The 71,901-nt window shown below is 48.0% G+C and overlaps 2 protein-coding genes across 7 annotated transcripts; both read left to right on the forward strand.

Moving 5' to 3' along the window:
• Positions 1–602: 602 nt before the first annotated feature.
• LOC122370509 (phenoloxidase-activating factor 2-like) lies at positions 603–23,030 on the forward strand. 6 transcript variants are annotated; one of them, XM_043346167.1, is made up of 6 exons: positions 607–632; positions 12,014–12,070; positions 12,140–12,290; positions 15,519–15,652; positions 20,879–21,232; positions 21,773–23,030. In XM_043346167.1, the coding sequence occupies exons 1-6, from the start codon at positions 627–629 to the stop codon at positions 22,364–22,366; spliced, it is 1,296 nt and encodes a 431-aa protein (XP_043202102.1). In that variant the 5' UTR covers positions 607–626; the 3' UTR covers positions 22,367–23,030. The 6 variants fall into 6 exon arrangements, 5 of the variants coding, with proteins under 5 accessions (XP_043202099.1, XP_043202102.1, XP_043202098.1 ...); XM_043346165.1 differs by having other exon boundaries at positions 626–659; positions 12,014–12,290; positions 20,879–20,947; positions 20,984–21,232; XM_043346166.1 differs by having other exon boundaries at positions 626–659.
• Positions 23,031–48,878: 25,848 nt separating this feature from the next.
• On the forward strand, positions 48,879–69,364 carry LOC122370505. The gene is made up of 3 exons (XM_043346156.1): positions 48,879–49,068; positions 66,524–67,474; positions 69,117–69,364. Exons 1-3 carry the CDS (start codon positions 49,038–49,040, stop codon positions 69,362–69,364), a joined length of 1,230 nt encoding a protein of 409 aa, XP_043202091.1. The 5' UTR covers positions 48,879–49,037.
• The last annotated feature ends 2,537 nt before the right edge of the window (positions 69,365–71,901 follow it).

The raw sequence follows: 71,901 nt of genomic DNA on the forward strand, positions 1-71,901 counted from the left end.
CTTATGCCCTAAAATCAGAATGAGTGAAAAAAACTTATAACTTCCTAAGAAGTTAGCATACCTATCTTTTTAACAGAGGCCCGGCAGAATTAGAGTAGAAACGATCTCAATTATTTTTACGAGTATTTCTACAACAACGATAGGTAGCTTCGCTGTCACCAATTACCGTTAGGCCGGGCATATACTCGCAAGGTTCGCTGTCACGCAAGAGTTGAATAAGGCGTCTTAAAAAATTGGGTGCAAAATAAACGGGCTCAAACATAGACCACTAGTTATATAAATATATAGTGGCTTATGGCTCAAAGAATCAAAGGGTGCGTCGAGAGAGCAAATTTTTGGTAAAACAGCGCCAATATAGGTAACCCTGCTCTCTACAGAGAGGTGCGATACTGATACACGTCTCAGCCGTCTCGGCCCGTCTCTCGGCGCAGGTCGCGGACTGTCGGCGCGGTGTCTCATCCCGTCAGCGCGCGGCTCGGCACGGCGCGAGAGCTGCCTGTCACCCTCACCGGCGGCACCGGGAATTCCGGTCACGTGACCGCCCCCGGGCGCCGGGTCACGTGACGCGACAAAAAGGGCCGCGCGGGGCCGCGGCCGCCCAGAGTGGCTCGCGGCCCGACGACACGATGAAGGTGAATCCGCCGGTCGGAGGTGATCGGGTGTGTGTTATCTGTGACAGTGACTGTGTGACTGTGTGAGGTGACGCCGAGGTTTCTTCCGATGTTCTGCGCCACTTTCATGCTGCGACGCATGAGAAAACGATCTTATTGAGGTTTGACCCTGGCTTGCTAATGTCCACGGTTTTGGCAGCCTGTGTTATATTCTATAGTTTCCCGTTGAAATACTAATTACGGAGCGAGCGAAGCGAGCGGAGTCTTACGTAGAATAACGGAAATTTCTGAGTATGAGCGGCCGGCCGGCCGGCCGGCCGTGCGGACGCTTTTGCGAGGCTTATATCTCAGCAACCACTTGACCGATTTACACGCGGTAATTTTTGTAGGGTATCTTCATTCCTTCTACCAAGTATTGGACTATTCCCGATGCATGTGGGCGACCCCTTATGCACGTGCCACGTGCAAAACGAAGAGGTGTCAGTTTTGTAATTGTTGCAATATCTCGGTAACTACTTGGCCGATTGCGCTGAAAGTTGGCATGTAGGTAGGCACCTACTAGGCACTGCATATCCATGTGCCAGAGTTGGGGTGCTGCTGCACGTGCGCACGTGCAGGGGTCGTTTCCAGATATCGAGAACGGCTGGACCGATGTCGCTCAAATTTGGTACACAGTTAGGGACCAGTTAGTAGGGTGCCGTGCACAAGTCAGTTGAGACCCATTTTGCACGTGCGCACGTGCAGGGTGCCGCTTCCAGATCTCGAGAACGGCTGGGCCGATTGTGCTCAAATTTGGCACATCGCTAGAGACCGGTTGGTAAGGTGCCGTGCACAAGTCAGTTGGAGGTACCCCCTCGAAATTTCGCACGTGCAAGGCCCACCCTCTCGCTCGCTCCGTTAGTCGCCCCAAAAGGCGTTATACTGGTAATATCCTGATTTGATTTTAATTCCGAAGTCTTTACCTTACAATAAGAAAGGTGGAAAATTCCAAAGACCTGCTAAAAGCTGTGGTGCACGTTCGAAAAAATGCCGGAGCTTAGCATGGGCATAAGCGGGAATGCCGCAGACACAAGCTAAACAAATACAAAATTATTCAGGGATTCCTACGGCCCTCCAGGTATTAAATGGTTGGTTGCCAACATCACAATAAGCGATCTGCATTGATGAATACGTCTAATTGCTGTTGATAACCATTGCTGAAGTATGTGTACGAACCCTCTTCTCATTTCTATTGAGTCATTTTACAGGGGTGTCTCTGTCATTCAAAGTTATTACCTCAAAAGCACATAGGCTAACCAACCACTCTTTTGCTGGAGGGCCGTACATAGAGGCTAGGTATAAGCCACCGTACAAAGTGGCATAACACATCAAGTTACTTATGTGTGACATGTAAAATTATCCTGAAATGTTCCTCAGTGACTGCAGTGATTGCAGATTGAAGTGTGGATATATATCCGATCAATCTTTTCCTTTTTTAAAAGAAAAAAATTATGATGCTATGGCCTTACCTGAGCTCTGCAGCACCGAGAGCTGCAGCACCATTCTGCTGCCTTACCTGAGCTGGCTGCAGCGCCGAGAGCTCTGGTCACTGTTCCGTCCCGGATGTAGATATTATGCCGGATGGTGTCGCAATCCACACTGCACAGTACTTGCCTTTAATTCTGGAGTCGTTGGCCCCTTCTCCGTACATATTCGGTGATGTGGAATATGTGGATGCCTCCAGCCTTCTGAAAATACTTCGAACCACATTGCTATTCACAATATATAATATTAATTAACAGATATAATTATAGCTACAGACTGCTGTTGAAATGTGAGATGCGTGGCTGCGTCAAATCTGTAAATAATATAAAGTTCAGGGGCCTAGAGACAAGCGCCTGCATTAGCATGGTTTAATTATTTCTTACAGCAGCAGTTAAGTAACTGTTGCAGCCGCTGCTCCCAAATACTGTTAAGGACCCTGCTTCAAGACGCGCTTCAGCCAGCGGCCGGGACAGGCGCCCTGGTAGCGACTATCAATGCTTTTAGTCTCCAGGGAAACATCAGCACACCGCATTGTGAGCGTCCCTGTGAGTCGAGTTGTCGATACTTCTATAGAAACCGAAAGGCTAGTAACTACTTCCAGCGCGCTGTGAAACAGGGCCCGGGTCACAGCGCGGGGTGCGGTGTGGCCGGTGTGGCCGATTGTCATGGGGACCGTGATCCACCGAAGTTGGTCCCGAGACTGCATCGAGGGAACAAGAACCAACCGGACGGCGACTGCATTGCCGCACAAGAAACGAACGCGGTACGCGCGATATATTTTGCATGCATAAGCTACACAGTACGCGCCCCGTTCGTGCCGCGCGCTAACATTGTGTTTTTTTAAGTGATTTAACAGTCCTTATTAAGCCCGATAGCAAAATAGATTTTTTTTCAGTCCTCACCTGACTCGAAGACAGATTATGAATGGGTGGATCTAGTCTTTCTTCATTATTGGGCTACGGGGCCGACAGCAAATTATGGGTGTCATTTTTGCATCTCTGGATCTTTCACAATGCACACCTAACGGCCAACGGCCGACAAGCATATACCTCCCTTCGTGGTATTTCCCATAGTATTTCACAGTTTTTGTCTGGGGATTACCCAGCGGGTATCAGGTGCGGTAGAAGAGCACATTCGGTCGTAAGCCGCTTATTTCACGTGTGTGGCAAGACAAGAAAAGCTCGGGCACCAAAGGCCTACGCGAGTTTCAGTCTCAATTCCCCCGGAAAGTATCGATTGGCTAAATATATCGCATCGCACGGGCATGTGCACACCAAGTCCACCATCTGAGTTGCAGCTTGCAGCGCGATAGCTTGCAGTAGTGGCAATAACGTCAAAATGCAAATAACTTTAGCATTGAACGTGCACGAGAAGACACCTGCGGTGTCTCGAGAGGTGCCTTGTCAAGGCCAAAACAGTCATTGGTCTCCCGCCGGATCTTCTTGGCTGCGCTGCAGGGGAATCAAAGTATAGTCGACTACAGAATTATGTTCCACTCCTCAGAAGCTAGCAGTTGTCAGGAGCGCGAAGTTATGCCGTTTATCACGCAATGTGACCATCCCACCTTTACATTAGTTTTGAGTTGAGATAGCCAAATTGGTGGCCATGGCCTGAAAATACCGGTTTGGGCACTCACAACATCGAAAAATGCTTTAATTCGAAGATATGGAATTTCAAACTTGCAGTTTTCGGATTCTAAGGGGCTAATGCATTGGAATGCCCCCTTAGAATTTGTGACGTCAGCGGAGATCTAACGATTTTTAAATCTTTTAGTAAAACGTTTGGTAGCACGCGGTGGTATATGCTGCTTTGCGCGCAACAAATGCCGCACTTTCAAATAAAGTCGCTGGGAACAGCGGAGATCCCAAAAAGTAAACAAAAGTAAAAGTATAATATCTTGAAAACCGGTGAATATGTTTCGGTGAAATTTGGTAGATATTCGTTTCCGCTCTTACTGAACCGAGCGACATCACTTTCATGCCAATTCATTAACTTTTTTAAGGTGGGAGGGTCCCTTTAAGCGTGTCGATTGTGAGCATTGGGACAAAGCAATTTGGAAACTCAGCCCGTGTGATGCGGCGCAGCCTACCACTCCAGGCAAATAATTGCCTGTGAAAAGTGGAACATCATTCTGTAGTGGACTTTACAGAGGAGTGGCACTCGTCTCGCCATTTCACACTAATTTTAGCCTTCGTGCCACCGGTAAAGTGAACGTACAGAATTAGGGAAGTGACCGCCACAGGATCCGACAAGGCCTCAAAGAATGACGCCTTTATGGCCAAGAGTTTGCTGCAAAAAAAATTTTAACACAAAACTTGTGCGACATCGATTTTACCAGCATCATACTTCTTTTGCTGAGAAGCATCCAATGAATTTTAAATCTATACCTAAGCAGGCGAATTTCAGTTGAGGCTGGTTAAAGGTCACTTCATGACCGGGAAAGGCCATGCTGTAAAACAGCCGAACTGTATTGTTGCACTGAACACAGTAAGATGTTCTCTGGTTTGAACTTATCTCCGTCAAAAGAAGTGGACTTTCGAGTATCATATCTACTTCCCAGAGAATAATCCGAAAAGTAGCTATTCATATGTAATTTCCTGGGAAAAATGACTTGAAAACAACATATTTGGTTAAAAATTGTTGGTGACCTTTTGCATGACTTAGCATGACCTTTCGAGTTACCATCTGTCATATCAGCTACACGCTTCCTATTACCTACATATGAGTGGAATGGCCACGATACCGAAAATATCTTGTGGTTTTGGCACCTTTTTCAAAGCAGAATACACGTTTTAGGTGCCTATGTGGGCAAAGTTGGCCCAATGGCTTCCAGTGAAGTGGTCACTAATTGCCTGCTTAAAGGGACCCTCCCACTTTAACATTAGATTTGAGTTGAGATAGCCAAAATGGGGTCCCTGGCTCACAATTACCGGTTTCGGCACTCACAACATCGAGAAATGCCTTAACCCTCGCATGTGTACGGCGTTTGCCAGCTTCTAATGTGTAGGGGGGGGGGGTCGGTTGGACCCCCCCCCCTTGCCGTTTGGCCCCTGATCGAGCTAGAGCTTCGCGGAAAAAAACGAGCGTGTTGCTCGTGACGAGAGGAAGCCGATGATACCCAATTTTAAGGTCCTAGGTCATTGGTTGACCTTCCAGGTCAGGTCAATGACCCAAAGTCGGGAAAATCGGGACCTGTTAGAAAGTCGTAAAGTGTGGCTGCTAAGGGGTTTTTCGGGGTGCTGATCACGAATATCGTGTTAGTTTTGATCACAGATGATGTCTTGAAGCATTTAGACCAGGTCGGGTCAGGTCAGGTCAGGTCAACCAGTAGGCGTCGTGACGGGTATTCGTAGTACGTGTCAACCGCCTCTGACAGCTTCGTAACATGTTACGAAGTCACCAAAACTACTTCGTAAATGTTCAAATGGTTGCTAAATTCGAATTCAGCTCCAAAAACTAGCCTAGAAACATGTAAAACTCGAATAAGTGACCCGAGGTCACCCGAGGTCACCAAAGGTCAATGACCTGACCTGACCTTCAGGTGACCTTGACACACACGGGAGTAACATCAAATCTCATGTTTGAACGTTTGAAACCACGAGAAGCTTGCAAACACGCGGCTAGTGCGAGCCGACATACGCGAAATCGCGATTCCGGCCAAACATGGTCTCGGAAAAGAGGTCACAGGTCAAAGGTCATTTGGGTCAGGGTCATGAAATTTTCAGGGTAGGTGTAAAATTGATCAATGCGAGGGTACTGAAAGTTTCGTCGCGATCGGCCGCTTTTTACGCGAGTTATTCGCGAAAAACCATGGGGGGGGGGGGTCCATCCGACCCCCCCTACACATGCGAGGGTTAAATCGGAAATATTGAATTTCAAAATTGCAGCATTTTGATTCAGAGGGGCTAGTGCATAGGAATACCCCTCTGAATGTGTGACGTCATCGCAGATATCTAACGATTTTTAAATGTTTGACTAAAACGTTTTGTAGCACGCGGTGGTATATGCTGATTAGCACGCGGTGGTAGGTGCTGATTTGCGCGCAACAAATGCCGCACTTTCAAATAAAGTCGCTAGGAACAGCGGAGATCCCAAAAAGTAAACAAAAGTAAAAGTCTAATATCTTGAAAACCGGTGAATATTTTTCGATGAACTTTGGTAGATATTCGTTTTTGCTATTTCTGAACCGAGCGACATCACTTTCATGCCAATTCATTAACTTTTTTGAAGGTGGGAGGGTCCCTTTAAGTCACGGTGAGGTCACGAACTGTCTCCATGGCTATGCTATATAAGATCCGAGATGAATGAATTGTTCGGTGTTGGAACAGATGCCCTCATGTAATGCACAGGGCTTCAACTTGTAAACAATTATGTGAGGAATCACAGAAGTGCATTGTAAACATGGTTTCCTCCCTACTTTACTTTACCTAGTGAACTTCAACTGACCGTGGGGCGTGAGGTACGGGACCAAATTTATCACACGGTACGGAATTGATGAGGTATGAGCTCTACCAAAGTGCTATTTGCCGCGACTTCTCCTACAAAATTCAAAGAAAAGCATTGAGTGTGGCCAGGAGCGCTACCCCACCAGAGCTGAACGAAAGCAAAAAAAAAAAACAACAACAAAAAAACAAAAAAACAACAACAATGCAAAACAAGTCATCATCTATTAGCCCATTGCCTCGTAATTCATGTTCATCAGGGCCTCCTCTAACATGTAAACGGGGGGGGGGGGGCAGTGACGCCACTGCCTTATATGGCCTTGCCACTGCCCCTTCACCCAGTGGAGCTGAAATCGCGTCACTCGCGTCGCAAATAACTCCCGTAAAAGTGGCCCATGCCGGCAAAACTTTTAGTTCTAGTATGTTCGAGATAATAAAAATAATGTACCATTTCAATACTATTTTCAAGTAAATCTAATATTTTCGAGATAATCTATAACAAACGTTTCTTCAAAACGTAATTGCGCTGACTCTCATTACCATTGATCTGTGGTCTGCTTCGAGACCTTGTCAGGCCGGAATCGCGATTCGCCGAATGTTAGCGCACATTATCTACGCGATTCCAGTCTTTTTTTGTGTCTTCTGAAGGTGCCAAAATGCGAAATGAGTGTAGTCCCATGTATTATAGCGAGTGCCAACGACACGGAAAGGTCAGGTCAAGGTCATTAACCTTAAATGACACATTAGTTCACTTTTTGGAGTTGATGTCGAATCTATCACCTATTTGAACATTTGAGAAGTGTTCTGGTGCCAGTGCATCCACGTTATGAAGTTGTCACGGGTGGTCAACACCTCTCTCGCTAACCGGCGGGAAACCCTGGCACTAAGTGGCAACCTACTATTTGAAATGACCGGGCTTGAGTCAGGCTGCCCTTAATGCTAAAAAGGGATTCAGTTTCAACGTAGAATTTTGTGCTGGAGCCTAGATAACATTTAAAGGAAAAGGGCCACCTTTAACATGGGGATTGAAACTGAGATAGCCATCTTGTAGCCCGTGTCCGAAAATCTATTTGTTTACCTCCTTACGGCCGATTTCGGCCTCCATTCGTAGTTATCGGCAATTTTAAAAGAAAATACGCCAGGAATGCGTCCTTATCCCAGGAATGCGTTCTTATCCGACAATACAGCCACCCGCGGCGAGGCTTTGGTTTTTTACCAATCAGCTCCAACCAGCTCAGCTTTAACCCGCGCGGGGCTGGGGGGGTAAATTTTACCCCCCCTCGCGAATTTTTGCGATATCTCAAAAACGGCGGCGCGCAGCGCCGCCAAACTTTCAGTACCTTTTCTTTGATCAATTTGACACGTTCCCTGAAAATTTGAGCGAAATCCGTCGGAAAATTTTTGAGAAATTGACGTTTTAGTGACGTCATGTTCGCCATTTTCGCCTCAAAAACGGCAAGAGTTCAAACGCCGCTAACATCTTCATTTTTAAAGGAATCAAGACGTAACAAAAAGGTTATACGTAATTTTACTTTGTCTATCAAATGGCTATCTCGGTTTTTTGAAAATTTTGGATTTTGGCCTAAATTTTTTCAAAAAACTGACTTTTTTGGGAAAATCATTATAAAATCCAAAATTTTGAGTCTATCGAAAAAAACCGGAATATATGTCAGAGAAGTAGTCTATGTGCACCTACATACCAAATTTTAGAAGAATCGGTTCAAAAATGTGGGAGTTATTCAAAATTTTATGACGTCATGACAAACAAAATTTTTAAAAAATGATTTTTTTGGAAGTTCTAGACCTCGTACGGAAACAAAAATAGCACCATTCGATTTGCCGTGAAAAACTGCATCAGATAGACATCTTTTTAGGCCTTAACAACCAACTTCAAAATTTGACCTCACTTGACCTGACCTTGACCTGACCTCGACCTGAAATTCATCCAGAGGTGGTCCATATCACTTATTGAGTGTGCCTATTGAATTCTATGAGTAAAATGACCCATAAAACATGTGTCGCACATGCCCTTTTCTATATTTTGTTTTTTGGTGACCTGACCTGACCTGACCTGACCTTGACCTTGACCTCTGAATGATATTGTATGCAACGAATATTGTCTTGGTAGCCTAAGAACACGTTTTGGGCGATCAGTCTCAGTCCATGACTCCATTCTTCGGCAACTACGGTGCAAGGCCGATACTGTAGAAACTTGCCATTTGTACCCTTGACCTGACCTTGACCTTGACCTCAAACTTTAAATTAAATACATGTTTTTAGTAGTTCGTGATGAGAGCTTTCGATTGGCGTTTGAATTTTCCAAATCGGACCATTAGTTCGGGAGATAACAGGGGGGGGGGGTAAAATTTACCCCCCCCCCCCAGCCCCGCGCGTTCGGCTGGAGACCCCAGCCCCGCGCGGGTTAACCAATCAGCTTATATGACACAATCCGACGAGTCTGTCTTCTGAACGCTGATTGGCTTGAGTGTGACGTCATCGCTATGCCATCATACAGTAGGTGCCGTAGAGAGTATCAACATAGTACCAATATGTTAAATAGTTTTAAATACTTTTTAGCGAATTGTGCACTTCTGGCATCAGTTTTAAAAAGAAAATGAAAAATAATAATGTCAAAATGAAAAACAACGATATCTTCATATTTCACGAAGGTGGCTCTTTTCCTTTAATTCGAATGTTTTTTTAAAGTTTTTTTTTAACCGTTTGGTAGGTAGGCAGAAAGGACAATGTGAAGGGGCTACGCTACAAACTTCAAGCATGGGCCATTCACTGGCAGATTTATTCCAGAAAGGCGACGCTGCGGGGGTGCAAACTGCTTACCCCGAAACAGTTTCTCCATGTTCTAAAAGTTATCGGATTTAAATTCCCTGCTGTCCGGTATAAAACAATTTTTCCTAATAAATGCTTATTTACCATTAATTCTAGAAACCAACTGCATAGTTTTCGTCGATTTCGGGCGCTGCGGGACCCATAATGTTTTTTTGGGGGGCTATGAATGTAAAAATTTCGTTAAAATAGGTCAAAAGTTTTTCGCTTATAACTTTTGATCCAATTAAGATAGAGCAAAAAAGCACCAGTGAACTCAGCACGTCAAGGCGCGTCGAATGAAATACTTTTTTGCTTGCTTAAGTGTGCTTAAAAAGTTGAGCACATCTCAAGTAGGTACAACTTAAAGGTAGTGTGCCAGCTTTCCTGGACCGTATGGAGTTAATGGCCCAGATAAGGAGAACCGGATTTTTATAACTTATCCATACCTTCAAAACTCATGGAAACGTCTTAAATTCTTCAAATTTTGAGTACCCCAGTGCGAAATTCGCCCCGACGGGTTGTCGGTCGTACCCCAACCACATTTCACACCACTATGAACAATAAATGCACACACTGAAATCGCTATTACCGATATGCTCATCCAATCAAGTTTCGATAAACCCGTTCATCATCAGCTCCTGCGGTTTCGAACACGCCTGTTAGGTGGTGCGGTAGACCGCGCCCAAAGCCAAGGCCCCGGTAACGTGAGGTAGCCGAGTCAGGGCAGCGTGTGCTGATCCAAGCCGGAGCCGCGCGTCCTCCCGGTGTCATGTGATAGCCCGGGGCTGCCCGCGGGGATGCGGTAGACCGCGCCCAAAGCTGCGGCCCCGGCTTGGGTCAGCGCACGCTGCCCCGACTCGGCTACCTCACGTTACCGGGGCCCTGGCTTTGGGCGCGGCGGGCGCGGCTTCTGCTCATACTTTGTGGTGCGTCGGGCTGCGCGCTCTGACTTTTCGGCCAAGAAAAATGCGTCAGCTGCAGGGTTGTGCTTGACTCATGAGTCGAGTCAGAGATTTGACTCAACTCTGACTCAGATGAGTCAGGTTTGAGTCGAGTCGGATAAAATGTTGAGCTGTTGAGTTGAGTCAGAGTTGAGTCAGACAAAAAAAATAAGGTGTTGAGTTGAGTCAGAGTTGAGTCAGTAAAATAACTTTTGACATTGAGTTGAGTCAAAAACATTTAGGAACATGAGTCAGCTGACTCATCTTTCTAGAAACAATATTTTAGCTTTTCATTCTCCCCCCGCGTAACAACTTAGGCCTGGCCCTGTTGCCGGATCTTTTTTATTCACCCCCCCCCCGCTCAACAACTTTTTTATCTGAGTCAATTTTGAGTCAACACACTTGACTCAACAAGAAATTTGAGTCAAGTTTGAGTCAACTCATATTTTCATTGAGCCGCTTGAGTCATGAGTCGAGTCAAGGGAAAAAATCAGCTCCTTGTTTGAGTCAGAGTTGAGTCAGGGCTTTCTGAAGTTGAATGATGAGTCGAGTCGGCAAATTTTTTTGAGTCGAGCACAACCCTGGTCAGCTGATCATTGTCATTTCTGCCACTTGCGTGTGGTGAAATGGGGTCATAACTTATGAGACGGCTTTTTCATATCAATTATTTTACATAAAATCATATTTCAAACCATAAATAATGTTCGACAGCCAAATAAAAGAAACAATACCAATACAGGCTTACAGTTTAAGGCTCGACATTGTGTTGTCTACGATTAGACAGCTGATAACTCATTCCCGTACGTCGTACGGTCGTAACACTATAATGACCTTTGCTTATTGTCACATGTGCGCCGCATTCGCGATTGTTGCCGACGCTTGGCCGACGCCTGTTTGCAGGTGAGCCCACTACAGTTGTTATACATATCGAAAAACCGATAAACTTTTAGGCGAAAAAGGCACTATTCCAGGCCCATTTTTGATTTTTTTTTTTTGCGATATTAGGTAAAAACAGAAGCTTCTTATCCTAGGAAAAATAAAATGGGAAATCTTTCAAAGGTGGCACACTACCTTTAAAGGGACACTCCCACCTTAACATTAGTTTTGAGTTGAGATAGCCAAATTGGTGGCCATGGCCTGCAAATACCGGTTTGGGCACTCACAACATCGACAAATGCTTTAATTCGGAGATATGGAATTTCAAACTTGCAGTTTTCGGATTCTAAGGGGCTAGTGCATTGGTATGCCCCCTTAGAATTTGTGACGTCAGCGGAGATCTAACGATTTTTAAATCTTTTACTAAAACGTTTGGTAGCACGCGGTGGTATATGCTGCTTTGCGCGCAACAAATGCCGCACTTTCAAATAAAGTCGCTAGGAACAGCGGAGATCCCAAAAAGTAAACAAAAGTAAAAGTCTAATATCTTGAAAACCGGTGAATATTTTTCGGTGAAATTTGGTAGATATTCGTTTTCGCTCTTTCTGAACCGAGCGACATCACTTTCGTGCCAATTCATTAACTTTTTTGAAGGTGGGAGGGTCCCTTTAAGCCTCTGTCCCCCTCCCCCGTGAAAATTCATTAGAGGAGGCCCTGATGTGCACGCAGCTCGTGTCACCTTTGGCGTGCGCCGTGTCCACCGTTTGTCACCCGCGCCCCCTCTGCCCGGCAGTCGCTCAGTCTCCTGGCGCTGGTGGCTCTGGTCGCCGCCTGCTGCGCGTCTCCGCAGGGCATCACGTTTGGTGGCGCCGCCCAGCGGACGGCCACCAGACAGAGGTTCCGGCAGCGACCGCGGGGCGGCGCCACCACCGACACCCGGATCGGGCTGGTGGGCGGCCAGCTGGGGAACCTGGACCCGGTGCCGGGCTCCGACTACCCGTCGCGGATCGCCAACGGGAACCAGCAGCCGGCGCAGACCAGCCAGCAGCTGCTGCAGCAGCCCGACAACGGTCAGTGGTGCCGGCAACGGCTGCACGCGCGGGGGGTGCATTTACGGGCCCGGTTATTAGCTGACACCTGCCGATCTCTAGCTAGTGATGATGAGTGACTTAAATAGGGCGTTACATGCTCTAGAGCTCCGAAGTGTGATAGCCAGTGGAAAGGACAGCATCGTAGAAAAGACATAAGCGGGAGGGGGAAAATGGACAGGTAGAGGTAGAGAACACGAAGGGTACACGGAAGGGGACATGGATGGGCACGTAGCGAACACGGAGGGCACACGGAGGGCACACGAGGGAACACGGAGGGAACACGGAGGGAACATTATAGTGGGAGGTAGGAATTTAGAATTGAAACAGTTGAGGAAGCAGCTGAGATGTATCCGGCGACCGAAAATGAGACTCCCAACGGGAATGGTCAGCGGCAGGTGGCGGCAGCCGCAGTCGCTAGTTGGTCCACGATTCCGTCTATGCTGAACTTGGGCACTAACTAATAGCCATCCTCCCAGAATCTCGGAATTTCCCGATTGGACGGTGGAGGTCGGTCCGTGCATCAAGCTCTGCTTACCGTGGCCTATGATCAATCCGTTTATTCAACCTAATCGAGATGTAATAGTGCCTAAGTAACTAGCCCTCTCCTGTCTCATTGTGTAAGCCACAGCGTGGCTGAAGCATGTCGGCCGAAACATGATTCAAATACCGAGTGGCCACGTAGCGCGGAACTCCTTATGTCGACGGCGATCCAGTCGTAGCTGCTCAGTCTCAGAGCGGTTTGTGGTCATTACTCGCACCATCAGACATCCATTGCGATCGACGCGACTCGCAGGCAGGTCCGTTCAACTGAGAATGTTGGTGTGCGATATCCGCCATGGGGTAAAACCGGAGGTAGGTATGCGGCCAATGAGTTACGAGCGCGATTTGATCTCGACCCCACTATAGACTTGGACATATGTTCCGGTCACAGCGCTGTCATAATTTGTCTTTTTCTCTAAAACTCTGTTATTGGCTGCTGTTCACATCTGTGACGTCGAAATCAACCATGTGACGTCATTAAGGTGACAAATTGTAGCTTTTTTATTTTATCAAAAGGGAGATGCCAAGTCAATTGGAGGCAACGTTTTGTGATTATCGCATCCTAGCAGCTCGTGATAGCAGAAATTTGAGCCTACGCATTATAATCAGGGACGCGGAGCCGTGGAAATTTCAGACGGCTCCGGCTCCGGCTCCGGCTCCGGCTCCGGGTGAAATGCCATGGCGGCTCCGGCTCCGGCTCCGGCTCCGAGTAAAATGGTCCGGCTCCGGCGGCTCCGACTCCGGCTCCAATGCTCAGTAGTCAGTACATCCCCTATGCAATTAAATACGGGTGGATGAAAAGAGACGATGGGATTGGTGCTCGTTGCTTCTGTATTTGCACAAGGCTATTTTCATATTCTGAATACCGCATGTTTTACTGCCTTGAGCTGTCAAACCGAACTAGGTCAATAATTTTTTCCTCTTGAAAACAAGGAGCCGTAGTCGCCCCTTTCTTTGACGGCTCCGGCTCCGGCCCCGGCTCCGGGCTATATTGTTTCACGGCTCCGGCTCCGGCTCCGGCTCCGCACCCCTGATTATAATTATACTTGATTGTAATAAGAATGAAAAATAACATTTTGCTCATTAGAGATAAGATATACCTTTAACATGATCAGTTGAGAAAAGAGAAAATAGGGACATTCCACGATAGATTGACAAAAAAAAATTGACACCCACATATTATTTTATTTTTCGTTTTTATCTACATTGCATTGGCCTTGCGTGGATGTCATCAAGAGAAATATTTTGGCTGGTCAGGGGTTGTGATGGGCGGGGAAACCAATTGTGGCAAGGATTTTTTTCTTCGAACAGCGGTTTCCGAGATATAGCCTCGGGCAATTCCTGGAGGTCACGCTGCAACCCTATCTTTGGCGGCTTATAACTCAAACTATTGGCATGGATGAGATAACACATCCTAACCTGAGGTCAACGCAGGCCGAAAGCCACTTTTTTATTATCGCATATGAATGCAAATTGATGAGGCTTTTATCGTCATCAGACAAAATTGCGACTTTCATGATAGTGGGGGAAAGTATCAAGGTCACTTCGAAAAATAGGTCAAGATGTCACGTGATCAAAAATTTTCAAAAATTGAAAATCCGAGATAGCCAACATGTTCGTTGGTTGATTACGAGTTGAACCATATGAGGTTTTTATCATAGAAAACCAACAGTTTCTGAGTTATAGGCCGCCAAAGATAGAGTTGCAGCGTGACCTCCAGGAATTGCCCGAGGCTATATTTCGGAAACCGTTGTTCGAAGAAAACAATCCTTGGCACAGCTGGCTTCCCCGCCCATCACAACCCATTAGACCAATTTTAAGCAAAAAGTAAAATATGACGGTGTACGGCTTTGGTCGATCTATCGTGGAATGCCCCATAGGACGTAGGTACTAGGTAATAGAACATCCTGGAACGGATTTTTCTTGATATTCTGGATATCAACACAAAATAAATAATTTTTAGCAATCTACAAAACATAATAGGACCAGATCTGTTATTTGCTCAAAGAAAAGCTAACAGAACTTTCTTCTACGACGTGGATAGTCTGCGCTGCCGCTACCGACATCTCTGACGCACGTAGCGTCTCGTTTAGCACTCGGCACCAATGCCACCAGTAGTCAGAACTCAGAACGTACCGTGGGCGGACATCAATCCACATACCCGGTACAATGGCGAGCCGATATTCGGACGGATATGCAGCAGAAGGCGCCGGGATAACGGCGCGGCGATCAGACACGCCCGGATCGAACTGCTGAAAACATTACCAATTACTGCCAGCATTCACACGTTCATCGGAACGTAAACATTTAGCGTTTAGAATATTAAATCATTTCGCCTTATGATGGATGTGTGATAAGTTGCGCTGACTATTACCTAGACGTCATTTCGTGGTCCTTGTGTGGATTAGTCCAAGTAAGAGGTGCCCTACCCTGCTGGCCTATCCGGTGAACTTAAAGTGTCGCTTAACCGGCCTCTCCACCGAAAACCTAAATTTAGTGCCACTTTGGCACCCAGATAAATGTCACACAATGCTGCTGGTGGATATTTTCCAACCAATCAAATTTCTTAATTATGCGAATTATTCCGGCGCTGGGAATATAAATGTCAAAAGTGTACCTACTTACCCATTTCCAAATGAGAATCTGACGGGTGTTTTTTCGTTTCAGTATACGACGGGCAGTCGAACGGTCGTGTTTCGAAGAGTAGCGACTGCTACTGTTCCTTGATCGGCGAATGTCCTCACAACGGCGGCTTTGACGGCGCCGGACTGATCGACATCCGAATTGTCAACACCAGGCCGGTGAGAGGCGACAGCGCGCGCCGAGTGCCACTCGCCCCCCTCTTTCTCTCACTCGCCCCCCCTCTCTCTCTCACACTCGCCGCCTCTCTCTCTCTCTCTCTCTCTCTCTCTCTCTCTCCTCCCTCTCTCTCTCTCTCTCCCTCTCTCTCTCTCTCTCTCTCTCTCTCTCTCTCTCTTCCTCTCCTTAGCTCTCCCTCTATAATTTCTCTTGACACGTTTTTGGTACTTTTCTTTGGACAGGTTCATGTGTTATTTTTACCGATTATCGCTTTGTTACGTTAGCGACGCACTCATTTGCTCGCTCACTCATGAACCATTGTTCATTTACCCGCTCCTCACTCGCTCACTTAGGGTAGGGTGGGGTAATTTGAACATGTGGGGCAATTTGAACATAGTGTGAATAACATAAAATTACGGAAAATCCATAAGTGGCATGACAATAAGACCAATGAGAGAAATTATCGTAACTAAAAGGGCTATCATATGAACGGGGTTTAAAGTTTCAGGGAATGAAGATGTTGACGCACAGTGTAAAAAATCAATTTCGCAAGGATAAACGCCTAACAACACGTCATTGCAACTTCATTGCAGCGCAAAATCTTGCATTGCTAGCGCCTAATACGCAACGGCTTTTGTTGTACAATGACCTAATCAGTGCCTTCAATCCAAGAAATTTGCTTTTGAACCCTTTTTTTTAAATTGCAAAATAACTTTTAGCGTGGGGTAATTTGAACATAGTGTGAGAATTTCAATGAAGACAGGGATAGCTCCGAAAAAATAACGCTCCCAGTTTTTTTTTGCCAATATTTTTTACCCAAAGCAGTAGCAGATAAGTGATGCCAGTTTTATAAAATTTACGTCTAATATCCGTCTAATGTCTGGCATTTTCGTTGATTTTCCGTCCAAAAATGTTAAAGTCAACTATTTGTCCAAATATGTCCGAAAATTATGCAGCTATCAACACTCAAAACCAAGGGCGCCGCCACGGATTTTTGACTGGGGGGGACGGACTGACCGACTGAAAACCCAAAAGTAGACATTCTTACCGTGGCTTTTTCGGTCGGATGCATTCAACGTTTAAAGCAAATATGCCACTTTTAACATAGGGTTTTGAACTGAAGTAACAGTTTTGTAGCTGAGACGAGAACAAATCAGGAGCTTTTATGGCCCAACGATCACCCTAGCCAAATATATCGGTATCGATTTTAGGTTTGAAGACTGAAGTCATTCCCATAGATTACACTTTGTCATTCTCTTACCGAGGAATCCATTCCCTTACGGAAAAATGCTAGCCAATCAATCAGCATTCAGCTGGTTTGAACTACGTACTATGCTTGGTCAACGCGTAATCAGCTTCCGCTGCAATATAGGTAAGTAGCCTCTACGAAAGATGGAAAATAGTGATGTAAAAATAAATATAAAATCCTTTTGCAAATATTCATTATTTCCTGACCATTTTAAGATTAAAAACTCATAAAACTGTGGCAAAACAACTGGTTTGAGGAAAGTAGTTAAGGTTAGGTATTTTGGCTATAGACCGCATTCCCACCGAGTACCTACCTATATACACATCTGATGTCCGATTCAGTTTGACACGGCAAAGCCTGGTGCTCTATCACTGTATAATTGCTGATGTATGCCACTAATATGATCGATAATGCATATTGCATAGGTAATGCATATTGCATAGTATACCCGCGTGGGGGAGGGGGCGTTGTATAGTCACAAATCTCTCTTTTTGGTTTGTGCACGAATCGGCGCGAAGCGCCGCGAAAATTGGCAAAAAAACATTAGGCAAAACTGCTCCAAAATACGAATTTTGCAGTCCGTGTATCAAGCTTGATACCATAAAACCTTAGGTCAGGAAAAACAAGTCAAGTAGTCAAGTCGCCTCAAAGTTTTGTGGTCCTGTCAACCGTATAGCTTGTTTCTTAGAAGCTGGAAATTTAGTGTAGCGTGACTGCAGAAGTGTGGGGTCGGAGCCGGAATCAGTCGGAGTTGACTGTTTTGACCAGTTTTGGCCAGAGTCGGAGTTGAAGTCTTCGAAAATGTTCGGATTTTGACTTCGAGGTCGGATTGGTGTAAAGTCATGTTCTTGGCTGGTTAGACGAAATATATTAGGCCCGTGTTCGGCCAGTCGTGTTTACGACACACGTTGATCACGATATAAAAAAAAATCGGCAGTTCCGCGCTGACAGGTCGGATAAGAGCTGGAGATTTTGTTGGCCGAGGTGGCAGGGGTCAGACCAATGCATGTAGGCCCACACCCCATATACTGAGTATCTAAACCTCCTGGACCCCCTCAGATTCGGCACCGGCCGTTCCATCTCTTCCAACCTCAGGATAGTCAAATCCTTCTCCTCCACGCCGCAACCCCATGCTCCGGGCTGGACGGGCAACTCTATCCAATGCGGGAATGGCTCCACTGGAGCTATAGTCCTTTGCCGGGTGCAGTGAGTGCCAGTGGGCTGGGCTGCCTGTTCAAATGGTCGGATTCATCCCAAGTGGCTCACTGGGTGGCTGCCCCGACCAATGTCTCCCACTAATTCTTTCATACTTGCGGCTCTGAAATGGTCTCATTGGACCGAAGGGCCTAATCAAATTTCGAGTAGGATAACAACCAGTAAAACGCCTTTTGGGGCGACCAACGGAGCGAGCGAGAGGGTGGGGTGGGCCTTGCACGTGCGAAATTGCGAGGGGATACCTCCAACTAACTTGTGCACTGCACCCTTCTAACCGGTCCCTAACGATGTGCCAAATTTGAGCGCAATCGGCCTAGCCGTTCTCGAGATCTGGAAGCGGCACCCTGCACGTGCGCACGTGCAAAATGGGTCGCAACTGACTTTTGCATGGCACCCTACTAACCGGTCCCTAACCATGTATCAGATTTCAGCACAATCGGTTCAGCCGTTCTGGAGATCTGTAATCGACCCCTGCACGTGCGCACGTGCAGCCAGCACCCCAACTCTGGCACATGGATATGCATTGCCTAGTGGGTATACCTACCTACATGCTAACTTTCAGCGCAATCGGCCCAGTAGTTGCCGAGATATTGAAATTGTTACAAAACTGACACCTCTTCGTTTTTCACGTGGCACGTGCATATGGGGTCACTCACATGCATCGGGAATAGTCCGATGCTCGTTAGAAGGAATGAATCTAGTGCTACCCTACACAAATTACCGCATGTAAATCGGTCAAATGGTTGCTGAGATATAAGCCTAGCAAAAGCGTGACCACGGCATACTCAGAAATTTCCGTTAACCTACGAAAAACTACGCTCGCTTCGCTCGCTCCGTAATGAGTTTGGGGGGGACGTCCCCCTTCCATTCTGAGAGTGGGGGGACGCGTCCCCCCCGTCCCCCCGGTGGCGGCGCCCATGCTCAAAACCGTCATTTATATTGCTTATCATGTAATTTTACCAGCCGAAAAGTGTTCATTATATTGAGAGCTTAACAAGCTTTCCATTCGCCAATCAATGTTACGCACGATTACTTGATAAAAATGCTTAAGTGTGGCAGGCCATCGTCCAACGTTGTCCAGACTTCTATACCTTTGTGCAATCAATTCTGAATTGGACATTATAAAGAATCGGAACTCCGAATGTCCAGGTTCCGATTGGCACCACTATAACAGATGAAGTAAGGTTTGGTAGAGTTTTTATCGAACGGAGATGATAGACGTTCTGTTAATTGAAGAGAGGCGAATTCTGTCAACTGACCGGTGTGCAGCGTGCAGATATTGATGCTCTGCAACTCTTCTTTTTGTTGTTGTGTTGATTTTTCAAATGATGGTATTTTTAGAATTGCTCTGCCTATTTGTTTATGTGTCAAACAATATCGGTGCTGGCGAGACTATCTTTTTTATGGCAGGTAAAGACAGTATGTTCAAATTACCCCACGGTTGGGCAATTTGAACACACCGTGACTTGGTGGAGAAGTGATGCTATGCTATTCAAGGTATGCTCGGCTCGTCCAAAAATGAGGCTTGCATGGTGCAAGCAAGTGACACATGCGCTACTGAAACAGTTTTCCTTCATCCAGGGTTGAGCTGGAATTTGGTACAACGGAGAAGACGTAAAAATATGTTCAAATTACCCCACACTACCCTACTCATTCAATCGCTCGCTTATTCGCTTAGGGGAAGCGGGGGTAGCACCGCCATGTGGGAAACACCGCCATCCTCTCTATCGGCAAAACTCTGAATTGTAAATGTAAACACCCGCCATTTCGGTGTCCGAACGGAAACGGGACGCCGCGTGAGGTAGGTTTCGCTAATATTTATTTGATTTTGATAAATTTGAGATCGCAATTGCCCATTTTGTGAATTTCAAACCATCGTTGTAATCATTTGGCATGTTTGAGCAGCAAGTAAGTGGTCATTTCAAGTCAAAATGCCTTGATTTTTACGTTAAATTTGAGGGCATGAAGTGTTCTTTGTTGAGAAAGGAATTACAGAAGAATCGCGTCCCGGCTTGCTTTGCTGTCGGGGCGTTGTCGGTCCATGACTGTGAGTGGGGTAACACCGCCATGCTCGGCGGTGCTACCCCAAGGGGTGGCAAAATGGATAAAGCCGCAATGATGATTCACTCAGCTCGGAGAAGAGCTTTAGTTAGGCCGCAAACGTCGTCTGTTTTTTAACCTCACGTTTGACTTCACTGGATGTTTCGAAATAAACGCGAATTTGTCATGCTTTGTATGCATATTGTCCGCAACAAACAGTCTGATCTGTGACAAACTAACAACCAACTCTTGTGTGTCTTATATGAGTTTGAGTTACTATTTCAGACAGCAGTAACGCTTCCAAGGGTGGCTGTCACCGTAAGGCCGATCTGTGGATAACATCGCCATCAGTGGCGGTGCTACCCGCACATTTTTTTGGAGGACGAAAAATGCAGGACTTGTTTTCGACGTCTGTAAAGTAGCGAAATTTTATAATGGAGCGCTGGAAGCTATGCCAACATGTAGGAAAACATTCCTACTTTCACATGAATGCAAAAGAGCTTCGTTTTTACTACGCATATCAGCTCGGTGAGCAGAAATGCTTAAGGTGGCGGTGCTCCCCCCGCTTCCCCTACTCGCTCACTCGTTCACCTGCTAAATTCTGCCGGACTCGCTCAACCAAACGCTCACCCAACCCACTCACTCACTCACTCACTCACTCACTCACTCACTCACTCACCCACTCACCCACTCACTCCCTCACTCACTAACTCTCTGCTGTCAGACGGTGGTGAACGGTCAGCTGCAGTGCAGCAGCGAGTACCAGGAGCTTTGCTGTCCACCCAGCTCCGGCTCCGGCTCCGGCTCCGGCGGCTCCGGCTCCGGTGGTTCCGGACAGCTGGTGTCCGGCTGTCCGGCCGCCGCCGGACACAACCAGTGCGGACAGCGGCAGCTGATCCCGGTGCCCGGCTACACCCTGAAGCCGGCCGAGACGAGCTTCGGCGCCTACCCGTGGGTGGCCACCATCCTGCGCGAGGGCGACGTCTTCATCAGCTCCGGGGTGCTCATCAGCGACCAGTGGGTGCTCACCGTGGCGCACCACGTCAACAAGTACAGCAACAACTACTCCGGCCTCAAGGTCAGTGTTTGCCGAGACATCCCGCCGCGGTACATACTGTATTCTGTACACCGTGCTCCGCAGTCCGCATCCAGCTGCTTGCCGGGCGAGGTGTCCTTTGGATAGACTTTGATGAGAAGAATATATATTTTCACGATATCATTAATAGGTCAAGCATATTTCAAAATGCGCAGGAATCGTCTTTTTGGTAAGCCGATACCATGGACCGGTACATTAGGATTACATCATCGGACTAGCACATAAGGCTTTTTCACCACGTAGGGTTTTTAGCGACCAATGCCGCAGCACACGCAGCACTGAGCTTCAGCTGCCTGAGAAGCCTATCAAATTGTGTCAGTTTAATACGGCCGCGGTGACTTTCTGCAGGGTGACCCGCGCGTGGCTGGCTTTCTCCGCCCGTATCAGTTACCTACTGTCTACGCCACTGTTCTGTAGCACGCCGATCCATTCTGTAGCGTCACCCAGCTCTATTCTGTAGCGTCACCCAGCTCCATTCTGTAGCGTTACCCGTCTCTTACTCTGCTCGCCCCGTCTCGGCAGATCCGGTTCGGTGAGTGGGACGCCAGTGACCCGAACCACGAGCCGTGCGCGCACGAGGAGCGCACCGTGTCGCGTCTGATCGTGCACCCGCAGTTCGACTCTGGCAGTCTGGCGCAGGACGTGGCGCTGCTGCAGCTCTCGCGGCCGGTCTCCGTGTCGGCCTACCCGCACATCGGCGCCGCCTGCCTGCCCGCCGGCGGCCAGAGCTTCGACTACCAGCGCTGCTGGGTGGCCGGCTTCGGCAAGGACGCGTTCGGCCAGGGCGGCCAGTACAGCTTCATCCAGAAGGAGGTGGACGTGCCGGTGGTGCCGCACGACCAGTGCCAGCAACAGCTGCGCCAGACGCGGCTCGGCGCCGGCTTCCGGCTCAACGGTCGGGCCTTCCTCTGCGCCGGCGGCGAGCAGGGCAAGGACTCGTGCGAGGGCGACGGCGGCGCGCCGCTCGTCTGCCAGGGCGGCGACGGCCGCTGGACCGTGGCCGGACTGGTGGCCTGGGGCATCGGCTGCGCGGAGGCCAACCGGCCCGGCGTGTACGTCAACGTGGCATCGTACGTGGACTGGGTGCAGCAGCAGACCGGCTACCTGGGCCGCTGAGCGGGAGCGGCGGCAGTCCCGGACCGCTGAGCGGGAGCACGGACCGGCTGCCTGGGCCGCTGAGCGGGAGCGGCGGCAGACCTGGACCGCTGAGCGGGAGCGGCGGCAGTCCCGGACCGCTGAGCGGGAGCACGGACCGGCTGCCTGGGCCGCTGAGCGGGAGCGGCGGTAGTCCCGGACCGCTGAGCGGGCGCGCAGTGCCGGGGAATCGGCGGTCAGTCGCACCCCGGCAGTGTTCGCCACCGCCAGACCTCGGTACCCCGGCCCGGTCTGAGCTAGCCCGCTTAGTTAGATCTTACAGGCGCAGTGACCGATTTTATAAATAATGCGTACGGCATATGCAACTTCAAACCAAGTGTCTTTATCAGTTGTATAGGCACACTTATCATCCACGATGTTTTTCCTTCATGAGGCTGTATAACATGTATCGGCTGTATAAGGTGAACTTCGCGACACGATTGGCATACGATGATCGTCAGTAGGTACCATAGAGTAGGTACCCATAGTTCGGTGGAACTCGAGATGGGCCGTGCGAGGGCCAGTCCGTTGACTTTTTCAATGTGAATCATTGTCAGTGCAGTACAACACGCAAAACTGCTGATACGGGAAGGTTTTACCTGCTCGCAACTTGACTAATACATTCATAACCGTGTTTTAACAAAAAGCGTCTGATTACGACGAAACCTACAGTATCAGCCATGAATCTTCCCTCGCTTAACCCGCGCCCCATGGTGGGGGAGGCTATTTTTTGCCCCCCCCCCCCTCCAGACTTCTCGATATATCTCCAGAACCGCTGCGCCGATCGTCACCATACTTTCAGTACCCTCCCGGGCATCAATTTTACACATTGTGACTAAAATTTTCCAAAGGCTATGATAGGTTGGCTGCAAATGACGTCAGAGTGACGTCATGTTCTGCCGTTTTCGACCCAAAAAAGGTTTCGCGGGAAGAGCTGTCAGGCCTATAGCTTTGAAGATACAGAAAAATCGCTTAATAAAAAACAGATGTAGAATCACCAGGGCTACAAAATTGCCATCTTAGAATTTTGAATTTTTTGAATTGTTACCCAAAAAAAAAAATAAAAAAATATTGTTTGATATACCTAATTGCCAAACAATCCAACACTTTTTCGATTTTCGAAAAACCAGAATTCCTATATGTGATAGCCCTTATCAACTTCTATTCACATACCAAATTTAACCCGCGCCCCGCTGGGGGGGGGGGGGGCAGAATCTGCCCCCTCCCGTTTTTTTGCCAATAACTTCTAAACGCGTTACGCCAGCGACGTCAATCTTTCAGTACCGTATCATACATCAATTTGACACGTTCCCTGAAAATTTGAGCAAAATCCGTCGGATTTTTTTTTGAGAAATTGACGTTTTAGTGACGTCATGTTCACCATTTTCGCCTCAAAAACGGCAAAATTTCAAACGCCGCTAACATCTTCATTTTTAAGTTGCAGTCGGGGGAGGTTTGGTCAATCAGTGGCCTATAATAGCATAGGGAACTGACGCCCTGTCGCTGATTTTCGACAAAATGCGTTTTACTCGATGTTGTAGCTCATTTCCTAGAAGACCCGTGAACGGTGAAACGTTTTATCTTTGACCTGACCTGTGACGTCAGCGGTGACCCCGAGGTCAATGAAATTGAATTTCCCTCGACAAATTTGACAGGCCTTTCGAGCGCCGTTTGAATTTTGCGGAATTTTACTGATCTGTCCAGTAGTTTCGGAGATACGGGGGGGGGGGCAAAAATGCCCCCCCGCGCGGAAGGTGGACGGGAGGCCCACCGCCCTCCGGGTTAAGAGTGAGTAGTACCTACCTACCTATAACTTTTTCTTGTTTTGTTATTACATCACCAAAAAGATATCTTATCGATTAAAAGTGAATATTATATTAAGTCACCAGGGTATGGTAAGGAGAGGTACTTCGTGACATCCTCAACTTCGTGATTCGCAATTTCTCAGAAATCTGGAAGCTTGCAGCACTGTCAACCATCTCATCCTGTGGGGCTGTGACAGTAGGCGGAGTGACTTTTTTGGTAGGTAAGCAGTTGTCCCTCCTTCGCTTTATATCCCGCGCCGGGCCGGTCGCGGTGCTCCGCGACTTCCGCGTCGGGCCGGGGGGGGGGAGTGTCTGAACACCCCCGTCTAACTCGGCTCCTTGGCCACGTAGCGACACGCGGTAAGCGGCATTCGAAAGAGCGTCAAAAATAATGACGGAAACACTTGGGTCATTTTTCGGGTCAAGTCAAAGGTCAGGTCGCCAGAGGTCATTAAAGGTCAAATGTAGGCAATTTCCAAATTTTGGAAACAGTCAACGGCTAACTCGGGAACCAATAGAGCTACAGCGCCGCAGAAAAGCGCATTCGATAGCCCTTTTACAGACCTTTCTGAATTCTTTTCTCAGATTTGACCTCAAGTCAACGGTTTAGCCTCCAAAGAGCAAAAACTGTAAAAAGAGCCGTTTTCACCAAAAACAGTCTTTCGGTAATAATTTTTGATTCAAGCAAGCCACGACATTACTTTTGCCAGCATCGTGTTCCTCTCGTCGAGACGCGTCGAATGTAATATTTGCTGACCTTGAAAGGTCATGTTAAAAATTTGACCTCAGGTCAAGGTCATGACCTGACCGGAAAGGGTCATGCTGCATATCGGTCGATCCGCATCGTCGAACTGAATATATCTGACGTGTTTTCATCGCTCTAGCACGTCTCTATCAAAAGTTATAGCCATAAGCCAAAAAACTGCTGGTGACCGTTCGTGACCTGAGATGACCTCAGGGACAAATAGGGGTCACAGGTGCATTTTTCCGATTCAGTGTGTCATGTTTACCCATGAACCGATGTTTGAGAAGGTTTTTAACACCATTCGTCCACAAGAGGCGCATTTCAATTTTCTCCTATTGACTTAAAATGGTCGTAAAATTGACCTGACTTTAGGTCACCGATATCAAAATTCTGCGATAAACATTTTGTACATACTGTTACTCTTATCAATCGCTGAAAGTTTCAAGGCGATCACTCAGCCGCTGTAGCTCTGACGAGGATTGAAACCTTTTCTGAGGTGAGATCACTTGACGTAAACTGGTGACCTGACCTTGTAAGCCTTGGGTCTGAAATTTTCACAACATGTGCAGAAAAGATGCGTTAACAGGTGTGCCGAAAACGGCGGCGCCCTGCGCCGCCGTTTTTGAGATATCTGCGAAAAACCGCATGGGGTGTTACAAACGCCCCCCGGCCCGGCGCGCGAAATAGTATAACCTAGTCCTACCAGTATAACGCCTTTTGGGGCGACTAACGGAGCGAGCGAGAGGGTGGGCCTTGCACGTGCGAAATTGCGAGGGGGTACCTCCAACTGACTTGTGCACGGCACCCTGCTAACCGGTCTGTAGCGATGTGCAAAATTTGAGCACAATCGGCCCAGCCGTTCTCGAGATCTGGAAATGACCCCTGCACGTGCGCACGTGCAGCAGCACCCCAACTCTGGCACATGGATATGCAGTGCCTAGTGGGTGCCCACCTACATGCCAACTTTCAGCGCAATCAGCCCAGTAGTTACCGAGATATTGCAACAATTACAAAACTGACACCTCTTCGTTTTGCACGTGGCACCAGAGGCGGATCCAGCTCAGAGGTTTGGGGGGGGGGGGGCAAACCATAAAAATTTATTGATTCTTTCCATGCATCGTCCATAGGCGTAATGTTAAAATCATGCCGTTTGGGGGGGGGCAAATGCCCATTTTGCCCCCCCCCCCCTGGATCCGCCACTGCGTGGCACGTGCATAAGGGTTCATCCACATGCATCGGGAATAGTCCAATACTTGGTAGAAGGAATGAAGCTACCCTACAAAATTACCGCATGTAAATCGGTCAAGTGGTTGCTGAGATATAAGCCTCGCAAAAGCGTCCGCACGGCCGGCCGGCCGGCCGGCCGGCCGCTCATATACGCTCGCTTCGCTCGCTCCGTAAAAATGTATTTTTCGAGGTCTTCTTTTTCTGGGTTCAATTAAACTTGCGAACCTTTCTCAGCTTACCAAATTGAGAATTCACAAGTGGTGTTTGGGTTGCTAGGTCTATATCATGTATGTTAGTGCACGACCTTTTTGTCCCGCTTTCCCTGAACCTTTGTAATGCGGCCTTGGTAATGCTGCCAAATGGAAAATATTGTCCAGATTTATTACATATTGAGACGGGTTACACAGCACATTGGGTGGACGCGTTTCGTCTAAATGACTTTTTCGACACCCTCTCGGAAATCAACCCTATTAGTGGCAGGCTCCTGGCTACCCCATATTAGTGGCAGGGGGGGGGGGGGGCTGTTTACGACCCCCCTTGATATCTCGAGATCTAACGGGCCGATTTTCAAAATTCAAACGGCATTCGATTTGGCTCAACGAGATCTACATTTCTAAAAAAAAATGAAATTAAAAAATGTCAATAGGGGGGTAGAGGGGAGGTAAAAACGGGCAAATTGCAGATACATTTTAGACTGTTCATCACGGCCAGGTTTCTGAACCAATCTTAACGCAACTTTTGCCGATCGATAGAGAATGAACCAGGAATTCACATGGATCCTAAAAATATGCATTTTCAAAAATCATAGGCGGATACAGATCATTGAGATTGGGGGTACACAAAAAGTATAGTAAATAAGGTTTTTGTTGGTACTGTTTCTAAAAAGGGTGGCAATGGTCTTGTTATGTTACAATTTTCTTATGAGAAAACGACTAAAATTGTATTGGTCATGCATAGGCGGTGTCAGGGCACCTATGTTGGGAGGTAAAAAATAACCCCCCTTTTTGGACGCCTGGATCCGCCTATTATAGCAAAAACGTGTCAAAAGAGGATGCACAATAACTTTGTTATCACATGATACCTTTCATTCACTGTTCGTAAAACTGGTGCAGCATCGTGATCTTCGCCCAATTGACTCGCTTCATGAATAGGACCCCCCCCCATTCCCAGTGCTCTGGAGCCGCCCCTGGTAAAGTTATGAACTTGAAATTTTCAGGAAATGTGCCCAATTTAGTTTTAGGAAAAGTCAGAAAATTTCAGCATCGTTGCTTCAGCGGTTTCGGTGATATTCCCGAAAAACCTGAGGGGTGGATAAAAACAACCCCCCCTGCCACTAATAGGGTTAAAACAATACAAACACACAAGAATAAAACTAGCACAGCAGTCTCACACTCTGTTGAAATACAGCATGCTAAGAATGCGCATTACTACAAATGATAACCTTCGATAAAAACTATTTGTCGGTACACAGCTACTGTTACATAATCATCGACGAGAATAAAAATAGCACACTTATAACGACTCGAACGGTAAGTTTTTAAATCAAGTTTTTAATGCTGAACACTGCTGCTGATTTTGCCCACTTAATAAACCCTACCCTGGTATTGATCGTATCGCTCGTTGTAATAAATGCCGCTTCGGTCGCTCTCCGACATCCCTTGTTCCCACAATTCGTGTGGTAACAGTTACCGTGTGGTAACTGCGACAAATCTTATATTGGAGAAACTGGTAGGGGAATCCAAACACGCTTAAAAGAGCACAAGCGAGACATACGAAACGACGCCGACCACAGTGCCTTTGTTGTTCACGCACATTCCACTAGTCATTTGCCAAATTGGGACGGGGCGAAAGTGTTAGCGAATTGTGGGAACAAGGGATGTCGGAGAGCGACCGAAGCGGCATTTATTACAACGAACGATACGATCAATACCAGGGTAGGGTTTATTAAGTGGGCAAAATCAGCAGCAGTGTTCAGCATTAAAAACTTGATTTAACCCTCGCATGTGTAGGGGGGGGGGGGGTCGGATGGACCCCCCCATGGTTTTTCGCGAATAACTCGCGTAAAAAGCGGCCGATCGCGACGAAACTTTCAGTACCCTCGCATTGATCAATTTGACACCTACCCTGAAAATTTCATGACCCTGACCCAAATGACCTTTGACCTGTGACCTCTTTTCCGAGACCATGTTTGGCCGGAATCGCGATTCGGCGTACGTCGGCTCGCATTAGCCGCGCGTTTGCAAGCTTTTCGTGGTTTCAAACGTTCAAACATGTGATTTGATGTTGCTCCCATGCATTAGGGTGGGTGTCAAGGTCACCTGAAGGTCAGGTCAGGTCATTGACCTTTGGTGACCTCGGGTGACCTCGGTTCACTTTTTCGAGTTTTACATGTTTCTAGGCTAGTTTTTGGAGCTGAATTCGAATTTAGCAACCATTTGAACATTTACGAAGTAGTTTTGGTGCCTTCGTAACATGTTACGAAGCTGTCAGAGGCGGTTGACACGTACTACGAATACCCGTCACGACGCCTACTGATTGACCTGACCTGACCTGACCCGACCTGGTATAAATGCTTAAAGACATCATCTGTGATCAAAACTAACACGATTGTCGTGATCAGCACCCCGAAAAACCCCTTAGCAGCCACACTTTACGACTTTCTAATAGGTCCCGATTTTCCCGACTTTGGGTCATTGACCTGACCTGGAAGGCCAACCAATGACCTAGGACCTTAAAATTGGGTATCATCGGCTTCCTCTCGTCACGGGCAACACGCTCGTTTTTTTCCGCGAAGCTCTAGCTCGATCAGGGGCCAAACGGCAAGGGGGGTCCAACCGACCCCCCCCCCCCCCTACACATTAGAAGCTGGAAAACGCCGCACACATGCGAGGGTTAAAAAACTTACCGTTCGAGTCGTTATAAGTGTGCTATTTTTATTCTCGTCGATGATTATGTAACAGTAGCTGTGTACCGACAAATAGTTTTTATCGAAGGTTATCATTTGTAGTAATGCGCATTCTTAGCATGCTGTATTTCAACAGAGTGTGAGACTGCTGTGCAAGTTTTATTCTTGTATTGTATTGTATTGTATTTACGTCATAGACTCATCCCTTCATGAGATCGGAATCACAGGGCTATTCTCGAGTCAGAGTCAACACACGCTAAGAAATGCAATGATGAGGATAAAAAGTGAACACACATAAACCACCAGTGGCGTATCCAGGGGGGAGGCCAAGAGGCCATGGCCTCCCCCTTTGGGATCAGACATGCAAGTGGGCCCTTTGAGTCACTTGAGTGCAGTGACGTACCCAAGGGGGCCTCGGGGGCCCCTGAGGTCCAGGATAACTCAGGGGGACCAGCGTGACGAAGGCGTTTTGGGTCTCCCTGTCTTAAAGGGACTATCCCACCTTTAACATGGGGTTTGAGTTGAGATAGCCAAGTTTGCGGCGAGGTTCAGAAACCACTATCTATCTTGGTTGCAACCCCCGCGGCCTCTTGGTGTTGAAGAAATTCGTTCCCTTCATTTGAAAATGGGCCTTGTACAAGGCCCTATCTTCAACATGGAGCGACCGTTAGTGTGACGTCACCTCGTTTAGTCATTCTGATTTAAATGGGTTTGTTCGTTGAAAAATCGCTTAAAACTTGGTCTGAACTTTGTTGTGGTGCCTACAGAGTAAAAAGAATCAGCTTTATGACAGTAATGTGCCCTTGGGAAGGAGGTAATTTTGGGCTGTGACGTCACATATTTGAAAGTTTGTGTTTGGAATATGGGAAGCCTAAGATGTTTAATGAAAAATAAATGCCAGAACCGTGTTCCTGGTCATCCAATCTATAAAGTCGGGCACAATTTAACTGGTTTTAACAACATTTTAGAAGGTGGGATAGTCCCTTTAATTCCAGTACCAGACAGAACGTCTTTTACTCGGAAGAAAAACTAATATCAAAAAGCGATATTTATCACAGTGACGAACACAGAGGGCCCCTAACTACCTGAGAGCCCCTGGCTATCTGAGGGCCCCTGGTTTCCTGAGGGTCCCCTTGGTCACCTGAGGAGCCCCTGGTTATCTGACGAGCCCCTAGTTACCTGAGGGGCCCCTGGTTATCTGAGGGGCCCCTGGTTGTCTGAGAGGTTCCTGGTTGTCTAAGGGACCCCTGGCCATCCGAGGGGCCCCTGGTCACCTGAGGGGCCCCTGTTTATCTGAGGGGCCCTGGTTACCTGAGGGCCCGTGGTTACGGGACCCCTGTTTACCTGAGGGGCCCCTGGTTACCTGAGGGACCCCTGGTTATCTGAAGGACTCCTGGTAAGGAACCCCTGGTTACGAGAGCCCCTGGTTACCTGAGGGGCCCCTGGTAACCCGAGGGGCCTCTGGTTACCCGAGGGGCCCTGTTTATCTGAGGGGCCCCTAGTTACCCATGGGCCCCTGACTCCTGGATGGCCCCTGGCCAGTCATCTGAAGAAGTCCTGGTCACCTGAGGGGCCATGTTTACCCGGGGAGTACCTCCTGCAGTCACATGAAGGCCCTTAGTTGCCCGAGGAGCCCCTGGTATAACCGGCCCCTGATTATCAGAGGGTCCCCTGGTCACGGTAACCTGGAGGGCCCCTGGTCAATTGAAAAGCCCCTGCAGTCACCTGAGAGGCCCCTGATTACCTAAAGGGCCCCTGATCACTTGGATTCAATGGCATAGCCAGGGGGCGAGGGGACACGTGTCCATTATAGGGTTTAGGGTCCCCTCGGGCCCGAGGGGCCCTACGGTGCCAATTTACATCAGAGGGTCCGCGCTGGCCACGCTTCAACTAGAAAGGAGTGAAAGGACACCACGGGGCTTTTGAGGACACGTCATGGGCTCTTATGTAGCCACACTTATCTCCAGAAGGGCCCCACCGCAGGTTCTGAAGGACCTTGCCGGTCTCTGAGGGTCCTTGAAGGCTATAATGAGAGATCAGCTGTAAGGGCCCCACACCTGTTTGTTATGCCCCCACAGCCGGGCCCTGGGAGGTCAGCAATAGTATGGGTCTCCTGAGGCCATTATGGGGCCGGCTGAGGCCAGTCGTTCACTCTGTTGCCGAAGAGAGGCTTTTAGAGGCCAGAATGAGCCTTCAGAGTTTTTAGATTCCCAAGTGTGCCTAAAAAGGCTCCCTCACATGGCGAAAGTGGTAAAGAACCGCAGCTGTGCGTGGGTTAAAGTTTTATTTTTTATTTTTTTTTATTTTTATTTTTTTATTATTTATTTTATTAACAAACGTGCGTGGGTTAAGTATTCTACCACTGGGGCCCCTCAGGTAAGGGTGGGGCCCCTTGAGCAGGTTTGGCCTCCCCCTTTTCAAGATCCTGGATACGCCACTGTAAACCACACTACACACACGATGCAGAAGCTAAAAGCGGTTACAGTGACGTGTCAGCTCATGTCACCGAAGATAAGAGTTCTAAGACCTTGCTGGTAAACATCGAGGTGGACATGTCCCAGAACTCGCGTGGTAGGGCGTTATAGCCTGCGGCAGCGCGGTACACGAATTGCCGCTTCCCCGCAGCCGAGCCGTGTATGCGGGGAAGACTAAGCAGGTGGTCCTGCCTGGTGCTGCGGCTACGGTCTGGACGCTCGGCATTAGTGGCAAATAGTGCAGCTAGTGACTCGGGCTGACCTGTTCGTCTAGCTTTGTGTAGGATGTTTAGGGTTTGGGCTTGAACCATAGTGGAGGGGTCCGGCCAGCCGAGTGAGGCACGGACAGAGGAGATGTGGTCGAATTTCTTTTTGCCGGAGATGATGCGGGCCGCAAAATTTAGAATTTTGTTGATGGTGGCGAGGTTCTTGGCAGACCCGTTGCCATAGACGGAGAGGCAGCAGCGGACGTGGGAAAGGACGAGGGCAGACACAAGGATTGGGAGAGTACCGGATGGTAGGTAGTGGCGGATGTGGGAGAGACCGATAAGGATGCCGAAACACTTCTGTGACAGTTGCGATACGTGCGAGTCCCAAGTGAGATGGCGATCAAAAGTGACACCGATATTTTTTGCTTCAGTGCAAGGTGATAGCACGGCTTGCCGAAACTTGACCGTGAACGGTGGGAGGTGTCGCAGATTTTGACGTGAGCCGATGGGAAGTAGCTCGAATTTTGACTCGTTAAGTTTTAGACCGTTCGAATGAAAGTAATCACCAAGCGACTGGAGAGATGCCTCGAGTTTTAAGATAAGGTCAGGTAGCTCGGACTTGTGTCCAGAGACTAAAACCTGGGTGTCATCGGCGTACTGAATGATAAAAGAGTCGCCAGCGTACAAGCTAAGATCGTTAACGACGATGCTGAACAAGAGAGGACCCAACGATGACCCCTGGAAGACGCCCTGGCTTCTTGTGTGTTTGTATTGTTTTAATTTCCGAGAGGGTGTCGAAAAAGTCATTTAGACGAAACGCGTCCACCCAATGTGCTGTGTAACCCGTCTCAATATATATATTTGTCTATTACTACTCAAATTGTCCAGATTCTCAACTTTTTGAAAACTAACTTCGCGATGAAAAAAGTAAGGCAAGCATTTCCTGAAAAGCCACCCAGCTTCTTATAATACCTCCTTTTTCCTAAAAGAAATATACTTTCTATTGCTAGTTATTTATATTTACGCTGCCCGCTGTGATTTTATGCTTAGCCATGGGCAAGGAGAGAAATCATCAGTTATGGTCTGAAAACAACATGCCAGATGCTCTGACGGCTGTTGAAAGAGGCTAAATTCCGCAATCTTCTCGCTTTTACCGCATCCCAAGACACACGCTTGTTTATTATCATCGAAAGATGATTCATGAAATTATGGCCCTACCTACGAGATTAGGAGCAAAAACGTCTTTTTAAAATGCAGTTTGCGAAAAATCCACAGACGATAAAACGAAGTAAAAGGGACCATACCGTGCGCAATGAAATGGTCGTGCTAGGCATGCTACTTCTTTCTGTTTTTATTTGCCATCCGTGAAGCTGGCAAGAGCCGGAAGCAATTGAGCTAAAAGAACTATTTATATGCAGCAATTAACTAATATTAGGGAAGTGGCTGTACTGTACCATTTCCTTTAACCCGCGCCCTGGTGGGGTCTGTTTATAACGCGACCTGGTGGGGGGGGGGGGGCTATTTTTTGCCCCCCCTCGTATCTCCGAAACTACTTGACGGATCCTCAAAATTCAAACGGCGTTCGAAAGGCCTGTCAAATTTGTCGAAGGAAACCAAATTTCATTGACCTCGGGGTCACCGATGACGTCACAGGTCAGGTCAAAGATGACATGTTTCACCGTTCACGGGTCATCTAGGGAATGCGCTATAACACCGAAGAAAACGCATTTTGTCGAGAATCAGCGATAGGGCGTCAGTTGCCTAGTACATATGTTGCTATAAGAGGTCACTGACAATACCAGGTCAGGTCACAGGTCAGGTCACCAAGGGTCAGAGCCCAGAGGTCAGGTCACATGAACCTAACATTAGGTACTAAGGTTGTGCGATGCATGTTTTATGGCCAATTTTTCATTTCCAACTCAATGGTGTTGGTTATAAGACTATCAGGTACGGCTTAGGTCACTTTCTGGTGAAGGTCAGGTCAAGGTCAGGTCAAGAAAGGTCAAATTTTAAAGTTGATAGTTTTGCATAAAATGGGTATTGATTCGATGCAGCTCGTCACGGGGAGTCTAATGGTGGTCTTTGTTTTGCGCTACGGTGTCTAGAATTGCTAAAAATTGAGTTTGAAAATTTGACGTCATCAATTTTGAACAGTTTTTTCGCTATAACTTCGCCAAAAAATGAGTTATCAATCTCAAATTTGGTATGTGGATAGATGGCGGTAAGGACTATCATATATATTCCGGTTTTTGCGAAACTCCAAAAACTTTTTGGATTTTTCGGCTATTATATTCAAAAAATCTAATTTTTGATTTTTGGGGGTCAAAATCCAAAAATTTCAAAAATCCGAGATAGCAGTTTTGTAGCCCTGTCAATTTTACATCTTTTATGTCTTTATCGTTTTTCTGTATTTGCAAATCTATAGGCCTGACAGCTCTTCCCGCGAAACCCTTTTTTTGGTCGAAAACGGCAGAACATGACGTCACTCTGACGTCATTTCCAGCCAACCTATCATAGCCTTTGGAAAAATTTTTGGTCACGATGTGTAAAATTGATGTCCGAGAGGGTACTGAAAGTTTGGTGGCGATCGGCGCAGCGGTTCTGGAGATATATCGAAAAGTCTGGAGGGGGGGCAAAAAATAGCCCCCCCCCCCCACCAGGGCGCGGGTTAATAGTCATGATGGCATCCTACACCGAACGTGCACTTCGGTCGCCAAATGGACGGCTGTTAGTTGACCAAAAACGTCATCATATAGTTACATATTTATATTCATTTCACATCTGCCCGTTCAATACCCAGTGTGCTTCAGTAAGCTAACTATGCACGAAAGTTGCAGCGTATAGTTTTGCTTTATGTAAAGCCGATAACACTTCGTTTGGTATTCATGCACATGACATGAGTGACGATATTTAAAAGGAGGTACACATATATATCCACAATGGGGCATTCCACGTCAAATCAAACACCGAAATCCGTCATCCCCTTCGATTTTTCTGAAAATTTGTAGGCAGACTGGGCATGGTTCAAAACTGTGTTACGTATAATATTTTCGAAATTTGATAACGTATCGCTGAGATATAGGTCATCGAATATAGCGAAAAATGCCACACATCAATTTTTTAAATGGCTATAACTCTGGTTCCTTTTCTGGTATCAAAATGATATTAACAGGGTCTTATAGGCAATTGATAAGGCTTTGATTTTTAATTGTAAAATTAAATTGAAGTGACCTTGAAATGCATTTGACCTTGAATCAAAACAGAAAAATTTAAATAGCAAAAAACACGTCACCTTCGATCTGGGTAATTTTTACATATTATGTACGTCACAATGTTCTTAACCATCTGTGAAAAAATTGGAGTGGGCCATTCATAACTTTCGCGGCAAACGCCGTTTTCATGCATCAACATCACGCAACCGCGCGTGACCTTGAAAGACAGAGTCAAGACATGCTTGCTTGTGTACACTTTCTGAAATGAATGATTGCTGATTAGTGATATCCCAAACTCTGCGAGAATGGAAATGCATAGTCATCGTAGTCAAGCATTCACGTTCCATAGTAAAAGTGTCTCAGGCAAACGGTATTTTGCGGTGAATTTTGAGCCGTGTGGAAATGCATCATGAAGTAAATTCAACGAAAACATTATCACGCAACGATGTCTTCACGTCTTTTGATCTTCATTATAGGAAAGAACATACATTTTTTAGTATGTATGGAGAATTTCTAGTTAATCCAATAATAAATATGGCAGTTAGAGGCCTGCTAAGAGTAACGTCGCCGGCTGAGGCGGGCTCGGCCGATGCGGGAAACGCAGCAATCACAATTTTGTGTTTACACGTTCATATTTCAATTGTTTACCAACTGATTTTCAAAATTCTTTCACCATACGATTGCCTGTACATTTCTTAGTCTTCTCACAAAATTTGACGCGAATCGAACGTAATCAGCGGCAGGGAGCGCGATGTAAAGACGGAACCGTTCCGTTCCGTCCCGGCACAGTCTACAATTCAGGCGGCGCGTAGCGGTCGGCGCCGGCTGCCGAGTCGCCGCGTCGCTGCGGCGACAGGATGTTCACTTTACACCGCTATTACTAGAACAGTTGTGAACCGATTTTCTTATTGCTTGCACGATGAGATGTCCAATTCAATTCTTGACAGGTAGCCATAATTAATTTCGCATTAATCTTATGAGATATTGGCGAAAAACAGGAGGGGTGGGCGAAATTCGCTCTTCCCCCTCCACTGCGCGTGCTAACATACGTTTGCATATGTGCAATTTTCTTCAAAACTTATGAATGGCCCACTCTAATTTTTTCACAGGTTGTTAAGAATATGGTAGGCAATAAAATATATGAAAATTAGCCAAATCGAAGGTGACGTGTTTTTTGCTATTTCAATATTTGTGCTTAAGAACAGAGTTAAGCAAATTTCAAGGTCATATATTTAAGTAGGAACAATTCTAAACAAATGCTTAAGAAATTACCTAAAAAGTAAGGTTTATTTCATTCAAATCAAACAAGTACAACCAAAGTTATGGTCGTTCAAAAATATAAAGATGCAACATTTTGTAAAAATTTGATGCCCTATATTTAGAAGACCTGTGGTCAGAATGTGCAAAAAACATCAATGTAATATCCGGGGCCACACAGGAACTCGCTCACAAATTTATAATGAAATCGCTGACGGTAAGGTGCAAAACAACCGATTTTTGTTCGATTTGACGTGGAATGCCCCCAATGTCACTTGTTTCAGCACCTACTATAACGTAAAAATTGAAATACTAAAGGTAAAGTGCTATGCCAATCTTTTCTTTGAGCCTGTGAACATCCGTTTTCGACATCGAGTGCACACGGTATTTGTAAGATTGTCATTTGAAGCAGCTAACATTCGATTACGCTCATTGGGACGCCGACTTCTCTATGTCCTGCCCAGACGCCCGCAGTGCCCAGGGAGGCATCGGCAGCTGTTCCCGCCGCAGAACCAACTGCTGCACCAGCTACCTCACCTAATGACGCACTAATTACCGCACCAGGTGTGTCACTAGTTGGAGTACCAACTTCAGCACCAGTGACCGCACTTCCTGCTATACTGCTTTTCGCACAGCCTTCGACAGCAACAGCAACAGTAACTGGTACATTGTCTGAAGCAGCAACAGCGACATAGGCTGCAGTCTCATTCACAGCACTCGCTACACTGCGGGGTGGCGCAGACAATGCTTTGACGCCAGTCTCGCCAGCAGTGCCGGCCTCTATGTCAGTTGCCGCAGTCTGTGCTCCCGCAACCGCTGTACTGCTTACCGACGTGTTTGCAGCGGGAGCTGGTGCAGCCGCTGTGCCGGCCGCTTCAGCAGCTGCGCGGGCCGCTCGGGCAGCTGCTGCCGGCGCTGCCGTAGCTGCTGAGCTGAAGGCTGCGCTGGCCGCCGCAGCAGCAGCAGCCGTGCCGCCGTGTGTGACCAGCGGGGCTCGGTGCGAGCGCTCGGGGGTCTGCGGATGGACGCGCCGCCGTCGGCGCCAGCCGAACAGCCTTCTCCAGGCGAGTCTGTAGCGCTGCCTCAGGTCCTCGCACCAGTACCCGAACAGACTCCCGTTAAGCAGGAACATCAGCAGTCGTATCGCGCCGGCGAGGCGTCTTGCAGCCAGCATTTCTTTGCCGGTGACGAAGTGCAAAGTGCTAATGCAGAAGTGCGGCATTTGAAGGGCGATGGAGAAAACTGAGAGCCGCAGGACGGCGTAGAGCGCCTTGTGGTCGCCGGCGCTGCCCGGTCGCTGGTGAGCCACCATCACCCCGCCCCGCTGGCGCCGGATGCGCCGGTCCTGCTCAATGCCACGCGCCCCAACCAGTAGATTCAGCACCAGAATGAACGTGACCAGCGTCACGCCGAAGCCCAGGTGAATCTGCTCCAGCTGATCTGACCAGAAGTCCAGGTAGTAGCACTGCACGCCGTCGGGCGGCCGGAGCGCGCCCGGCGCCCGGTCGGTGGCGTGCACCAGCAGCGAGAGCGCGCTGACGGCCGGCACGGCGCCGTGCAGCAGCCGCAGCCGCGCCGGAGTCATCAGCTCGAAGTAGCGCAGCCCGTGCTCGACAGCCACGTAGCGCTCCACGCTGACGGCGGCCAGTGCGGCCATCGAGGCCAGGCCGACGGCCGTCTGTCCGGCCAGCAGCGTCTGGCACAGCGGCACCGGCAGCGGCACGTGCAGCAGTCGCAGCAGGCCCGAGAGCGCCGTCAGCAGGCCGAACAGCACGCCAGCGCTGGCCAGGTGCAGCAGCAGCTGGAACATGGGCCGGCCGCGCAGCGAGCGAGACGTGCCGATGGCCAGACACGGCAGCAGCGAGCTGAGCGCGATCAGCAGGCCCACCACCAGACCTACGTAGTTCATCGCGGGCCGGGCTGGGAGCGGGCCGGGCGCACTGACCTGTCCGAAAACATAGCCCCTTTCAGTCTCAATGCGGGACTTTAATTAAACCTCGCCGGACGCGGACCTATTGGTTTTCTACATGCATACGCGCCAGCCAAAGGAGGGGGTGGGATACGACCCCCCTCGCTGTTTCGCCCCTAGTGGAGCTAGTGCGTCGCGGAAAAATGAGCGCGTGCGCCGTTACGAGACGCAGAATTGATACCCGATTTTAAGGTCCTAGGTCAACCGGTGACCTCTGAGGTCAGGTAAAATGCCCTAAGTTACGGATCCGTTTTTGGTGAATAACGTCGCAAAAAATTGCCGCAGAGCCGCGATTTTGGCAGGGTCGTGTTGCCTTGCTCTGGCGCGTCGAATGATATATTTTTTATTTGGTTGAGGTCACCTTAGGGTGTTGGCCTCGGGTCACGGTCAGGTCAGCGCCCCCAGGTCACGAAGTTGGTCGAAGGAGGTCATGTCGCATATCATTCGATTTGGCAGGTCTTCCTGAGTCCAGTGGTGACTTTCCCGACTCGCTACTGCTAGCTCAATTTGATCGGGAGTTATTGACGAAAAACTAGGGGAAGTTGGGGCAATGCCGGAGTTGGGGCAAAGCCGAAATTCGAGATATTTCGAAAACCGTACGACCTGGATGCCACCTGTCAGTGATGCTCTGAAGCTTAAGTGACTACCAATTATCGCATGTTTGTTACCAGTCGTCATTCGGAATACTTCGGCTGTGAGGGCGCAAAGAGCGTTTTCAAGGTACGTTTCCTTTATACTTCATGCGTCTTCGAAGCTGCATTTCCTACTCATTATGCTGCCGTTTGTCTGGCCAATTCGGTCAAGTAATCTTCAGCACGTCTTTGCATAAGTGTGCTGCCTATTTGAAATTTATACAGCACGTTGAAAAGTTATGGGCCTGCAAATGAAAGTATGGCTGGCTGGGGTAATGCCGAAAACGTGCAATTACGCGCGTTAAAGCACGCTACGTGAGCTTTACCGCTGTAGAATAGCAACGCGTATTTTTAGTCACACAAATTACACTTTTAACCCGCGCCCCACTGGGGGGCTATTTATAGCCCCCCCTCCCGTTTTTCTGCAATAACTTCCAAACCGCTTGACGGATCGACGCCAAACTTTCAGTACCTTCGGCTGCATCAATTTGACACCTTGTGTCAAAATTTGAACTTCGTAGCTACCATAGGTCGGCCGGAAATGACGTCAGAGTGACGTCATGTTCGTCCGATTTCGACGCAAAACATTGAACTACGGCAATCGCTCCCAAGAGCTCAGTTTTTAAGCTAGATCCAATTTCTTTGCATGAAAGAATTAAGAATTGATCGCGCTATCAAACTGCTATCTCGGATTTTCAAAATTTTGAAAATTTCGAAAATTTTATATAATAATATTCAAAATTTATTTTTTTATATTTTTTTCAAAAGGTTTTTGACTTTTCGAAAAAACCGGAATATATGTGACAGAACGCATGATTATGACTAACTCTAGCAAGTTTTAGCTAAATATCTTCAAAAATGGCCAAGTTATACGCATTATTGCAAAAAATTCACAATTATTAATTTTTCAAATCAATTTTTCAGTACGTATTTGGCATCGTACACCAATATAAATGGCACCATCGTGTTCCTGAGCTCAAACTGCATCCAATAGACACCTTTTTTGTTGAAAAATTTCAACTTCAAAATTTGACCTTTTTTGACCTGAAAGTGACCTGACCTAAGCTTAATTCGACTCAAAATGACCTCGAATGACATAGACGACATCAAATTCGAAATCTATGGCCAAAATGGACCATAAAACATGTGTCACGTGACCGACGCATGATATAATATTTTCGTGACCTGTGATGACCTGACCCTGACCTGAAAATCAAAGTACAAGTTTGGTACCCTCAAGGTATCTAGAGCATCTGTTCACGAGTGTGGAAACCAAAAATGAGCCTGATCTGACTTGTAAGACGGCGGCCAGAGCCCAAAATGTGAACAAGCCAAAGTGCTAATAATTTTTACTTTGACCTGACCTGTGACGTCATCGGTGACCTCGAGGTCAATGAAATTAGGTTTCGCTCGACAGTTTTTCCGGGGCTATCAGACGCCGTTTGAATTTTGACGATCGGCCCAGTAGTTTCGGAGTTAGGAGGGGGGGCTATGAATAGCCCCCCCCCCCAGTAGGGCGTGTTATACACAGACCCCAGTGGGGCGCGGGTTAAACGACACAACGGCCTGTTACCATAAGGAATGATTTACCTGACCTTTTCTTATTATATCACACAATTATAACTTCCAGTGTGCACCAAGCGTCCTCAAGCTCTTAAAACGCGTGTCAGCTTTGACGAATTCTGGATAAAATTTGAGATAAAATAGCAAAACATCAATTTCGGCATTCCCGTAGATCATTTCTCCCATTTTCGGCTTTCCCCGCAGTCCGGGGCAACGCCGAAAAAGTCACTTCTTTGATATTTTTAGTTTGTGCGCTTAACGGTATGCGAATTCATCAAATGCGCCTGGTATGTTTGAAAGGCAAAAGACTGGCCTCTCGAATGACGCCAACAAGAATAGCTTATGTTGTCTACCTTGCGTGCTACGGGCGTCAGAAAAAAGTATTCGGCGTTCCCCCAACTTCCCCTAATATGACCCTAATGACCTTCCAACGAGCCGTGCGTTCTCATGGCGATTGGCGGCTACCCATCTGATGGAGTATTTTCGATAATAAATCGTTTAGCGGACTGACTGGTTGTAAAGAAGTTATTTTCCCCTGTAGTTCGACCTTTATTGACAGGTTTTCAAAGGGCAATGCGATTAAAAAAAATCGCAATAATCATGTCATACCGCCATCCACGAAATTCTCCAAATGATCGATGTTAAAACACGTGACACAACTAACAGTTCGTACTCCAGTAAGTGTACTTTTTCAAAACACTGTCCCATATGGGGCTAAGCGAGAACCTTCCGACACCCTGATTTTCCGACATCCAACCTTCCCCCTCTTGTTTTTCGGCAATATCTCTAAACCGTTTGACGGATCATTTTCGGCAATATCTCTAAACCGTTTGACGGATCAACACGAAATTTGCGGTACCCTCAGCAGTCAGCGGCATCAATTGGACACCTTGTGTTTAAATTTCAATTTTCCTGCTACTATAGTTTACCCGGAAATGGCGTTAGAGTGACGTCATTTCGGCCGATTTTGATGCAAAATATTGAATTACGGCAAACGCTCTCAAAAGCTCAGTTTTAACCCTCGCCGGACCTATTGGTTTTCTACATACGCGCCGGCCGAGGGGGGGGGGATGCGGGTACGACCCCCCCCTCGCCGTTTCGCCCCTGGTGGAGCTAGCGCGTCGCGGAAAAAAACGAGCGTGTGCGCCGTTACGAGACGCAGAGATTGGTACCCGATTTTAAGGTCCTAGGTCAACCGGTGACCTCTGAGGTCAGGTCAAGTGCCCCAGGGTACGGCTCAGTTTTTGGTGAATAACTTCGCAAAAAACGGCCGCAGAGCCGCGATTTTGGCAGCATCGTGTTCGCCTCGCTCAGGCGCGTCGAATGATATACTTTTTGTTCGGGTCAGGTCAACTTAGGGTGTTGACCTCAGGTCAAGGTCAGGTCAGCACCCCCAGGTCACGAAGTTGGTCGAAAGAGGTCATGTCGCATATCATTCGATTCGGCAGGTCTTCCTGAGTCCATTGTGGCTTTCTCGACTCGCTAGCTCAATTTGGTCGGGAGTTATTGCCGAAAAACTAATGTGACCTTGATGACGTCATAAATGACGTCACGGAAGGTCAACATTGCAAAAGTGACGCATCTGACCTTGCAAGGAGTGCATCAAATCACGATTCTGTGTGCTTGAGATAGTTGGAGATCGTTCCCGGCGCCAGAATAGCAGTTTTCATTTTTCCCCATTGACTTACAATGGTGAGGTCACGAAAATGACCTGACCTCATATGACCTTTAAGAAAAATCCGAGATATACAAGTTGTGAGACTCATAATGGATACTAGATCCTGCAAGTTTCATTTCCCTGTGACATCTCCTCTGGCAGTGAGGTCATTGCGAAGTTGCGACATCTGAAGACCGTGCAGAGGTTCACTTATGACGTCATAGGTCAGTGACCTGACCTGACCCAAAAATGCGGTTGGTGTCAAAAGATGCGGCTTGGATCAAAGGTCAGGTATGCCAAGTTTCAGCTCTCTGTCGCCAGCGTGTTCGGAGCTATCGCGAAAAAACCCTATGGGGGGGGGGGGCGGCACCCGCCCCCCCCTCGGCCGGCGAGGGTTAAAGCTATATCCGATTTCTTTGCATGAGTGGACTGCAGATACACGTAGCCACCAAACTGCTATCTCGAATTTTCGAAAGTTTGGAAATTTTGAAAAAAACATATGTATTTACAATTACAAAAAATATTTTCTGATTTTTTTTTTTTCAAAAACGTTTTGATTTTTTTTCGCAAAAACCGGAATATATGTGGTAGAATACACACTGTTGAGGTACTCCAGCAAGTGCTAGCCCAATATCTTCAAAAATAGCCAAGTTATTTACATTATTATCATTTTTTTACAATTTATATGTTTTCAAAACCATTTTCCAGAACGTTTTTGAGATCGCACAGCAATATAAATGGCACCGTCGTATTCCTGAGCTCAAACTGCATCTGTTAGACAACTTTTCGGTTGAAAAATTTCATTTTCAAAATTTGACCTTTTCTGACCTGCAAGGGACCTGACTTCGGGTAAATTCATCTGAAAATGACTTTAAATGACACAGACGACATTGTTTTCGAAACCTACGAGTACAATGGACCATAAAACATGCGTAACGTGACCGATACATGGTATACAATTTTTGTGACCTAGGATGACCTGGCTTTGACCTGAAAAATTCGAAGCAAAAGTTCGGTATCCTCAGGGTATCTAAATCATACATCTAGGAATGCGTAAACCAAAAATGAGCCTGATCGGACTTGTCAGCCGGCGGCCAGAGCCTAAATTGTGAACAAGCAAAAATGCCGATAATGTTTACTTTAACCTGACCTGTGACGTCATTGGTGAACTCGACGTTAATCAAAATTGGTTTCGCTCGACAGCTTTTCCAGGGCTATCAGACGCCATTTGAATTTTGACGATCTGCCCAGTAGTTTCGGAGATAGGTGGGGAGGGGGGAAGCTCTGGAGAGCCCCCCTCAGTCACTTGCGTTATGGAAAATACCCCAGTCATGCGCGGCTTAACGCGGAATATTCCCGTTACTGTTATCGGGCCCCGGGGGCTGCTGCTGGTGGGATAAAGATGCCTACGTCTTATGAAAACGCCTAATGGTATGACGTAGAACCGCAGCGGGGCGGGCTCAGCTATTTAGGCTCTGCCAATTGGGCTCCGTAAGAAGGTGCGCTCCCGACGCAACTCGACAGCTCATCCCAAGCTCTGACGGCCCGTGCAAGAAACGGGCACGTCGGACAAACTCAGTATGGTTACCTGGCAGACAACTGTCATTTACGGTTCTGGTCGTTCGGGCTGGTCACAGACCTCTGTAAATACTTACACCGGTATACAAAATGGACTGATAAGACCACTCAACATGTGTATTTACATATGTGTGAGCGCAGCAGCTCCGGGGCACTCTCATCATCCATTAGGTATAGGTATTATGGCACACTGGTCACGTTCCGCTATCATACCTCCCACACTGCTCCACAGTCCAGCTCTGCGCTCATCGCGCCGCTGACATGACCTCGGCGGCTCAGACCGGATACAATGCTCAATGCTAAGACATTTTTGAAACCTTAGCTTTTTACCGGGATTTTGAAACTTCTTCATATAGACCTGTGTCTGGAGTGCTTAACCCGCGCCCCGTAGGGCTACCGGCGGACCCTACCACCCGTAGGGGGGGGGGGGCCGTATCGCCCCCCCCCTAAGATCTCGGAAAGTTACCGGCCGATTTTCGAAATTCAAACGGCGTTCGATAGCCCCACCCGGAAACTACCTTGTGACCAAATTTCATTGACCTAGGTCAAACCGATGACGTCACAGGTCAGGTCAAAGGTCAGATTTTCACCGTTCACAGGCAATTCAAGAAATGTGCTGTGAAAGCGAGTAAATTGGTAATTTATTGAAAACCATCGATGGTACATTGTTCGTCAAACACATACTTTGCTATCTGAGGTCACTGATACCAGGTCAGGTCACAGCGAGGTCAGGTCACCGGGGGTCACAATATGAATGTGTCGTGTGATACATGTTTTATGGTCCATTTTACATGACAAATGCGATTATGTGGGTTAGGCAGCCTTTGGGGCCAGCCTAGGTCACGTTTTTGTGAAGGTCAGGTCAAGGTCAGGTCAAATTAGGTCAAATTTCAAAGTTGATATTTTTGCATAAAATGGGTATCGATTCGATGCAGCTCGTCCCGGGGAGTCTAATGGTGGTCTTCGTTTTGCTCTACAAGTTCTAGAATTGCAAAAAAATTGAGTTTGAAAATTTGACGTCATCATTTTTGAACAGTTTTTTCGCTATAACTTGGCCAAAAAACGAGGTATCGATCTGAAATTTGGTATGTAGATAGAAGATGGTAGGCACTATCACATATATTCCGGTTTTTTCGAAACTCAAAAAACTCTTTGGATTTTTTGGCGAATATATCCAAAAAAATGTTTTTTTTTATTTTTGGGGGTCAAAACTCAAAAATTTCAAAAATTCGAGATAACAGTTTTGTAGCCCTGTCAATTCTACACCTTTTATGTATTGATCGTTTTTCTGTATCTTCAAAGCTGTAGTCCTGACAGGTCTTCTCGCGAAGGTCTTTTTTCGGTCGAAAATGACAGAACATGACGTCACTCTGACGTCATTTGTGGCCAACCTATCATAGCCTCTGGAAAAATTTTTGGTCACAATGTGCAAAATTGATGCCTGGAGGGGTCCTGAAAGTTTGGTGGCGATATCTCCAGCCGTTTAGGAGATATCGACCGAAAAGGACAGGGGGGGCCGTTTCGGCCCCCCCCTACGGGGCGCGGGTTAAAGAGTGGAAACACCAGCGCTGTCACAAGCACACGCTTGGTTCACATGGAATGCAGCTCTGTATTATGGCGAGGCCGACCAGAATACAGCAGCATCGTCTGAAGATAGTCGAGACATGCTGCTCCCATGACATGGGCACGAGTCGACGGTATCGCCCAGAATTTTAGCCAACTGCACAACAATCTGAGTTGCGAAATAGTACCATTACCATGAATTTTGCATCTGTATTTTCCACGATTATTTGAGGGCTCCATGCTTTGAGGACGGCATGAGCTATCTTAAGTGGACCATTTTAGCACGAGGAACAATGTGTTTTGCAGACGGTTACTTGCCGTGCTCTGAGCGCCCAGCCACCATTCAACGTTACCAGCAAGTGCTCTGGGCACCCAGACGTTTATCCATGTACCAGTTAGTGTTCCAAGCACCCAGCCAGTTCACCCGCTTACCCGTCGGTGCTCCGTGCTCCCGGTCACCCGGTTACCTGTCGGTGCTCCGTGCTCCCAGTCACCCGTTTACCAGTTGGTGCTCCGTGCTCCCGGTCACCCGGCTACCTGTCGGTGCTCCGTGCTCCCGGTGTTACCTGTTCGTGCTCTGGGCAGCTCCTCTGTGGGTATCCGCCGCGTCCGGAGGCCCCCGTCCGAGAGCCGTCGGCGCGCACTCCTCCGCGTTATGTACGGCGGTGTGCCGCGTCATTGGCGTCACCTAGGAAACGTCTCGGCATCCCGGGTGCCGCACATCACTCAACTATGCTGACACGCCAGAGACTGATGGGCTCCCGAAGTCGGCAGTCTCGACTGACATCTGTTCACTGGTGGCATTGCAGACGATATCCTCGTCAATCGTCCCCTGTTGTTTTTATTCCTACGAAACTATCACATCAACTTGCTATATTTTATATGTACTTTATAGTACATATATGATTGTGCACACGTATTTCACACTTTTTCTATTACCTATCCATGTTCTTAACATAAAATCTGCTGTTTACCACTCGCCGAAGCTGTCACGCAGTTTTCTAGGTAGGTACAGGTCTCGCGGGTTTTAGCGGTAGGTTTTGCACATAGAAAATCTAGTGTATTTCAGGCTATATCTTCGTCGTCTTAACCCGCGACCTGGTGGGGGGGGGGCTATTTTTTGCCCCCCTCCAGACTTTTCGATATATCTCCAGAACCGCTGCGCCGATCGTCACCAAACTTTCAGTACCCTCCCGGACATCAATTTTACACATGGTGACCAAAAATTTTTCCAAAGGCTATAATAGTTTGGCCAGAAAAGACGTCAGAGTGACGTCATGTTCTGCCGTTTTCGACCCAAAAAAGGGTTTCGCGGGAAGAGCTGTCAGGCCTATAGCTTTGCAAATACAGAAAAATGATAAGGGCATAAAAGCTGTAGAATTGACAGGGCTACAAAACTGCTATCTCGGATTTTTAAAATTGTTTGGATTTTGACCCCCAAAAATCAAAAATAATTATTTTGGAAATAATGATCGAAAAATCCAAAAAGTTTTGAATTTCGCAAAAACCGGAATATATGTGATAGTTCTCACCGCCTTCCATCCACATACCAAATTTGAGATTGATACCTCTTTTTTGGCGAAGTTATAGCGAAAAAACTGTTCAAAATTGATGACGTCAAATTTTCAAACTCAATTTTTAGCAATTCTAGACCCCGTAGCGCAAAACAAAGACCATCATTAGACTCCCCGTGACGAGCTGCATCGAATCAATACCCATTTTATGCAAAACTATCAACTTTAGAATTTGACCTTTTTGGCCTGACCTTGACCTGACCTTGACCTGAGCTTGACCAGAAAGTGACCTAAGCCGTACCTGATAGTCTTATAACCAACACCATTGAGTTGGAAATGAAAAATTGACCACAAAACATGCATCACACAACCTTAGTAAAGTTGGGCTCATGTGACCTGACCTGTGACCCTTGGTGACCTGACCTGTGACCTGACCTGGTATTGTCAGTGACCTCTAATAGCAACATATCTACTAGGCAACTGACGCCCTATCGCTGATTCTCGACAAAATGCGTTTTCCTCGGTGTTATAGCGCATTCCCTAGAAGACCCGTGAACGGTGAAACATTTCATCTTTGACCTGACCTGTGACGTCATCGGTGACCCCGAGGTCAATGAAAATTGGTTTCCTTCGACAAATTTGACAGGCCTTTCGAACGCCGTTTGAATTTTGCGGATCCGTCCAGTAGTTTCGGAGATACGAGGGGGGGGCAAAAAATAGCCCCCCCCCCCCTGCAGGTCGCGTTATAAACAGACCCCACCAGGGCGCGGGTTAAGCATTTAAGTGTTGAAGATGCGATCGACTTGTTGGTTCACAAGCCGACCATGATCGTTGAAAATGGCTTCATCGTAGATCGATTAGTTTCTGAGATATAACCGGAAATGTAAAAGTGCAGAACCTACCGCTTTATCTCGCGAAAGCCGTACCTACGTCTCGGCCGGGAAGAATGGATCCCAACTCTTTGTGTCTCTTCTAATTTGAGCTAGAAGTTGGCGGAAGAATAAGGAAAGGCGTCGTTACGAGGTAGGGAGACTGACATTCAGTTTTAACGCCTCAGGTCAAACAGTGATCTCTGGGGTCAAGTCAACTGCCACAAAGAAGATGTTAATTTTTGTTGAGTACCATCGCCAAAAAATGGGCATAAAACCGCGACTTTGATACCCTCGTGTGCTTCATGCCAAAGGCGCGTCAAATGATGTACATACCTACTTCTGTATGAGAGAGTCAGTCTAGGATGTTGACCTCAGTTCAAGGTTAGGTCAATCAAGCCACAATCCTGGCCCAAGGAAGTGACTTTGAATATCTGTGGTTTTGCGAATCTTTCCGGGTCCATTCGTGGCATTCTTGCATGGTTAGCCAGCTTAACTGGATCGCGAATCTTTGACGGAAAACTCTAATGGCCTTATTGGTGTCATATATGACGTCACACATGTTCAACGATTCATGTCATACGTTAAGCACTAAGCTTGCAAACATTTGCAAAGGTGTATGGAATCACATTTCCTCGTGCTATAGATAGTCTCAAATCATCATCATGTAGTGCCAAATAATTGTTTATGTACTATGTAGGTACTTCCCCATGGTCGTGCGCACGTACCTAAGGACACGCGACCGACCTGACCTGGCGTGACCTTTTAAAACTCCGAGAAATACAATTTGTGAGTGCTCGGGAGGTAAATGTGTCCTTTCCATTTCATCTCCCTGCCAAAGATTCCCTGTGATCATAAGCCCCAGCTCTCCTTTTGCCTTTTGCTCGACGGGACCCATAGGCCGAGTTGCCTCTTATCCCGATGACCAGCTTAGGTGAGGTAGAGACTAGTCGGCGTTTAGGCAATTATTATTGATTGGTCCAACGGTAAATGCAATCGGAAAACGGCTTTCGGACAGTAACAATCGCTATTTATATCGATTTTTTTTTACAAATAAGTTTGACTTTTTTACCAAAGTGGGATTGGCGGTTAACGGTGTGTTTCATGACGTTCAAATCAGTTGTAACTAGCATTTTGCGAGCTCGTTACGATTGCCACGCCGTCTCACGCAGACAGGGCCGTTTATCGCGCCTGTCGCAGTTCCGACTCCGGCCGATAGATGGCTCTGAGGCGGTGGGCCGCGGGCGGCGCTCCCCGCCGGCGGCGGTCAGCCGGCCGGCCCGGGCCACGCCGCCGCCGCCACCGCCGCCGCCCCAGTGCCGCGCGAGTGGGGAGGAGTGGTGAGTGTTAGTCGCGGCCCGGCTGTGCTCCAGGGGACGGTCAGTGCTCCTCTGTGGCGGGACTACAGGGCTCTGCTGCCCCGCACAGTGCCATAAGACAGCAGCGGGAGGCGCACCGACCCGAGCTCGTGTGAATGGACGAGGACGCACCGCCAACCCTATTCGGTGAGTCTCTGTGTCGCGCAGCAAATGGACATAAGATATCACTCACACTGCCCTTGTGGCACCCTTTAACTCCCCTTCCCGCCAATAATCAATTATCAGTTTGTTCACTTGGTGGGTGGGGTGGGACTTGGTCGCTTATGAGCTTTTTTTTTTTAAGAGTACCTGTGTCGATTTTTTTTTTATTTTTTATATATATATATTTTTATTTCAACATTACATAGCTGTGTGTCCGTAGCGGAATTGTGCACACGTTGCACCACACCACACACTACACACATGTACACACGTACACATCATACATAGTATACCCTTAATTTAAAAAAAAACATAACATCAACATGACTAAAAACATTATTAAAATTATGCAGCCCACCTGGCCCGGCCGGGCGGTGATTAACCCCCGGCATTCACCGCCCGACCCCGGGGAGATCTGGGGGATACCCCCCCCCCCCGGCCGGGGAGATCTGGGGGATACCTCCCCGGCGCTCCAGGCGGGCCGCCCCCCTCCCCCCCCCCCCGCATCGCCGCGCATTTCTGCGAGGCGGTGTCCCAGTCCAACGGCCCGGCCCGACAGTCACGGCGCCGGCTGGCCGGGAGGGCGGGGGCCATGCGCAAAGCGCATATCCCTACTCCTAAACCTACTCCTACTCCTACTCGCTTATCAACGCCTCTTTCGCCCGCTCCCATTTATCCTCAAAGTGTTTCCGATCACCCTTACACACCGCAATCATTCTTTCCAGCTCTCGGTCAGCACAAAGCCACCTGATCACTTCATCCAGGTTCAACCTCTCCCTATTTCCAATAACCATTTTACCTACTATAACTACATGATTAAAGAGGGTCGTCTTACCCAGGCCCAGTAGCACAGTCTTCGCATTAAATTCAGAACCTTCTTGCATAATTCGATTTGTAAGCATCCAATTTTTAATAGATTCCCAGAAAATCTGAACAACGGGGCAAAACCAAAATTTGTGTTCAATGCTATCTTCTACTTCGTAACACCTCTTACAATTTATAGATTCAACCACTCCAATCCGATGTAGCAATCGTTGAGTAGCACATGTTCTTGTAATTATTTTATATTGCGCACTGCGATAACGCATAAAAATCGAGGCTAATTTGTTATTGGTATAAACTTCACTCCATGCGACCTCCCTAAACATCGCACTCCACTTACATTCCCATTTATGTGCATGGCTTTTAATCTGTTTCTGCATCAACTTCCAATAAATGTGTTTTGATCCTTGTGATTTGGAAACTATAAAAGACAAGCATGGGTCTATAAGAGGTCCAATTAGCTTAGTTTTGTTGGCTGTCTTCCAGGTTCTCGGTAAACTATTCACCAGACAATCATAGTCAAATTGCACACCTTCTATTCCATATTGAATTTTCATCTCCTCAAATGACATAATATTACCGTCTGCGTTCAGTAAATCGTTCAAATAATGTATCCCCTTAGAATACCACTCGTTGATTCTGCTAGTGCAAAATTTGCTTAAGTCAGAATACCAAAGCGTGCTTGCGGCCATTTCATCTAATGAGTAATCTCCATATGCATCTTTTAAGTCTGCTACTGCTTCCATAACCTCGCACCAGAAACGACTATATGACACCCGTCTACTGAAATTTCGCAAAGACACTGCATTTCTATCCCAGATGCAATTCTTCTGACCTATTTTACTTTCAAAAATTTGTATCCACTGGCTATCAGACTGCAACATTCGCCTAACCCACGCAATTTTCAACGACTTAAGGTACAGCCCTCAGCAGACTGCGTGGTAGGTATTCTTTTTCCGACAAAACTGATAATAATTCAAAAGTCATGTTATCAGTCGGTCGAAACTCACTGCAAATAGATGCGCCATGCTCCACTCCTTCGATAGGGCCTATCAATAAACAAAGCATACGCCTTGTGCGGCAACAAAATGTAAAAGTTCGTTTTGGTGGCAAATCTAAACTTTTGGGTTTTGTTGCTAAACTGGATGGAAAATGCATACGATGATAATGCCAATCTAAGCTGCGGAGTCTCGCGCATCTTGCTGTTACGATTTCCGAGTGCCCGATAGCATAGTGTTCGCGTTATTCTCGGTTTTGTCGAAAAAAGAATACCTACCACGCAGTCTGCAGAGGGCTGTACAGGTTGACGTCTATCATTCCAGCTCCTCCATATTCTATCGGTTGTACAAGACTCTTCCTACTTATCTTATCTCGCTTCCCGTTCCATACAAAATTGAATAGAATCGTATTTAACTCTTTCAAAAAATCAGGCGATGGATTCGGTAGTGCCGCGAATAAATGTGTCAGTTTAGGTATTATTAGACTTTTTATTACACATATTTTCCCGTATATGGTTAGGTATCTTTTCTGCCAGTCTTTAATAGTCGCATGAATTTCTCCCTTTTTCCTTTCAAAGTTATTATTGGTCATTTTCTGGATATCATTTTCGTAAATGATTCCAAGAACCTTTATCTGTTTCGTCCATTTAATCGGAAGTTCTTCACAGATCTTTGCTTTATTCTGTACATCATAACCTACCCACATAGCCTCGGTTTTAGTTATATTCGGGCGCAATCCAGAGAACTTCGCGAACACTCCTAGGTCATGAAAAAGGCATCTGCAGCTGTTGACAGAGCCATCTAAGAAAAAGAGGGTATCATCCGCATAACATGATACTTTGTTCTCTACGTCACCTATTGCAATTCCACGAATATTCTTGTTTTGCCTCACAAGTGAAGCTAAACACTCAATGGCCAACAAGAAAATATAAGGACTTACAGGGTCCCCCTGTCTACAGGATCTAAGCAGTTTAACTTTGTTAGACAAATGTCCATTGTATATAATTCTTGCATATGTCCCCTCATTCATCAAATGAAACCATCTAATGGATTCTGCAGGGAAGTTATACTTATCCAGAGCGGCGCTAATAAATTTCCAGCTTAGTGTGTTGAACGCCCCTTCAATATCCAGACTCAAAAAGATCCCGGAACGTCCTTCATGTTCGAAATACGTCATGATATCACTCATCAACCGCGTATTGTCTCCGATAAATCGACCTTTAATGAACCCAGTCTGTGCTGGATCTACTAACTTCCCTACCACTTGTTTGTATCTATTTGCTATACAAGCGGATAAAATTTTATAACTTGTGTTCAAGAGCGTAATAGGTCGATATGAATTGATCAGGTTCCTGGGTTTCCCACCCTTCGGTATCAAAGTTATGATACCTTCTCTTAATGACGGTGGCATGACTCGTGACGTGAAGCAAGACGACAACATCCTCATCACAATAAATTTTAGATCTATCCAAAAGAATTTATAAAACTCTGCTGGAAACCCGTCACTACCTGGCGACTTATTGTTTTTCATTGCATAAAGGGCGTGTCCAGCCTCCTTCAATGTCAACGCTACTTTAATATGGTCTATATCGACCTTAGTAAGTTTTTGAAGTTCTACACAGTTCAAAAATTCAAGCGGATCGTCTTCCGTGTCGTGTGACCGAAACATCTCGCTGAAATGACGCTCTACCACGCTAAGAATTTCATTTTGATTTTGAACTGTCTCGCCATCATCTGTCTGCAAACACGGTATTAATTTGCTAACGTAATTGCGTTTTTCCAGACCCAAGAAATACTTGGTCGATCTCTCCCCTTCTTCAAACCATTGCACCCTAGATCGGGTTATGTTCCCACTCATCAAAATTTGTCTATGCTCTTCTAGTTTTCCCTGAGCATCCGCCAGTTCACTAGCCGTTTCACGGTTAGGATTACTATTCATTGTTTGCTCAAGTTGAGATACTGCAAGTTCTAATACCATTCCCTCTCTTCTGTAATGTTTTGCCTTTTTAATTCCATAAGTTATAGTTTCTGTTCTGAGATTTAAAATTAGCACCTCAAACAAAAGCGAATCACTTATAGTGAATTGCACGTCACTGAAATATTCAGTACTTATAACTGACTGCAGAAATTCATGCGAGTATACGGGTAAGGCATAGTCTATGATTGTATTTACTATAGTTCGCTTTATTAAAGTGGAGTATTCTTGATCCCGCAATAAAGAACAATTAAACTTAAATAAACCTCTTCCTCTATCTTGGTTCGCGAAGTTCAGCGTTAAACAAACCATAGAATGGTCGGTTCTATAACCTGGAACAATAGTAGCCTCAACTGTCACCGCACACAGTTCCTCTGATATAACAAAGAAATCAAGTCTGGCCTGTTTGATCTCGGGATTGATAACACGCCATGTATATTGCCTTTCGTCAGGATTACGCCTCCTGTATATATCTACCAGGTTTCTCTTTTTAAGAATTTCCAAAACTTTGCCTCTCGCTCTAGGGTGATTACTGCGCCTATACCCGTACGTATCTAGTCCCTGATCCATAACTAAATTCCAATCACCAGCAATAATAATTGGGAGATCGTTATAGTCTTCAAGTATTCTATCTATGTTGCTGAAAAACATTGGATTGTCCGTATTTGGCGCATAAATGTTCACCACGATAAGCTGGTACACTTTATCAATAGTAATTTTTGCTATTATAAAGTTTCCATCTCTATCATATGTCACATTACTGTACTCAACTTCAACTCCGTGAGTCAATATCGCGACCCCTCTAGCATTATGTGTGTATGGCGCTATTAAAATGTCTTTACCCCAACTATTTCTGAATTCGTTCTGTTTGTCAGCTTTGCAGTGTATATCCTGAAGAAGAAGAATATTATATCCATCTTTCCTTAATTTATTGAACACATCTCTACGTTTTCTGAAATCTGCTAAGCCCCTGCAATTTAGCGAGCAAAACTTCAAATTACTACTTCCCATAATTACTGTCTGAGGTCCAAGCTGTGCCACTGACCCTGGGCGCATCGCCCCTGATCTCTCTTACATATAGCGTTACTATCCTTAATTCTACCGCCTTCTAATAGGCAACAACAACACAATGAAATGAACTGTTCGATACACACATTTAATACAACGTTGCCGCCTAAGTCAAAACAGCAACACAAAGTACTGAACAGTACGAGATGCTTACTTAACATCGCGTTGCCACGTACGACTAAACTAAATGCTGACTTCTTAAAGTACACTTCAAGGTAAAACAGCGCTGCCGTCGCATTAGTGCCGCACCCCGCCGCGATGTACCGACAATGATGCTGGCTATCAGGTGACCTTATCCAGTTATCCATATCAATTATCATCGTGTTGATCGTTCTTCACTGTTCTGACCTGCCCTAATCACACTTACTGTGACCTCGCGGGGGCCCCAGGAACTGTCGGATGTCCGCTCCTTGCCGCCGGCGGAGGTTGGACATCGGCTCGCCACCCCGGCGTCTGTCCGTCCGCGCGGCTGGACGGCGCTCCGGTTCGCCAAGTTCAGGCTCGAGCTCGCGCCTGCTGTGACCCTGCTGTTGAACAGCAGACGCGCGAACATGAGTTGCAGATCGGTCTTCCTGGGCCTCGTTGCAGTCTCGTGGTCTGTCCTGTTGCATTGGACTGGCGGTTGCCATGGTGGCTGACACGGTTCTCCTGGTTGTTGGTTCCGGCGACTGTATGGTTTGGCCGTCACCGTCACCGCCATCTCGGGCCTCGCGTCCCGCCACCTGGTGGCTGGCTCGGCGGCTCCCGTCGGCGTGTGAGTCGGCGTGAGAGCTGGCTGGAGTGTGCATCTCGAGCTCCTGGGAAGCTGGAGACGCCGAGCCAGCAGCCCGCCGTGGCTGGTCCTCCTGGTCCGCCTGTCCCGTCGGCACGCTGCTGTGCTGCTGGCTGCCGGCAGACGGGGCTGCGGCTCCGTTTCGGCCGATGAAACTGATCAGCCTCCGCAGCTCCTCCTCACCGCGCACAGGGCGCGGGCGCTCGCCTTGGCTCACCACGACAAATACGGTGCCGCTCCTGGTGAGAACTGTGGCGATTTTCTTTTCCCTCTTCATGAGCGAGAGCTCATTGAAGATGGTCAGCCGTTGTTTGGTCAGACTCTCCCTGATGTACAGGCCTGTCCCCCGCAGTTTTGTTTTATTGCGGAACAGAATGTCTCTATCTGACCCAGGCCTGGAAGTTACGAACCGCACCCTGATCTGCCTGTCTTCTCGGTGAACTTCGCTGATCTGGTCCATGTCTATCTGGAACTCCAGTAGCTGCGCCAGCATGGCAGACAGCATCTGTGGCGTGTTCTCTCTGCCGTTCCTGGGGCGGCGAGGGACGGCGGGGCCGGAGAAAATCAGCCAGTCCATCATCTTGCTCTGCTGAATGTCGTCCAGCTCCGACTCCAGTGTGCAGAGGCGCTTGGCACAGCGGAGAAAGTCCTGTTCAGCCTGCTCCGCCCGCTTTTCAACTGTTACGAGACGTTTACTCAGCGTTTCATTGACGGTTAAGGCGAATGATAAGGAATTCTCCAGTGCTGTCATTCTCTCCTCAGTACATCGCTTGATTTCTTCCGTGATACATTTCCGACTGTCTTGATTTTCAGCTCTGATGAATTTCTTCAGGTCTGCGATCACACTATCTCCTGTGTCGGGCCCAGTCGTGCTGTCCTCTTCTAACAGCTCCACATCGTCCTCTTCATTTCCGTCCGTGCGCCTGGTTTTTGCGGCCTCCTTGAGCAATGGGCTGACATTTTTCCGCTTCGGTTTTCCCATCGCGGAGCCGTGACCAGTAGCTGAGCTTCCTCGACCTCTCAGCAGGTGTCGCTACCGTCCGCTCCTGCTGACGACCGCCAAGGTTCAGCTACAATCCCTTCTCAACAGGTGTCGCTACCGTCCGTTCCGGCTGACGTGCGTGCGCGCGTGGCCGTGTCCCAGCAGTGTCGTGAGCTGATGCTGTGGTGATGTCACGCCAGGTCGGCCAATCAGCTGCTCTGAATCCGGAGGTATGACGTCATACTTCCGTCCACTCGAGCAGCGGGACGGTAATGGCGGCGATTCTAGCGGGGTCACCCTCAAAACGCAACACCGACTCTACGGCCTATGTCGGGAGCGTACGGTTTCCAACTGAAATAGAGCGATGCACTGACATCCAACGAATATCACTGCGGGTTCTGGCAACACTGAAAAAGCTAGTTCCTTCAAAATAAGGCAGAAAGCGTGAGCGGTCTGACCGCCGCCCGTCAGGTCGTGACGTCACCGTACTCCTGGTCGCTTATGAGCTTCGTCAATTATTGACAGGTACATACAGTCACACTTGTGTCATTGACATTGAACTGCCTAAAGATAGGGTTTAACATGAGCTGCATAATCAATTTGAATTGGCCTTTTACAGCGGTAAGCTATCTGACTGACCAACTGAAACGGAACCTTTAGTTAGGCACCCGATGGCATAAAACATTGATGAACAGTCGACGCCTCTCCCCAGCCGCAGCGCGATGTGGCATATACGCTGTCGGTCAGCACTCAGACATCTTCGCAAGGACCATGTGCCATGGTATCGCAAACTGAGAGGCGTAATGTAGGCAGGGGATACGGTGTGAGATATTTAACGTAGGGTAAGGAGAGGTAACTTCGTGAAAAAATACAAATATTCCTCCAAAGCCAACATTTTGCGTTGGCATGCAAAGGCTGAAGCATGTCTAGCACGACCATTTCATTGCACGCACACGCTATGTTCCTTCTTAGTTCGTTTTATCTTTAGTGGATTTTTTCGCAAATTGCATTTTAAAAAGACGTTTTTGCTCCTAACTTCGTACGCAGGGTCATAACTTCGTGAATTGTCTTTGGATGGTAATAAACAGGCGTTTGTCTTGGGATACCGTAGAAGCGAGAAGGTTTGCTGAATTAAGCCTCTTTCAGCAGCCGTCAGCGGCAGCGCATCTCGCATGTTGTCTTCAGACCATAACTGATGCCATTAAACACGCGTGCACTGCGTATTTTTTCTTTCAGCTCCACGAAGCAGCTTTGTCAATAACCGTACAATACTGCTCAGTCTTACCGATCTAGCGAACTGTCCCTTTCATCTGAACGAAATACGATCCTGATAACTAAAGATTTAGGAGCTCCGTAAATCATATCTTTTCTCACGCAATGATGTCGGCCAGAATACCAACCTGCGTCAGCACGTGTCAGCGCTAGCCTTCCTTTGACTTATTTCATATTGATGCATTAGCGTAATGCTGTAGATCATAGGATACATAAACAGTTACCAGATGCGTGGCGCATTACGCGATTCATGGACCATTTGCATTGGCTGAAAAAAAAAACATTCGCTCGCGTCTGAACTGAATACTGATCGATATACCAAGAGCAGCCCTATTGCCCCAACCCGGTGGCTCCCTAGCATGTTGAATAGAGGTGCTCGGACCCACAGATTCCCTCAACATGTCATTGATTGTTTGGATAAACGCCTCCCCGCAGCACCGATTACTGAGTGCTACAATTGTATGGGAAATGAAGATGATGAGTACTGAGTAACCTTAAAAGGATTACAGACACAGTTCTGAACCTTCCAAACATTTCAGTATGAACGAAGACATGGCTTAACCGCACCTCGCTGGAGGGGGGGGGGAGGAGCCAGAGCTTGTCCCCTCCCGGTTTTCGCCAACAAATAATTATTTGTTAATGTTAAGTAGATTTGTTAATAATAATTAGAATTAATTCTAAACGTGTTAACCCGCGCCGGGCCGGTGCTCTGAGATTCCGCGCCTTGCCGGGGGGGGGGGGGGGGGGTGTCTGAACACCCCTCTTCTAACTCGGCTCCTGGGCCACGTAACGACACGCGGTAAGCGGCAATCGAAAGAACGTCCAAAATAAGGACGAAAACACTTCGGTCATGTTTTGGGTCAGGTCCAAGGTCAGGTCACCAGAGGTCACCAAAGGTCAAATGTCCACTATTTCAACATTTTGGAAACTGCCAACGGCTATCTCGGGAACCGATAGAGCTACAGCGCCGCGGAAAAGCGCATTCGATAGCCCTTTCACAGACCTTTCTGAGCAATGTTCTCAGATTTGACCTCAGATCAACGGTTTAGCCTCCAGAGGGCATAAACTCCAAAAATAGCCGTTTTATGAAAAAAACGTTTTTTTCGGCAATAATTTTTGACTCAAAAGAGCCACGACATTACTTTTGCCACCATCGTGTTCTTCTCGTTGAGACGCGTCGAATGAACTATAATTTGACCTTGAAAGGTCAACTTGAAAATTTGACCTCAGGTCAAGGTCATGACCTGACCGGAAAAGGTCATGTTGCATATCAGTCGATCCGCAACGTCGATCCGAACACATCTAAGGCGTTTTCAGCGCTCTAGCACGTCTCTATCGGAAGTTATTAGCGAAAAACTGTTAGATTCTGTTCGTGACCTGAGATGACCTGGGGGACATAACGAGGGGTCACAGTTGCCATTTTCCGGTTCAGTATGTCCATTTTACTTACATCTCGATGTTTGAGAGTGTCTAGAATAGCGTTCGTGCAAAACAGACGCTTTTCAATTTTCTCCCATTGACTTATAACCCGCGCGGGGCTGGGGTCTCCAGCCGAACGCGCGGGGCTGGGGGGGGGGGGGTAAATTTAACCCCCCCGTTATCTCCCGAACTAATGGTCCGATTGGGAAAATTCAAACGTTCAATCGAAAGATCTCATCACGAAGAACTAAAAACATGTACTTAATTTAAAGTTTGAGGTCAAGGTCAAGGTCAGGTCAAGGGTACAAATTGCAAGTTCCTACAGTATCGGCCTTGCACCGTAGTTGCCGAAGATTGTAGTCATGGACTTAGACTGATTGCCCAAAACGTGTTCTTAGGCTACCAAGACAATATTCGTTGCATACAATATCATTCAGAGGTCAAGGTCAAGGTCAGGTCAGGTCAGGTCAGGTCAGGTCAGGTCACCAAAAACAAAATATAGAAAAGGGCATGTGCGACACATGTTTTATGGGTCATTTTACTCATAAAATTCAATAGGCACACTCAATAAGTGATATGGACCACCTCTGGATGAATTTCAGGTTGAGGTTAGGTCAAGGTCAGGTCAAGTGAGGTCAAATTTTGAAGTTGGTTGTTTAGGTCTAAAAAGGTGTCTATCTGATGCAGTTTTTTCACGGCGAATCGAATGGTGCTATTTTTGTTTCCGTACGAGGTCTAGAACTTCAAAAAAAAAAAAAAATTTTCAAAATTTTTGTGTGTCGTGACGTCATAAAATTTTGAATAACTCCCACATTTTTGAACTGATTCTTCTAAAAATTGGTATGTAGGTGCATATAGACCACTCCTCTGACATGTATTCCGGTTTTTTCGATACACTCAAAATTTTGGATTTTGTAATTATTTTCCCAAAAGTCAGTTTTTTGAAGAAAAAAAATTGGGCCAAAATCCAAAATTTTCAAAAAAAAGAGATAGCCATTTGATAGACAAAGTAGAATTACGTATAACCTTTTTTGTAACGTCTTGATTTCTTTAAAAATGAAGATGTTAGCGGCGTTTGAAACTTTGCCGTTTTTGAGGCGAAAATGGCGAACATGACGTCACTAAAAGGTCAATTTCTCAAAAACTTCCGACGGATTTCGCCCAAATTTTTAGGGAACGTGTCAAATTGATGTAAGAAAAGGTACTGAAAGTTTGGCGGCGCTGTGCGCCGCCGTTTTTGAGATATTGCAAAAATTCGCGAGGGGGGGGGGGGGTAAAATTTATCCCCCCCAGCCCCGCGCGGGTTAATGGAGAGGTTGCAAAATTGACCTGACCTTAGGTCACCGATATCAAAATTCCGAGATGTACATTTTATAGATAATGTTGCTCTAATCAAACGCTGAAAGTTTCAAGGCAATCGATCAATCGGTGTAGCTATGACGAGCATTCTTATTTTTTCTGAGGTGAGGTCACTTGGCGTGACCTGGTGACCTGACCTAAGGTGACCTGGGTCTGAAATTTTCACAACATGTGCGGAAAAGATGCACGAACAGGTGTGCCAAAAGGAGCGCCGCCGTTTTTGAGATATCTGCGAAAAACCGCAGGGGGGTGTTCAAACACCCCCCCGGCCCGGCGCGGGCTAACCCTATTAGTGGCAGGGGGTTGTTTTTATCCACCCCTCAGGTTTTTCGGGAATATCTCCGAAACCGCTAAAGCTACGATGCTGAAATTTTCTGACTTTTCCTAAAACTAAATTGGGCACATTCCCTGAAAATTTCAAGCTCATAACTTTACCAGGGGCGGCTCCAGAGCACTGGGAATTGGGGGGTCCTATTCGTGAAGCGAGTCATTTGGGCGAAGATCACGATGCTGCACCAGTTTTACGAACAGTGAATGAAAGGTATCATGTGATAACATATACAAAGCTATTGTGCATCCTCTTTTGACACGTTTTTGCTATAATAGGCGGATCCAGGCGTCCAAAAAGGGGGGTCATTTTTTACCTCCCAACATAGGTGCCCTGACACCGCCTATGCATGACCAATACAATTTTAGTCGTTCTCTCATAAGAAAATTGTAACATAACAAGACCATTGCCACCCTTTTTAAAAACAGTACCAACAAAAACCTTATTTACTATACTTTTTGTGTACCCCCAATCTCAATGATCTGTATCCGCCTATGATTTTTGAAAATGCATATTTTTAGGATCCATGTGAATTCCTGGTTCATTCTCTATCGATCGGCAAAAGTTGCGTTAAGATTGGTTCAGAAACCTGGCCGTGATAAACAGTCTAAAATGTATCTGCAATTTGCCCGTTTTTACCCCCCTCTACCCCCCTATTGACATTTTTTAATTTTTTTTTTTTAGAAATGTAGATCTCGTTGAGTGAAATCGAATGCCGTTTGAATTTTGAAAATCGGCCCGTTAGATCTCGAGATATCAAGGGGGGGGGGGGGGTCGTAAACAGCCCCCCTGCCACTAATAGCAGGGGGGAGGTAGTCAGGAGCCAGGGTAGCCAGGAGCCTGCCACTAATAGGGTTAAGCCAGGGACGTCAAGCTTTCACATGCATCAATTTGACATAATCTATGAAAGTTTGCACAAAATCTGTCGGAAAGGTTTCGAGAAAAGATGTTTTAGTCTGGTTTTAGTGACATCGTGTCTCTTTAAAAACTGCAAAACCTCAAACGGCTCTTACCTACATTTTCGGTTCTTAAGGAATCAAGAAGTAAAATATAACATCAATGCATATGAATTTTCTTTGACTCTGAAATGGCTGTTTCGTTTTTTTTTTTGGGTGGGGTGGGGGAGGAAATCGTTATAAAATACAACATTTTGATTTTATCAAAATTGCATAAGATTAAGTTATTGACATTGCTGATCCAGTATGGTTCTGAATCCGTGCATTTTAAAAGTTCGGCAGGTCCCGTTATGTCTGGCGGCTTGGTGCCGCCGCGCGTGGTGTGCGCTCTTAGCAGCCGTCTGTGTCATGACCGGGTGACGCCGTGCCCGGTCGCCGGCGGTGCGTGCTGCAGCGCCCTGTCGGCGCCTCTGATGACCGCTGACCGGCCTGCACGGCCACTGGAGGAGCAACGGGGCACTGCCCGGCCGCTAGATACACACTACACACAGCCGCGCGGTGTTCGGGCCCGCCGGGCACCGCCGACCGCCGCCCCCGGCTACACACCACATGTAACACACGGTCGATTGCGACTTCAGACCAGATCTGGACGGTGACGCGAGCGCTGCCACTGGCCGTAGGCCATCTTCACTGGGAGCTGAAGTAGGCAGCGAGAAGACCTCGTCTGCAGCATCTCGCTCAGGTGGCCATCAAAAGCCGCGTCTTTAAAGCGTCAAACGTAGCGCAATGTCAGTCTGTGACTCCGTCGCGAGCCACGTGACGCAGTTATTACTGAACGCCCGTGGCTACTACAGACTACAGCACGCAATAAAGTATATGCTTGGTATATGCGCTCAAATCATTTCGTGCGGTGCGACTTGCCGTCGAAGCGTGGCGTGAAGACGTGAGACGTTGAGACGCGTTTTCGCCGCGTATAAGACGTGTAGCATTTTTGGCATGAGACGTGAAGTGTTTTCGCAGTGAGATAGCGCCTTCGCCATGAGACGCGTAGTGTTTTCACAGGGGTGACTTTGCTCAAGCTACATCTTATCTGTTCTCTGACTCAGTCCCTGCAGAGGGTATATTGTAATGCGTTTTTAACCCGCGCGGGGCTGGGGTCTCCAGCCGAACGCGCGGGGCTGGGGGGGGGGGGGTAAATTTTACCCCCCCCTGTTATCTCCCGAACTAATGGTCCGATTTGGAAAATTCAAACGCCAATCGAAAGCTCTCATCACGAACTACTAAAAACATGTACTTAATTTAAAGTTTGAGGTCAAGGTCAAGGTCAGGTCAAGGGTACAAATTGCAAGTTTCTACAGTATCGGCCTTGCACCGTAGTTGCCGAAGAATGGAGTCATGGACTGAGACTGATCGCCCAAAACGTGTTAGGCTACCAAGACAAGATTCGTTGCATACAATATCATTCAGAGGTCAAGGTCAAGGTCAGGTCAGGTCAGGTCAGGTCACCAAAAAACAAAATATAGAAAAGGGCATGTACGATACATGTTTTATGGGTCATTTTACTCATAGAATTCAATAGGCACACTCAATAAGTGATATGGACCACCTCTGGATGAATTTCAGGTCGAGGTCAGGTCAAGGTCAGGTCAAGTGAGGTCAAATTTTGAAGTTGGTTGTTAAGGCCTAAAAAGGTGTCTATCTGATGCAGTTTTTCACGGCGAATCGAATGGTGCTATCTTTGTTTCCGTACGAGGTCTAGAACTTCCAAAAAATTCATTTTTCAAAAAAATTGTGTGTCGTGACGTCATAAAATTTTGAATAACTCCCACATTTTTGAACCGATTCTTCTAAAATTTGGTATGTAGGTGCACATAGACCACTTCTCTGACATATATTCCGGTTTTTTCGATAGACTCAAAATTTTGGATTTTATAATGATTTTCCCAAAAAAGTCAGTTTTTTGAAAAAATTTAGGCCAAAATCCAAAATCTTCAAAAAACCGAGATAGCCATTTGATAGACAAAGTAAAATTACGTATAACCTTTTTTGTTACGTCTTGATTCCTTTAAAAATGATGATGTTAGCGGCGTTTGAACTTTTGCCGTTTTTGAGGCGAAAATGGCGAACATGACGTCACTAAAACGTCAATTTGTCAAAAATTTTCCGACGGATTTCGCTCAAATTTTCAGGGAACGTGTCAAATTGATGTAAAAAAAGGTACTGAAAGTTTGGCGGCGCTGCGCGCCGCCGTTTTTGAGATATCGCAAAAATTCGCGAGGGGGGGGGGGTAAAATTTACCCCCCCCCCAGCCCCGCGCGGGTTAAGATAAGTGACCGACTCTTACTCTTTGTTAGCGGCTTCATGTTGTCACTGTGTTTTGAGTTCAGATCCCTATACTGGCTTAAGAACCATTTGTGTTATGACATTCCCAATGTTGGTAAATAACCAGCCCAAATAAATATGACATGGCTGTGGGTTACATCGAACCCCTGGATCAGTTATGCGTACCCTCTCGCGCGCGGGTCGGTCCAAAAGACCCTTCGTCAGTCTGCTGTGGTGCCCGTGCCGCCACCTACTGAGGGTGACTCCGGCTCTGCTCAGAGCAGTGCCGGACATAGCCTGTGCCGGCTCCCCGCCACTGCACCGGCCAGCAGCCCAGAGTAAGCAGTAAGCACCCACCAAGCCAAACAAACGTCGGACCGGGCCGGCGCCGCGGGTCAGGCGGTGCGCTCACGAGGGGTCGCCGGCCCCAGGGCCGCAGTGGCCGGGCCGCGGTCACTCGCGGAGGGCGTGAGGGCAGGCGCACGTTTAGACTCACTCGCGGCAAACTATGGATGGATGTTACTGCTGAATTTACTGCCCAGAACCTCTCATCCCGTGCACAGCTATGCACCATTAGAGGAAGGTCAGAATTGTGATGCGAGTTCAAAGGCGGACCCCAGAGTGTTTACTGTTCGTTTTTGCTGGGTGAGAACGGTGCTCAGAATTCGGACCGTGGAGCAGCTCTGTATACCAAGCAGCGCTGAGCGCGGCGGATACGGCCGTGCTCGCCACTAAGCGATGCGCTATCGACTGTGGCGGGCACGATAAACGCGCCCAGATCCGTTGAATATAGAAGTGACGTAGGACTGTTACATAATGCATTGTTTTGATAGTGGATATTTGTTTGCCTAAAACACGTTGTTTTCTTTTCCAAACAATGTTTTACGCTAGGGGTGGTATAACGTTTTTTGATGTGCCTCTGCCTTGACAAGACTAGACTAAAATTAACATTGCTTGTTGTCATCGTAAGGCAGGCAGGAAATGCAAACTGCAAAGTAGAAATCGCTAATTTTTAGGACGGTGCGTTCCAATGACTGTAAAGTTGTAAGCTCATCTTAACAGTCCCTCGGTTGGTTTTTCACCACCATTTTGCCGCCTGTCTGCTTCGCTCAGTCTGTCCTACCGTCCCTACCCTCTCGGCCTAGTCCTGTCTCAGTCCCCAGTCTGCTCAGCCCTCAGCCTGCCACCCTCCGTCCCGACCGAACCCTCTGTCGCCGTGCACTGTTTGTCGGCCGGTCCCCTGCCGTCTGTCACTGGGTCACAGCTCGCTGGCCACTCCCGGCGACCAAAGGTCAGTGGTCCTCTCTCCGCACCGCAGACGCCAGGGAACGAGCCAGCGCTCTCAGTTGATAGGCAGCGTCTCGAACTGGGCGTCTGCCCGGCGACCGTACCGGTCAACGGGTCGCACAATCCACTCTTACTGCAGCAGGCTACAGGACGCGAGATTAGGTGTTCAGCTGGGGGCGACACTGCTGGACAGGGTTTCAATAACAAATAACTGGCGTTATCTTTAGTTAATCCCGTAACGCTTCGGCATCGTATGCTCCATACTCATGTGTTGGCTGTTTATCGGCCGGCCGTCTCTCTCTCCCTTATATCCCATTCACCTTCCAGGCGATCGTTAGCGAGAGGAGACGGTCGACGAGGTAAGGAAATGAAGGTAAGTAAAACCAACGCAGATGGTTGGAGGGGTGGGTGGAGGAAACGTGCTCAGCAGCGACCGCTGTTGGTCCGCTTCACTCGCCCGGGCCGCGTTGAGTGGACCTGAGCCGTCCCGCTCACGGCCGGCCCGCTGGCATGACGTCACGAACCCTCCGGCGAGGTCAGGTCGGTTCACCGCTCGACAGTGCCGGCCAGCGTGGCTCTAGAGGTCAACCGCGGATACGCGTTTGAGCAAGGATGCGACGTTACCATTAACTGGCATATACTTGAACTGGGACACATGACATTCTGGCACTTATGATGACGGTCTCGCCACTGCCTGCACTGCCTGACACGTGAGATGATCATACGGGTAGGCGGGCGGCGGTCACTGAAACGAGGTCAGAGTGAGACGTTACTGCCGTGAAAATGATTATACCCACTTCCGTTGTGGATATCGTGGCAAAGGGCATTATTACTTTACTAATGGGCCACGGCGAGGATGTCCCATTTAATCTAACCATTAAGTACGGCGACCCGTAGTTGTTTCTGTACATATACAGCCCAGGAGCCCCTATTCTAACCATCTGCCCTATTGAGTGCCCAGTAGTAATTGTGTGCAGGAATATCAACCGCGGGTCCCAATTCAGTGTATAGGAGCAACTGATGGCTTCTGTATATGTGTTCTGATAGTTTATTGTGGTTCCCTGGAAGACTGGAAGGGTGCTGACACATTTTACTGAGCTTTTGCACGAATTGTACCGGCCAGCTGGCAGGATGGATTCCAGCTCAGCGTGCAGTAGGTATTCGAATGCAGGCGGCCAAATGGCCGAGCGAGGCGTGCCGCCGCCGGGCCAATGGCGCCTGACGGGCTATCAGTGACTCGATCACCGGGCGAGGTGGCCCGGCGCCCCGGACGGCGCTCGGCGCGCCCCGCGCCCCCTCCAACATCCGGTGCCGGCGCACGCCGTGGAGCCGGGCCGCCACTCCGCCCGGCACGTCTCACAGTATAGGGTGACGCGGCGCCCTGCCCCGGGCTGCGCGGCCGCACGCCTTCCGCGGAGTGAGCAAATGCACTGCCACGGCCGCCGGCTGGCGTTCACTCCGCGCTCCTGTCGCGGCGGCGCGTGGCTGGGTCGGATTACACGCGGGAGCGCTGGTCCACTCCAGTGTATGTGACCCAGTGCCTTTGGCCGCGGCGGCTACCTGCCGGACGCCGGTGTTTGTTGATCGGAACAGGCCCCGGGACCAGTTACATCAGCCGCGTGCAGTTACCACGCCCAACTCGGAGACGGCTCCTCTTTATCATGTCCGATTGCAGCATGTTTAGCGGTAATGTCGTCAGCTTTTTGTCGATGTTTGTGACCATCAAACCTTCATATTCGGCATGCCTGCTCACAACGCCCCTTCCCAGAAACCTCCCTGTCGATGTCGTTTTCTTCCAGAAACCCGTCTTCCGAGTATGAGTGAAACCTCACAGTTGGAGTCGGGAGCCCAGTGGGCCATGTTTCCTGACGTGTCGTCTCTGCAGCACTCCAGTGGACTGTGCTGCCGGTCACTGATGACGTGCTCTCTGTTGCCGACAGGGTCGTCACCCCGGCTGGACTGTCTGCTGGACATCTGGGACTCGCTCGTCCTGCGGAGCCGAGCGTGTCGCGCGGAGGAGCTGCGGACGGAGCCGGCGGCGGGGCCGGAGAGGGTGGTGCAGAGTGACACGAGCAGAGGTGCGGAACTGTGTGCCGGTGACGTGTCGGCGGCGCCCGGCTCCCCCGGCAGTCGGCTGGACTCCCCCAGACGCGGCGGGAGCAGCAGTCAGTGCGGCGACCCCCGTACCCCAGCGGTGGACAGCGTGGTGAGCACGGCGTCCGTCCAGATCTCTGCTCTCCCGGGGGACGCGAGACGCGGCCTCTCCGTCCGGGAGAACACCCGAACTGTGCGGCTCCCGTCAGTGCCGACCGCGGCGCCCACGTGCAGTGAAGTGAGCGCGGTAGCCGCATCGATGGCGATAGGCGACGCCGACCGCGCGGACTGGGAGATCTCTGTGACAGCCACAGCGAGGGTCACGCGCCGACCGGCCTCTCTGGCGGTCCCGCTGTCTGAGCCCCTGTCCCAACCCTCCTGCTCGCCCTGCTGTCAGTCACGGTGCTCCCCATCGTCAGAGCTCGGCTCCACGCACCCGTCCAAGACTCTGGCGTCGCCGCTGTCCACGCTGTCAGCGCCCACCACGGACAGCGGCATCTGCGAGACGCCCTCGGAGGAGGCGTGCTCGTCGTTTGAGCTCTCCATCACGGGTGAGAGTAGCCTGTCGGCCGGCGGCGACAGCACCGGGGACGAGGCGGCGCGCGGCCTGTCGGAGCGGCCGCGGCCGGCGGCGGGCCGCGAGCGGCGCGCGCCGCGCTGGAGGACCGCTGAGCTGAGGCAGCGGCCGCTCTCCGTGGTCAGCACGGCCTCCTCCTCGTCCTCGTCTGGTGGCGGCTCGCTGCCGCGCTCCCTGGTGCGGCGGCGACCGGCGCGCGGCGCCGCCAGAGATGTCACAGGTGAGCTGGGGGGAGATACCACAGGTGAACAGGGAGATATCACACTTCACAGGTGAACGGGGAGGCTGTCATGGGTGAACGGGAGAGACAGCACAGGTGAACAGGGGAGATGTCACAGGTGAGGGGGAGATAACGTTGGTGAATGTGGGGCCAGCGGGGAGGCTGGGGACGGGGAGAGATGTCAAGAGGAAGGCATGAACGATCCTCTGCCATAGCGCTGCTGATTGATACCTGCTGCTTCAGTTCCCACATCCCTCGGCCTCCGCAGTGCCGGCCGTCCTACAAATAAATGTCACTACTCTGGATATATGACACCGGCTCATTTATCAGTGTCGACACATTCCAACACACGCTATGTTCAGTGTCTCTCATAGAAAGAAGCGCACACGACGACCGTCTCATACAGACGGCATATCGGTGATGGTAAGTCGACTTTAGAGGTGGACACGAAGCAAACTAGTTAAATGGAAAGCCGGACCAACCATCCGCCACATACGTACAGCTGCGGAACTAATTGAAACGTTTTTATAAAATGACGTTTTATTTGATATATTATAATCTATAGGTATGTAAGTAATTTATGAGATATATGGAAAATGTTCGTTGTGAGTTTTCTTGTGCTCAAACATTGACCTGTATTAGCTCTTTTATAATTGATTGTATTGTATGTTTCATTTTATGAGCTGTAGCATATAGGTATGGTTTCAGTTGATGTTTTATACCTACGTAAATGTCAAATGCCCGGTGGGCTTGAACAGAATTAACGCACGGCGAACGGCACAGCAACGAATCTCTGGATTCAAACACAACATGGACGATGGGCACGACCGATAAACTTGTCCGATAGACACATCCGATAGACACGTCTGATAGACACGTCTGTGAACACGATAGATGATCGTCATAGCCTAATTTCAACACGATAGCCTAATTTCAGACCTGTTACTGGATGCTTCCTTCAATTGTTAGCGGCATTGCAACTTTATTTTCAAAGCTGTTATTCAATTCATTTTGACATTGTATCGCGTGTCATTACCGTTCAAAACCAGAGTCGGTCTTTCGTGACTGGGGGATTGTGACTGTGGCGGACCTGTGACTGTGTGACTGTGACTGTGTGACTGTGACTGTGTGACTGTGACTGTGTGACTGTGACTGTGTGACTGTGACTGTGTGACTGTGACTGTGTGACTGTGACTGTGTGACTGTGACTGTGTGACTGTGTGACTGTGTGACTGTGACTGTGACTGTGTGACTGTGACTGTGTGACTGTGACTGTGTGACTGTGACTGTGGGACTGTGTGACTGTGTGACTGTGTGACTGTGACTGTGTGACTGTGTGACTGTGTGACTGTGACTGTGTGACTGTGACTGTGTGACTGTGTGACTGTGACTGTGTGACTGTGACTGTGTGACTGTGACTGTGTGACTGTGTGACTGTGACTGTGTGACTGTGACTGTGACTGTGACTGTATGACTGTGTGACTGTGACTGTGTGACTGTGTGACTGTGTGACTGTGTGACTGTGTGACTGTGTGACTGTGACTGTGTGACTGTGACTGTGTGACTGTGACTGTGACTGTATGACTGTGTAACTGTGTGACTGTGACTGCTACTGACCGGTGACTGCGCCGCTCCGCCGCAGACTCGGCCGGGAACCCTTTGGCGGTCGGCGGCGGCGGCGGTCTGGCGCGCACCCAGTCCCTTCAGCTGGACGGCTGCGTCACCCAGGCCGACCGCGTGGTGGCCGAGATCCTTCACACGGAGGCGGCCTACGTCAGCGATCTGCGAGAGGTGCTGGAGGTGAGCCACCACAGCGCGGTCACCAGGAGGTCACTGACGGGTCACAGAGGGGTCACTAACGGGTCACCGATGGGTCACCTGGGTCACTGACGGGTCACAGACGGGTCACCAGGGGGTCACTGACGGGTCACCAGGGGGTCACCGATGGGTCACCAGGGGGTCACTGACGGGTCACCAGGGGGTCACTGACGGGTCACCGATGGGTCACCTGGGTCACTGACGGGTCACAGACGGGTCACCAGGGGGTCACAGACGGGTCACAGACGGGTCATCGGGCACGGGCCAGAGTGGCGGCCGGGCCGGGACGACTGGATGTCAGGCGGCTTTTTTCAGCTCAAAACGACATAAAACACGGAATCCGAAATGCTTTGCTATAGAGGTTAGAAACGGTAAGACTTTGGGGTCTCACGCCAGGCTACGACTCCAGAGGTCATGGGCAGGCCCAACGGCTGCGCTACACTGGCCCTGGGATCACTCCGTACCATAAAATAAACACTATGGACAGGCTGTCCAAAACCGAGCGTCAGCCGGTGTTTGATCGGAGACGGTATTTACAAATAACTGCTCCGTCTATGTAGCCGCCAGAGTGAAGAAAACGCAAAACACTTTATCCTTTGGCCGGGCATATAGTTACTGGTATACGCAGCCATCCTCTTGGGTTGACACTAGTACTTACACCGACGTCTGTCATATTCGGTACTGGTATTCGGTACTCCTGGCATTCGTTGTGACTGGTACCTGGAGATGTTTCTGCTCCATTTGTCGTTGTCCATTATCCATGGGGCAGCCTTTTTGTGTCCCAGACCGCCCTGGGACGGACCGCTGTCCTTGAAGGGTTGAACCGCCGCCGGCCACCCCTCGTCCGACTGCGAGTCGAAACCGATCGACCGGCGGCGCTGCGACCTTGGACGATCGTCCCTCGTTGTGTCAGGCCTCTGTTCCATCTCACTGATCAGTGGTAAGGGACACTAGTTTCAGAGATGCAAATGTCTCCCTAAAATCAGACCCACCAGGAATCAGTGCCAGCGCTAGAACTTTGTGATATATTCTAACTAGTAACTACGCATTGGTCCCTGGATTGGGGTCAGAGCTCTCCAGTCGTTCAGTCATTATGTTTCTTATCTATCTTAAACCGCTTTTGTTTGGGAGATGGAAATGATCTTGAAACGGAAGTTGGGCAGCCCATCAAATGCAGTGATTTATAGTGAATGACCTTTCCCTGCTATTTTCAGTGGTATTGTTCAGTTTCATTCGCAAATTGACGAAGGATATTCAATAGTTTCTAAATTGTTGAAAGGGACAAAACTTATGAGTTCCGATGTGAAAGTGTTCTCTCCTTTAATCATATACCTTCCACATCCTAAAGGTCATAATATGCAACCCGTTTTGATTTAACAAATGTGGTAAGGTAGGTAACAGATTCTCTGATATCGCAAGGTCGAGATTCACTCACATACCTACTGTTTGATGTAATCCAACCTAGCTTGATGCCTAAAACGAACGACGCTTGTATCTGTTTACGCAACTTACTTTATGATTAATTGATATCTCATTAGTTTACTAAGCTTGATAACTCCCATTACTAATTAGCCACTAATAAATCAGTTAGAACGAATGATTCATGAAACGAATCAGTGAACTTCTACATCCGTCAATCCATATTTATGTGTTTAGTGACGGACTATATACGCTCTGCCGGGTTATGTAAATGTTGATGCCGAGCGATTTTCGTGAACATTTTGGTTGACAGTAATCCATACATCAGCACATTTGGGACTTCGATGTCCCGGTAGGATCAAGCTTTTAGAAAGTTTTTGCTCTCCGACAGTGCATGAGGTAGCGTTGTAGTTCGTATTGTTCTGCAGTAACGGTCTCGCCTCTCTGATCATCATGCATGGATTGAGGATTCACCTTTGGGTCTTAAGTTTCGGCGGGTGGTGTATCTGTACATATAGCTGTTACACCATTTGGTAGCATCTTTAATTATTTCGGATGTTTGTGTAGTGTTTCAAAGCCTTGGTGAATGCCTAAACCTATAGCATTCGCGTCGACCAGCACCAGGATGAGTACTGAGTAGGTGCTGTAGAAGAAAATGTGTGCACAGCATGATACATCTGACCGTTTAGGTAAGCCAAGCCAAGATTCCTTTACTACTCAGGTTGGTTCACTAGGGAAATAAAGGCGCCGTGGTGACGTCATCAGAGGAAATCCTTCACGTTCAAATAAAGGGGTCATTTGAATTGCTGTTTTTGGCTCGATATAGTCCTATTTTTTAGTTTCAGCCCCATTTATCGTAATGAGGCGAACTAATTGTTACCTACATTGGTACAACTTTTGATGACACACAATCCTTGTTTTTTTTTTTTTTCTCCAGCTCGCTCGAAAGATGATGAAATTTGCATGCATGCCTATGGGTGAAGGGAGATTCTACCGCCGTGGTGACGTCACGGTAAAGGGATTCTGGAGCTCGTGAACGGGGGCTGAGCCAAGCTTCATCCCCAGTGCTACCAAACCAGATCCACGACACGTGTACAGCATATGTCGACACCCTTTTTTTAAACCCCACATTTGTTCTCCGGTGAATTTCAGACCAGTTGGTTAAAGACCTTCAAAAAAGGTACAATCAC

This window comes from Amphibalanus amphitrite, unplaced genomic scaffold (genome assembly GCF_019059575.1).
Source record: "Amphibalanus amphitrite isolate SeventyFive unplaced genomic scaffold, NRLGWU_Aamphi_draft 001138F_arrow, whole genome shotgun sequence".
Classification (NCBI taxonomy): domain Eukaryota; kingdom Metazoa; phylum Arthropoda; class Thecostraca; order Balanomorpha; family Balanidae; genus Amphibalanus; species Amphibalanus amphitrite.

Excerpts from the sequence above, each read along its gene's own strand:
- LOC122370509 (XM_043346163.1), top strand. The coding sequence starts at position 627 with ATGAAGGTGAATCCGCCGGTCGGAGGTGATCGG. Across the intron at positions 660-12,013 it reads CGCCGGTCGGAGGTGATCGG|TCGCTCAGTCTCCTGGCGCT; the intron begins GTGTGTGTTATC and ends TCTGCCCGGCAG. Across the intron at positions 15,653-20,878 it reads GAATTGTCAACACCAGGCCG|ACGGTGGTGAACGGTCAGCT; the intron begins GTGAGAGGCGAC and ends CTCTGCTGTCAG.
- LOC122370505 (XM_043346156.1), top strand. The coding sequence starts at position 49,038 with ATGGACGAGGACGCACCGCCAACCCTATTCG. Across the intron at positions 49,069-66,523 it reads CGCACCGCCAACCCTATTCG|GGTCGTCACCCCGGCTGGAC; the intron begins GTGAGTCTCTGT and ends TGTTGCCGACAG. Across the intron at positions 67,475-69,116 it reads CGCCGCCAGAGATGTCACAG|ACTCGGCCGGGAACCCTTTG; the intron begins GTGAGCTGGGGG and ends GCTCCGCCGCAG.